The 62,879-nt window shown below is 43.7% G+C and overlaps 1 protein-coding gene across 1 annotated transcript; it reads right to left on the reverse strand.

Annotated features, from left to right (window-relative positions):
* Nucleotides 1–382: 382 nt before the first annotated feature.
* On the reverse strand, nt 383–55,380 carry UBE2R2 (ubiquitin conjugating enzyme E2 R2). Its single transcript, XM_041422049.1, has 5 exons — nt 55,052–55,380; nt 15,287–15,373; nt 11,690–11,787; nt 5,132–5,266; nt 383–3,838 (listed from the first exon to the last, which is right to left on the reverse strand). Exons 1-5 carry the CDS (start codon nt 55,226–55,228, stop codon nt 3,619–3,621), a joined length of 717 nt encoding a protein of 238 aa, XP_041277983.1. The 5' UTR covers nt 55,229–55,380; the 3' UTR covers nt 383–3,618.
* Between the last annotated feature and the right edge of the window lie 7,499 nt (nt 55,381–62,879).

Genomic DNA, 62,879 nt, shown 5'->3' on the forward strand with positions numbered 1-62,879 from the left:
TTCAGGAGCACCGAGCTCCTGCCCTGCCAGGGCACTGGCCACCAGCAGCTCTGGCCCGAGTCCTGCATCCCTGCTCCAGTCACTTGAATCCATAACCACCTTCTCACTGGTCTCCCCCTTCCTACTTAGGAAGACTAAATATAACAGCATTTATTTGGCAAAAAGTCTGGCCTTTTGCCAAAGTCCTCTAATTCGGTTTGTTCTTTAGTCTCAGGTGCAGGCTGTCAAACAGCAGCATTGTTTTGCAATAAACTTATAGATACTGGTGTTTAAATATGTCCATTGATACCAGAGGAGCAATGAACTCATGAACAGCTGTTAAAGCTTTGAGGAACCCCTGCAATGCAACCAGCTCAAACGTGAAAGTAACAGCACGGAGATATTTTCATTTCACATTTTTATTAGTAGACAGATGTGCAGAAAAGACAAAATATAACTACTGAAGGAGAAGACAACACAAAAATGCATCAGTTAATTCTTTCTGGTAAATTATACTGAAGAAAAAAAGGAAAATACTTGGGAGTTCAGCTAAGAAAACTACTAAGAAATCTAGTGTACCCTGCTGGTTTCAGAATGGTTGAAAACTGCACTTGAAGGGACACGTAGCTGCAAATGTAAACGCTAATATTGACTGAAACAGGAGAAAAGGGGTTAAGAAAAACCCAGAATACACAGAGCAGGTAAACATTTTTCTGCAATCTCTTAAATAGTTTCAAAAAAATCCCCTCATACTTCAGTTGTATTTCAAAAAAAGGAAACCAGCAAGTCAACAAGCAATGACACTGCACAGGACAGTGGGGAAGAGAAATTAGTCTGGTTAATGTTGGAGCTCTCAAAAGAGGTTGCTTTTTTTGTCATTAAAAAAGGGTAACAGAAGAGTCATAATAATGCATCTTACAACACCAAGCTTGGAAATACAAGTCACTGGAGAGTATACAGTGAAGACGGTCAAAAGTACAAGGGAAATCCTGAAAGATGCAGTATCCTCATTTCCAACCAAGCCATCAGCAAAGCCAGTGTTGCCACACTCTGCTTCTTCACCCCCCACAGCCGCCCGGAAGCTGGAGCTTGGTGCCCCTGCCCTGGCGTGGCCCCGAGTCCAGTTCTGCAGCCGGGAGCATCAGGGGCCCATTTGCCAGCCCTGGCGCTGCCCTCGCAGGGCTGCTGTGAAGCTGGGGGTGCCCCACACTGACACTAAACGCAGGGGAGCCCCGCTGCAGGCTCCAAAAAGCACCTGGGGCTAAGTCCTTGCTGGAAGAAGGCTGACACCTCAGGAGGGTGCAGCTGCCTTCCCAGGTAACATGCAAGCCGGAGAGCGGGCGGCCGAGGGAGCGCCACTCGGGCAGAGGGATGCGCGCCGGGGCAGGGACTGTCCCTGTAAACCCCAGCCAAATAACACTTTGGAAACAGATCTGCCTCGGAGCCCCGAGGGCCTTCCTCTAATCTCCTCTCCTCGCATCTCCTCTCCGTCGGGGCAGCGCACTCGGAGCTTTTGCTCAGTCCTGCCCCGGCAGTCAGCCACGGAGCGGATCCACAACAAAGGCTGTTCCCACCGAAGCACCCCCGAGGGACCCGCAGCTGGGGACGTACCATGGAAAACCCTGAGACACACGGAGGGAGGCGCAGGCTCTGGTCAGGGGGATGCCTCTGTAGCTGTGGGGACCGAGGGTCCCGCGGGTCCCGCCCAAGCAGTGCCAGCACCTCCGGTCAGCTCCCGGGGCTGCCGACCCAGGGATCACGCCCAAGGGGAACTGGGGGCACGCACCGCAGCCAAACAGGAGCACGCTGCAGCGGGGAGAGCCGAGAGCCTGAGGAAGAGGGGTCTGAGACAGGAACATGCAGGATCCCCCTGAGCTCTGCCAAGGGCTCCCAAAAACATGCGGGAGGCTGAGCTCGGGGCATCAGCTGAAGCACACTGCTGAAGAGCCTGTCAAAGCCTGCTGCTGGGCCCTGAGCGGGGCTGCGCACCGCTGTGCCCGGAGCGGGCGGGGGAGAGCCCAGCGCGGACAGCCCCGACACCCCGCGGGCGCCGAAGCGAGCTCCCAACTCTGCCGGCCCCGCGGGCCCTTCTCTGAATTCCTCCGGGAAATGCATGCAAAGTACTCCTAAAAACAACCCAAAAAACAAAAAAACAAAACAAAACAAAAAAAAATCCCCAAAAAAACCCCCAAAACCAAACAAACTAAAATCTAGTCTTTGCTATCTCTTACCACTCTGCTGAAAAACCACAGTAAATAATTTGGCTCCATAAAAATGCAAGTGCTAGAGGAGAACAAGCAGAATTCTCTTTTAGGAGCTTTTCTGTGTGGAGTTGAAACCCCAATAACTACAGCTTCCATGTTTAGGCAGAGAATTAGAACGGAAGGCAATGCCTATGAGAGATGGGCAGAAATCCGGGAGCTAGGATCTCACACTCTATCACTTGGATTGTCTTTTTTGAAATCATAAACCTTTTTATCTCCCATATAATTACCTTTTCTGTGTAGACAAACCTAGATTTAAGCAAGTGCATGTCAGGTGCTTTTAAGCTCAGCTGTGCAGAGCTGCACCTGCCCACAGGTGACCTACACAAGCGACAGAAGGCAGCTCCAATGCACAGGGCTGCAGGGAGCAAGGGCTGCCAGCCAGCACGGGGCAGGAGGCTGCTGGTCTGTCCCACTGCCAAAAATAAGTCCAGCACAAACAGTGGCCCTCTGGGCAGCAGGATGCACATCTGCTCTCCTCCCTCCAGAGTGGCAGCTGGCAGCAGATCTCAGCAGAATGGCTAAACTGAACTTTTTCAACCCTATCCTAGTCTGGGGGGAAAAAAATAGAAAGAAAAAAAAATCAAAAAAAAAAAGAAATAGCAACCCAGGGCTCAGTTGTACAGATACGAAGTGTTAAGTGTTTATTTTAGGTTCATATCACAGGCCTTTTCCAGAGACAAAGCTGATTGTGCCCTCTAGGGCTCCAGGGGCCAGCTACTTCCTAACTTAGCAGGCTGAAAAGGAATACTGTACCTTTCAGTGACATCCCATCAAGCTCAACACACAGTAGCTTTACACTCTCCGCCCCACACCTTATAAAGGAAAAGCCACCACCACAAGGCTAAACGAATGTACACACGCTATTATTGTAAATGGAGCAGCTAAACCTTGGCAATTTGCTGTGGGGATTTTTTTTTTCTTCCCAGTAAATGCAGCACTTTGAGCTACCAAAAACCCGGCTTCCAATGGGTTTGTTCCAGCTTTAAATACATTAAACATCTCAATGCAAGACTGTATTTAATTCAAGAATCTAAACACGAGCAAACCTGTTTTGCTGTGAGCATTTTGTAGAGAAGTGAAAAGGGGAGTTTCTTTTTTAAAAAGAAATTGTAATACAGTGATGAAAGGGTTAAGAATGCAAGAATTCAGACATTCTGTGGAGGGTCTCTAAGAGGTCCATAAAAAAGGAGCGAACAGATCCATACAACAGGAGACAGCAGGAGACAAAGTTTTGTGTTGGGTTTTTTTTTTTTTTGTTTTTTTTTTTTTTTTGACACCCCCCCCCCACTTTTTTGCTGGACTGCTGCTAGGTTACCGCTGCTCCCTTCTGGCCTGAGTCGGCAGGGCAGTACAGGGGCATAGAGGGAGCAGGTCACGACTCCTCATTGCCAGAATCATCATCATCGTAACAGTCGGCATCCTCCTCCTCCTCGTCTTCATCGTCAATGTCGTCATCGTACAAGTCGTCGTAAAGCAAATCTGAACTGTTGTCATTGGAAGGCACTTTAGTTTTGATGCAGTACTCTGCCAGCGTAGTGGGGACCTTCACACCATCCTTCTCTGCCTCAGCTTTGGTAGCCAAAACCTGTTTCCTGTGGGGAGAGGGACACACCAGGAATGTGAGCAGGGCTGTGGGCCAGTGGCTCAGCTCCCCACCCTCCTCGCCAGGCCCTGTCCAGCCCTCCTGGCAGCTGGGGAAGGGAGCTGAGGTTTGCAGGAGGCACCACAAACAGCACTGGAAACAGATTTGGGTCCTGCAGCCTCAGGCCTGGAAGCATGCCAAGGGGTTTGCAGCACACACGCTCTCAGCAACACATGAAATCAGTTATTCCACAGGCTCTGCACTGTGGACAGACCTGCCAGAGGCCAAAGCAAATTCCATTCGCTACTGTAGGGACGGTCAGGGATTTCCTAGGATGATTTATTGACTCTGCTGTTGACTACTCTCCCACAGCATGCTCAAAATTGCAACTCCCACAAGCCTTTGGCAGCTCTCAGCTCCCACTGGAGGGTCAGAGCAGCTGGGGCGCATGGCAGCACCCCAGGACACAGCCTGGGGCTCACAGAAGCCAAGTGTTTTCCATCACCCCGAGCCAGGCCTGGCTGCTGCATCCCAGCAGGGAGGAGCAGATGGCAGCCTGTCCTCTCACCCACCCAGGGCCCATCAGTCTGCTCTTCCCTGTGGGGAGTGCACCCAGCTCTGCTGGAGCCGAGGGAGCTGGAGGATTCTCTGCACAGGCAGAGCCCCGCTGGCTCCACCCAGCTGGCACAGACAATGCAGATGTGGCCTCGTGCCAGCAGTCCTGCTCCAGGCTGGGCTGTCCCTCCACAGCAGCCCTGGCCCACGCTCACATCATCCCCTGCAGCTCCTGATGAGCTCCATGGACTTCTCCAAGGGCAGGACTGAGCAGTGGTTCCAGCTAATCCAACCCATCTCTGCAAGCCCTTGACAAATCCTGCTGATGCTCCTTTGAATTGGAGGGACAAGATTATGATTCATGCATGCATTAAGAACAGAAATTAGTAGGATGTAGTCAGTTTGCATCACATCCCAAGCAATGCAGGGCTTAAAGACAAGCAGGGACTTAGACTGGGATTTACTAGTAGCCAATAGGTTTTGCAGAGCATCATGACAGATTAGTCTGAAAAAAGAACAATTTAAAGACAAATCAGCCCAGTCCTCCTGCCCCAGAAGTTTGCACTGCTTCTGTGTGCTGAAAATTCTGGAGGGACCTGAAGCACGGACTTAGAATAAGACACTGAAATTAATTTCCAAATTACATTCTGCTGCGAGAAGCTGGTTTTAGCAAATTCTGGAAGCAGCCTGTTTGACAGGATTCAAAGCAGAATGCTGGTAGCCCAGCATCACAACTGGCAAAGCTTACCTAATGATTTCGGCGTACTCCTTGTCTTTTCCTTTACTGTCCCTCCATTTCCTGAACATGACTGACGCATCCACATTGGCTGGGGAGAATGTGTTGGGCTCATTAAGCAAAGAGATTACACTCAGTAAGATAGTCCTGAAAGAGGTAACCACAACAGCAGAGTCAGAGCTAACGCATTCATGGATTCTGGATATCCACAACTTCTTTAGGTGTTGCATCATAAACTTGTTTGAAGTCATCTTAAGTTGAGAACAGTGTTTTTAGGTGAGAACAGGTATTTATGAACCTCAGGCCCTGGACATTGGTGTAGGGAAGGTGATACAACACAAACCTCATGTGACTTCACACCATTGTGTCTGTGCTTGGGACAGGGCAGCACAGAAAGCTACAATCAGACCAGAATTCACCTTGTCTGCACTATCCACAGAAGGGATGGGGCTGGAAATCTGTTCTGTAAGCTGTTCCCTGGCGGCTTGCAGCCTCCAGCAGGAAGTCAGGCTGTTTGCCTGTCCTGCATAAGGAGAAGGACCACTACGACCCAAGGCCAGCAGAAAAGGCTGCACTACTTTTCCCCCGCCCTGCCAGGTGGTTGGGAGGCTGAGGCTGGGGCAGGACTCTCCTCAGCTCGTGCCCCACTCAGGCTGCAGCAGCAGCTCTCAAGCACAGCAAGGGAAAGACAGTGCAGATGCTTTTCAATGCCCAGGCAAGGCGCCAGGGCCAGTGGGATTCAGCTGCTGTTACTCAGCACAGTCAACACGAGCCAGTCATGTAACCCCTGTCAGGCAGGTGGGCAGGCAGTCTTCAGGATTTCCAGCCAGGTGCCCTGCTCTGCTGGCATTTACCAGCTGCAAACACCATGCTCGTGCCCAGAGCTTTCTCCTGCAGTTCCTAGAACCCTGCACTTGAGAGCTGCAGCCTTTGCTGCTCACACCCTGCCTCACCCAGCACAAACACCCATACCCATACCCACCCAGCCACCGGCTGCAGCTGCCACCATGACGGCACCACTCATCCCAGTGGTCCTGCCAGCAACAGCTTCCCTTGCGAGTGGAAGGGACAAACAAGGGACAGGGAAAAGTTCCTGAAACACAGCATTACCTAATGGCCACTTTGCAGACCTTGATGAAAGGAGACTGGGAGCCGCAGTCCTGTTTGCACTGCTTCAGGGGCATGTTCAGAGCACATCTACCAGATCATATATCTGGGTACAATTCCAGGAAATGCTTGGTCATTTGGATACTTAGTATCTTGAAAGGTTTTGAAAATAAACACTTGTATCTGAACAGACTGTTCAGCACAGCTATCAAGAGAGTCTTATACAATTCATTTTCTAAATTATATAATTCTGTACGAAAAGAGAACAGCAGCTCTGGAAGAAACTGTCTCATTGGATTGGAATGATGGGCATAAGAGATCATTTTCTACTTCATCTCAAGAATTTAAGAGCCTTTGATTCCCTGCAAACAGGCCAGCGTGTTAGCTCCAGCATCATGCAGCAGCTTTCTGCAGAGCAAAATCTAGGGAAGGCCAAGGACAGGAATTCATATTTCAATTTAGCATCTGCAGAGAGGAAAAGCCAATATTCACTGTAGTGGCCAGACACCAAAGTTACTGCAAAGCTACTTAAATACACCAAGACAACTGTATTAGAAGTGAAGCTCTCTGAGCTCTTCCTTCCTATCCAGCACATTAGATCAGCTCCATCACTGCTGATATCTTTAAGACCTGGACAGTGTCCTCCAACTCACACCTGGCTGCCTTGAACAAGGCACAAGGTACAGTAACAGAAAGGCATCCCAGCATGGGGGACCTGACAGGACTAAAACCACTAAAAAAGTTCAACCATGTGGGACTGAAAACCTCAGCACCTGATGCCAACTGCATGGGCTGGGATATTGTCAGGGATCTGTCTCCCCTTCAGACAGGGCTGCTGTAGCATGAAAGAGCAGCCAGGAGAGGCTCAAAGAAACAGACCTCTTCTTGTTTTTTCTCCTGTATCAACATAAGAAGACTCAGACACAGATCAATTTTTTCCCAAAGAGACATGATGTAGATTGGCTGGTGCTCCTAACCAGCACATCCTATTATATTCCTTGTTGAAAAAGGAATTTTTTAAAATGTTATTTTAATGTTAAAAAATGTTATTTTTTAAATTCCAGCTGCTATCCACATTTCAGCCTCTCAGAGCCATCTCAAGAGGTAGGTATAGATTGGTCCAAGTGCATTTTTGCCTTCTGGTATAAAGTCAAAAGTTTTAGCCTAGGCTGCACTGACAGTCACGTTCCTGGATCAAGCTGTTCATGGAATCTACCCAGATCTCAGGCAGCAAAAAAAAGACAAGAAAGATGTGAGTCCTCAAGAAAGAAAGCAATAGGCAGACAGTACCTCACCTATTCACAGGAGATACAGGTGTACCAGTACCTTGAATACTGGCAGAGTCCTGGCCTGTGCAGTCCAAGGGCAAGGGAGATGTGGAGAAAGCCAATTAAAATGATCACAGAGCCTCAACCCCGAGCCTTCTGCCACTCACTCAGCTCCATGGGACACAGGAAGCAGTATTCTCTGCCAAACAGATCAGAGCTGCATTCCTTCACATCTTGCTGGCTTTTGCTGTGTTTACTCATGCCTGCATCACCTAGCTCTTAGTGATGGGAAGGTCCATACTGATTGTGTTTAAAAAATTAAATGAGCCTGCATGACACCCTCAGAAGCACAGGTGAACTCTCACAGCTGAAGAATGAATTTTCCCCTTCAGACACTCTAACTCCGCTCATCTGTGGGGAAATAGTCAACATGTGGCAGCATTTACAGGATTCAGCAGCGGAGGAGCAGCTCCCTCCCACATCTTCAGTCCCTCTGCCTCCTGTCTGACACTTGGAGCTTTCCCAAGCCAGATGGGACCCCAGCAGGATGTGCTTCTGCTGGCACTCGCCCAACTGGTGATGGTGGTAGCAGGCTAGAAGTGAAGGACCAGTTTTATTTGCATTTGCTGAGGAATGTTTTGACCAATCACCCTTAAGCCCAAAATTATTCAAGAGCATAAGCACCGAAAACTGCAACTGTGGTGAGGGACAGCAGAAATTAGAGAACAAGCACCATGAGAAGTTCTGTGTCAGTCTCTAGGGTTGAATATAATGAAGTACTCAACATATATGTGTGATATATGTAATTAATGCCCAAAGTGTTTCCTAACTGTGAGTTAAGGCTTGTCATCTTTATTTGACAGTGTCTTGTAATGAGAATGAAATTCAGCTGCTGTTTCAAAAACATGGAGAGGTTAGGCCTTGAATGTGTCCGGTACTTAGTGGTTCTTTGTAATTTTGGCAAGAAGAAAACCAACAGCTGCTCCCAACACCACTCAGGAGGACAGGAGACAGACAAACAATGGAAGACAGACAAATGGCAGAATGCTGCAAAGTTGCTTCTACTGGTCATAATACTCAAAAACATCCTGTATTGTGTTTGCAGGGCCAAGTTTTGGTAGCCAGGGGGCTACAAGGGTGGCTTCTGTGAGGAGCTGCCAAAAACTTCCTCTATGTCCAGCAGAGCCTGGCAGCTCCAAGGACAGATGTGCCACTGGTCAAGGCTGGGCTAATTGGAAAGGGTGGTAATGTCTCTGTGATAACATATTTAATAAGAAAGAAGCTTTAATTGTGTCCAGAGAAGAGTGGAGTGAGAACATGTGAGAGGAACAACCCTGCAGACATTCAGATCAGTGCAGAAGGAGGGGCAGGAGCTCCAGGTATTGGAGCAGAGATTCCCCTGCAGCCTATGGTCAAGACAATGGTGAGGCAGCTGTGCCCCTGCAGCCCAGGGAGGACAGGGGGAGCAGAGATCCACCCACAGCCCCTGAGAATGCCAGGCTGGAGCAGGGGGATGCCCAAAGGGGGCTGTGGTCCTGTGGGAGACCCATGGTGAGAGTAGCACTCACTGGAGCAGCTTGTCCTTGAAGGACTGCATTCTGTGGAAGTGTGACCCATGCTGCAGCAGTCTGGGGAAGACTACTGCCCATGGGGTGGACCCAAGCTGGCAGAGTTCATGCAGAACTGGCATGCTGTGGGAAGAACCCCACGGCACAGCAGGGGAACACTCCTCATCCTTAGCAGCAGGAGAAACAATGTGTGATGAACTGACTATAACCCCCATTCCACTACTGCCATACACTGGTGTGGTAGGAGGTAGAGCTGGGAAGGAGGGAGAGGTGGGGGGAAGGTGTTTTTAAGGTCCTATTTTACTTCTCATTATCCTGCTTTGATTTTGTTGGCAACAAATTTAATTACTATCTCTAATTCTAGCCTATTTTGCCCGTGATGGTGTTTGGTGAGTGATGTTTCCTGGTCCTTATCTGCTGCAGAAGAACATCAGAACAACGAACAGGTAGGTAAGGCTGTGAAGATTGGACTAGCTCAGGTAGACTAAGGCTGGGAGCAAAAGGGTGAGCTATTGGCCCTAGGCCAATTCAGGATATCTAGGAAGGGGTGCAACATACAGATGGGCTCATGACTGAGGGGTGGACCTGACCATAGAGGCCATCACACAGGTTATCCACAAATGTGAAAGATGAGCTGCCATCAAGTGAGCCACACAAGTGAAATATCCCTGGAACAGAGGGCGGTGGCTGGGTTTCCAGTGTGGTGAGGCCTGGCAAACAGATTACACCGGGCCACAAACATGCCAAGGCAAGAGTTACATACTCACTATGTCAGAGGCAACAACAGGCTGGAAATGTACCCAGAAAACCATGCCACTGCTTGGAACACAATCTCAGGTCTTGAGAGACACCTTTTGTGGTGACATGGTACCCCAGAGAGAACTGAATCAGGCAATGGGACTAATTTTCAAAATAATCTTATAAATTCTAAAGCAAAGAAACATTGAGGGAATATATCGTATCCCTTACCACCCACAAGCCTCTGGAAAGACTGAGAAATGCTGAAGACTGTTAAGAGTTTTAGGTAACAGGACATGGAAGCACTATAATGCAAATTTTGTAGAAGCCACTTGGCTAGTCAATGCTAAGAGATCTGCTAACTGCACTGATCCTGCCCAAACTAAGCCCACAGACACTGTGGGAGGAGATAAGATCCCTGCACTACACATAGGAAAGTGGCTGGGGAAGTCAGTGCAGATTCTCCTCCCATGGGAAAAGGCAAACACATTGGTGGGATTGTTTTTACCCAAGGACCTGGGTGTATTTGTACTTGTGGAAGGATGGGGAGACCGAGTATGTACCTCAAGGAAATTTAATCTTGGAGGAAAAACAAACTGTATGAGTTTTATGTTGCAGGAAGTAAAGGAACAGGAAGAACATGACCTGACAAAGAATGAATTTTGTGAGGAGTAAGGAGAATGTGATGATGATGTGAGCCAGGCTAGTGACAACGATTAAGTGTGCTGCTTCTCCTGTTTTGACCACCCATCCTGATGGAGTAGAGCACAGCTCATAGATCTGGAGGGGTGGAGGAAGCCATGAAACATGAGAATAATATCCATCTGTGAAAGGACAGCTTAATGAAAATGTGTTTGGTATAGAGACAGTTCAAGGATATAGTTTGGGTTGTACGTGTGGGTAAGAAGGGATTCCTTCCACACAGAAGGGTTGTATGTGTGGGTAAGATGAGAAAGAAATACAGTGGAACAGTAGGAAGATAAATAAATTATATGGGATCTAAACATGACACAAATGGTATGGAATAAAGAGTGGAGATTGTATTGAGTTTGCTGAGCTGCAGCTCATTTTCTCAGAGCAGCCCTCAGTAATTTCCACTCATAGTTAGAAAGGTATGATAACACACAAGTGTTTTGGCTACTGCTGAGCAGTGCTGGCACAGCATCAGTGCTGTCTAACATTCCCCACTCCCCCATCAAGGGACTGAGAAGTGGCAAGATCCTAAGATGGGACACAACCATGCCAGCTGGTCCAACTTAACCAAAGGGATATTTCATACCATATAACATCAGCTCAGACACGAAAGCTAAGTGAGAGAGGAGGAATGCGGGACATTTGTTATATCACAATGTTTGCCTTCTGGAGCAACTGCTATGTGTGCTGAAGCCCTGCTTCCTGGGAAGTGGCTGAATGTTGCTCAGTGGTAAGTAGAGATTAATTTTCTTTTTCCCTCTGCTTATGTGCACAAGCATTTGCTATTGCTTTAGTAAACTGCCTTATCTCAAACGCAGAAGTTGTTTTCCGTGTTATTTTTCTCTCCTGTGTCCCAGAGGAAAGGGGAGTAATAGAGCAGTTTGGTGTGCACCTGGAACCCATTACACATACTTTTCCACTAGTGGTACTTTGAAGAAGATAGCAGTGACTGAGAGAGGCTTCAACGTTTGAGATAATTTGCCTTCAGAGTATGAAACCCTGTGAATAGTACAGAAGGCTCCACACTGTCAGCCCAGTATGTTCAGACAGACTGGTAAGTCTGGTTCCCACTTGATTCAAGCCCTAAGCCCTACAAAACCTTAAATTCCCTCCCAAACCTCTCCCACCATAGGTCTTAGGTCTTGTAGAGATGGCAGGCCTTTGAGGTCACCACTGCACAACACATTCACAGTTACCTGACATTTTGGGTAGGGTTCCACCTCTCTGATGGCAGCTCTCCACTTTGTGGGTCATCTACAGGTGGGTGAAGAATTGAAATACATACATCTCCATTCTGCAAGACAGAAAAAAACACTGAAAATAGTTTGACTGGAGGCTGAGGCCTGATGACTCAAATCCACACTCTGGCTGTCTTCTTATCAGTTTAGCCTTGTTGATATGAACATCCAAGTGCCAGCAAAAATCAACAAGGGTTGGAAATGGTTCTGAATTCTTCCTGGATCTACTTTATACCCAAGGGCTAGGCTGCAAACTGGCAAAAAAACCCAATATAAAACCAAGGGGTTTAAAGAATGTACCGAAGTAAGCAAATATAGTAATAATGCAACACAAAAGTAGATTGGTCTCCAGATACCAAATACTACTGTCACAGTGACATGAGGTTTAATCACAGGAGACCCCAAGTAGGGTTAAAGAAAATTTGTGTTCTCAATGGTAGCTTGAGCTAGCTACAGGAAATTTTTGAATTGAAGGGTTTAATCACCATCTACTAGCTCAGGTATGAAAACATTACGTCCCCCAGGACACAAGGACCTTGAACAGATGGTGTGGGGCAGGCTTACACAGCTCCCCTAGGACACAGCTGTTCAAAATAACAGATGAAAAAGCAGGAGATGCTCTCTGAAGGTTTCACTGAAAATCCCTTCCAGCACGCAAAGGAAGAATATTCTGGCAGCATGTGGAAGCCATACAGCCACATAATCCTCAATATGTGTTCTACTCACCAGTGTTATGGCCTGAATATAGATTTAAAGCTCTATAATGCCTATTTAGGAAAGCTGTCAACCCAATTCTCCATCAGCAACAGCACTCTGACACAACTGCTTTGCAGGAGGGCTGGAGCAGTATCCACCCTGGCTGATATCCTCCACTGAGGCAGAATCCAGGGACTCGCATGGTACCAGTGCCTTACTGCAGGATGGGGTGAAGGTGCAGATGAGGCCTGAGGCCAGCCAGCAGATATTGGCCTCTCCAGGCCCCCTGGGCTTTGCAGCCAGCTGTGGGGCAGCACTCATACTGTCCCCTGTCACCCCAGTCCAGGGCACAGACTGATGACAGGATCAGCTCTGTTCAGGACTCCAGGCTGGAAGCTTCCCACACACCTGGTCTCACATCCTTCCAACACGGCTCAGAGCACAGAGCAGGGCTGCTCACAGCAACAGCATCCGTGCCTTTGAGCCCAGGCCAGTGATCTCAGCTACAGATAGCAGCAGCTCACCTAGGGGGTTGTGATCTGTATCCAGATTTCAGCAGTGCACTATTCATGCCAGGTATGCTAATCTAGCAGGCCCTTGTCACTTTGAAGCAGGTTTTAGTCAAGAACACAGCAAGGCAGCACCTGGAGCTGCTGAATTCCAAAGCACATACTTACATTGCTGGAACAGTTTGCTTTAAGAAGGCAGTTTCCCTTTTAAGACCCCAACAGGCTTGTGAAGTCTTGAAATTTTTTTTTAGTATCACTTCAAGCTGAAGTTAACTTTACTAATATTAGATTATGCTCAGTCTACTCTGCTATCACTAATAATTTCCATTAATTTTTTCTTTAACCTTTTCCTGGAAGAATGCAATGCAAGTGGCCAGAGGAAGTATCTCAGCACTTGGGAGAAGTTCCTGAAGCAATCAGGTCAGCAGCATGTGGCCAAGCAGATATTTGGCAAAATGAAGACAGAGGGAAGCAACGATGTGAGAAGTTTTTGTCTTGCCACAATCAATGTTACATGTTTGGGAACTGCACTGCTTTAAGAATCTGGAAGGGTGAAGGTATAATGGGGCCTGATGAGGTCAGCACAAAGGGATCAGAACAGTCAAAGGCCAAGACTTTCACTACATGCATTTTTGAAAGACATAAACAAGGAGAATGGGGTGTTGATCTGCCATTGAGATATATTTCTATCAGGCCTGACAACTGTTATGTCATAAAAATAAAGATCAAGTGAATGCAGTTTTACATCTGCCATTGAGATATATTCTCCATTTCTATCAGGCCTGAGAACTGTTATGTCATAAAAATAAAGATCAAGTGAATGCAGTTTTACCGAAGTTCAGTTAGATGACCCAAGTAAACCAGACATGGGAAAAACACACATTGCTCAAGTCTCATTGCTCAGAACTGGAATGTCAGTCCCAGCCTCTCCATGTGGTCCTACCAGCAGATTCTGTAAACTGTTAGTTTCTTTCATCTTCCTGGCACTAAAAGGGTTTTTTTGTCCCCTTCCTCCTGAAAACCCTCAAACACGTTGCTGAGATAGTCTCAGTTTCATTTGAAGTTACCCCAGTGCTTCATGAGGGTTTTTTTGTTCCCTTCCTCCTGAAAACCCTCAAACCTCAAACACTTTGCTGAGATAGTCTCAGTTTCATTTGAAGTTACCCCAGTGCTTCATCTTCATTGCTTAAATGTTTCCAAAACAGCCTGCAAGCTGCTTCAGATTCCCTCAGCTACAAGAAATACTGCTATGAACACAAAGCACAAAGCTGAGAGCTTGTATATTTGAAGAGGAAACCCAAAATACACATATCAAGTTTTGGGTTAGTTCCTCCTGCTGCCTTCAGTTGTTTCTAGCCAATTTTTCATCTTTCTCACCAGGACTGGGAGAGGTCCTTTCCAAGGCTAGTTTTTGTACATTTCATTTTGGTAACAATTTGCAACTCACCTGCTGCATGAGGATTTCCAGATTCAGAATCAGTACCCACAGTAGGAGCCTGCAATTATCTGAAGATTTCAAAGTTGTCTTTTTTATAGATCAAAATTCCATGTAACTGACATAGAGCCTTAAAGAGAAACACCATCCTTGGCTACAGGAAAGATCCTGTGCCAAGTACAAAACCCACATCAGAAAACTGTCAGATAACTGATGTGAGGATGTGCCTGGATTAGGGCAATCCCCTGGATCAGTTAATAATTAAAGTGGGTTAGTATTCTGTTCTGCACTGAAGTTTGGCAAGGTTTCTAGCCATTTATTACTAAGCCATCAGTGCAGTTCTCACCATGATACTTGAAGCACATCCATTCCAAGATGGGCATTTGGCAGCAAGAACTTATCAGAAAGGACTTTCCAAGCCTAAGCCATCAACTGAAGGCTTTATTTGTTCATGGGATGGAAGAGAATGACATTCCAGTTTTCAGGTTCAAAGGAAGTCTGCAAAACCTCTCATAAGAAAACCTGTGATAAGGTCAAAGACCTGCACCAAAAGGAACATTTTGAAATCCTTTAGCTCCAAAACTAGAGGCAGTGCTCCTTAGCAGTTGACATTCTTCTAGGATACCCGAAAGTTCAGCCAGGATTTGGCTGACCTCCACCAGAAGTCAAGTTTTGAACCAAAACAGGCCTTCAGCCTTCAAATACAGCTCTATGAAACTGGGTGATATTGAACCAATAGCCTCTACATAGAATCATTCCTCTTCTGGACCTGCTGTGTAGTTCTATTGTGATTCAATTGCTGACAGTCCACAGCCTTGACTACCCTCTGAAAGTCACCCATACATGTACTGCGTTTAAGGAAGCAGAAAGGTCTCTCACACACCCTAGAAAAAAATTGTTTAAAAAACACCTTACCTCATAAATGTTGGGGTGCCACATTTTGGTCAGGAATCTGAAGGTAGGTGGTGAATATGGATAGTCAATAGGAAATTTAATGTGAGCCTGAAAAAAAGCAGAATATTTTAGCTATGAAACAGAACAAAAAAGACCAACAACCAATAACTACTATGAAAAGATTGGGGGAAAAAATCATTAAGGCTACTAAATTGCTCATTTTATAAACCAGTGCCCAAGTGGCCCCATAGTATAACTCTATGCAATTCCTTATGAGCAAAACACTAACTAAACAAGAAAAATCAAAACACCTGGGCTGGCAATGCTCAGAAGACAAGCCAAAATACATTTACCATGTTCTAATTCAAGAAGCCCTATTCAACAGCCGTTGTTAAAACAGGGTAAAATATACTGGAAAAGTTTTAAATCAAGAGAACACTGCTCTTTTTTGAGTTCAAAAGCAGACTAAAAAAATGTTTACTAAGATGAATAGACCTATTTTATATTTGCCTGTAAAAATTATTTAAAATTACTCTTCCCATGATGAAAAAAACAATTGTTACATAACTTGCTACAGTTATTTTGTCTTTCTTTGAAAGTTCAGCTGGTCCATCCACCTGCGTTTCTAACACTACATGTTTTGCCACCACAGGCATTTTTGAGGTCTGAACATCATCAGTGTCTGTTTAATAAATCAGTGCATCTTGAGGAATATTGATGGGCAATGACAGCAAACATCTTGCAGCGGTCAATAACCATCTGTGGGGCACAACTCTGAGCTGAGTTGGTTGTGGGAAGGCTGCAGAGATCCTAGCACAGGAAATTAACTTCTCTGTGCTGTCCTGCCATTCACAGCAGTCTGAATATCAAGTGTCCAAAATACTTCTCTCTGGAAGGTGGACTTGCACACTGCTTGCTGCGCTGTGGAGCACAAGCCCTTTCTTTGTAACTGCTCAACCCACCAAAAAGTCCTACCCACCAAAGAGTCCTACTGCCAGCCCAGCAAGGGATCTCCAGAGATGAATCTTCTGATCCTTCAAACACAGCCAAGTTCATTTGCAACAGAGAATGCAAGAAGAGATCCCAAAAGCAAGATTCATATTTATCCTGGTTTGAGACAAATTTAGGCGGAAACCTAGTCACCCTAGGACAACATGGTAAGAGCAAAATTCCAGGTCACTCTCCTCCACCTAAGTACCTAACTATGCCACTTGCTCAACAAGAGAAACCTTGGAAAATTTTATTCCATAGTACACAGAAGCAGACAACCAAACAAATGGATTACAGTACTGTTAAGTACCTGGCTACAGTTTTACTTATCAGCACACACCTCTGCTCTACAACCCAAATTTTATGTAGAGGGTGTCAGTGTCAGATAGTCAAGAAAATAAGGTTTTCTATTCACCTTTATGAAAGAAATTCACCAGTTCACATGACCTTATGGTCACTAGATGCCTACTAATGACTTTTTGTGGGCATGCTACAGCAGTGCTCAGTCCTCACCTCACAGTCATTTGTCACAGCACACTCACAGCCAAGAGATTTATGATCCACTTAAACAATCCCATAGTTTAAGGCCAGTTGCACAAATGCCATTGCTCCAAAAACAGTGAGTGAATGGCTCTTGTCACCACTCACTCTGTTGCAGCAAGGACATGCCTGGGTCCACAACATGCTGCACTGTGAGCAGAGCAGAGATCTACCCAGGGCAGGGCATGTTCACTCCAACTCAAGTGATTGCATCATATTGCTGCACACTCCTCCAGACACCGGGATTTTCCCAGTAAAGCTCATTCCTGGGCTTACATGCAGTTTTGTGAGAGCTAAGACACAAAACAGCAAAAGGACTGAGACTAAAAATGCAAGGGACAGCAAAACTCAGGGTTGAGCTACCTACAAGATGTCTAAGCAAAATCTGTCTTCTACACAGCCACGGCTTCCAGGTGACCAAAACAAAAAGCATTGTGCCAGTAGATTACCAGCACTGACATGCTTACAGCCCATATAGATGCTCAAGGAGTGCAGGTCTCATTTCTCCCAGTAAAACCCCTCTGCTTTCAAATTGTCTGATCCTGAGGGGTTTGTCTCAGCAAGACCACTCCAGAAGCTGAGCCTGAGTCACCAGTATGTCACTGTATGTGACATACTCATACAGACTCATGAAGATGCTGTAGATCCTGGAAAACTGTTCCAAATTTCTAAATCCTGTTTGACAAACATAGTTCTTTATTAGAGAAGGACTATCTGCCTACAATAACTATCACCATGGAACACAGTGTTGTGTCACATGAAAGATTCTCTTGAGCTCTAGCAACAGAAAATGCAACTGGAGAAACAAGTGAAATCATTCCTTCCACATGCAGGCAGCTAAGAACCTAGCTTCCCTGTAATACATCACATATTTGAGAAAGCAGTCGATTACATGGTGATCACCTATTTCTAACTAGTCTGTAGCTCTTTAGCACACTGAGGTTCTGTACTGGAACATAAAGAAAGTGAGGCTTCTCTACAAACTTGATTTCAGAGTCAAAAGCCCCCAAAACAGAAAATCTTGCATTACAGGCAGGGATTTTTTCCCGAACAAAAAGAGCACCACTGTCAGGTCCCCACGGTGACATCATCCAGAATTTGAAAGTGAAACCAAACACTTTTCCAGGCCATTACAAACAGATCTAAGAGAATTACCTCATCTCTTCTGCAAGAGAAACCATGGAAAGTTACGTAAGCCTACTCTGCTCTCAGTGAATGCTATTTGAGTTTCTGTGTGGGTTAAGCAAGCCAAGAATTTCCAAGACAAGCTGCAAGACTGCTTGCAAAATGCAGCAACAGCCACAGTTAGAGGTCACTTTTTTCCCCCACTGAACGCCTGATTCTAAACATGTTAAAAAAAAATAAAAAAAGACCAAAGTAAGCAATCAACCTAATTTTAACTAGAGCTCACAGAATAGTTTTTCCCTACAATTTCACTGATATAAGGCAAAAAACCCCACAACTGTTAAACTCAGCCAGGCTGCTAGGTACTAGAGTGGCAGAGTTTTCAGGGAGCATGTTGTTAGCTCAGTTACAGCCACACAAACTAATTTAGGAGGACTAAATATGCAGCTCAGTTCCCTGCTGCAAGTTCCAAACAGTTACTGCATTCATCATGTGCCTGACTCCTCAAACTGAGCTTAAACAGAACAGAAATAATCCTATTTTGGTGCTGATTTTAGCCAGCTGCATGCCATGGCTTCTTGACATCACTGAAGATACTCAACAGATAGGAACATAAAGACCAGTCACAATCAATCCATTCCTTCCTTCACCAGTTTGCAACTAGTCATGTTTATAATCCCTAGAAAAATAATAAACTCTTCTAAATAGTCCAGCCTGACAGAAGATACAGCCCTTACAGACATTTACAGCTACCACAAAAACTTCAACTTCCAAATTACACCATAGCACATATTTTAAGAATATTGCTACCAGCATAGCCACTTTGTTTCCTATTTTACTGCTTTCCTGCATCTTCAACAGAGACTGCACTTCAGGTTTGTTAATCTTCTTTAAGGTGGATAAGACAAAAGTACAGGTTCTGCTATGTATGCCAGAAAAATACAGTCTCACTAGATATTATGTGACTGAAAATATAAACCTAATATTTCTGCCAACCACTGAATTATTCACTGATTCAGTCACTATGAATAACTATTAAAGCAACTTTGTTTCTTGAGATCTTGCCACACACTTGACTCAACACATACTGGTGTCACAACTACTCCAAGCACTCAAGGCTTGTGGCAGAGAGGCTGGAAAGCTGCTTGGCAGGAAAGAATCTAGGGGAGCTGGTTGACAATGGCTGAACATGAGCCAGCACGTGCCCAGGTGTCCAAGCATCCTGGTCTGGATCAGCAGCAGTGAGACCAGTGGGACTAACACAGGCAGGACTCCCTCCCAGCCTCAGTCCTTGTTCCAGCCTACCTGTAAATGACACTTCAGGAGTCTGACACTGGTTTTTTACAGCCATTTCAAGCTGACAAAACTGAGATCACTGATTTTTAGGCAGAAGGGGAAGGAATGTTGAATCCATCCTACCTACCCAGTGCAGACAAGCCATGGGGGAAGCACACACATTTCCTGGAAAGCCACCAGGATCACAACTGTTCTGATTAGAGGATAATGGGAAACACCAGCAGCTTTTTTAACAGCCAGCATAAACTGCAGCTGCTTGGTGTTCCTGGAAGTGCCATTTAGAGATTACTTTTATTTCAAAACACTGCAAGCTTAATGCCAGCCCTTCTAAAACTCTGCATTAGTGAGGGCAAGGACCTTTAGCAAACTGTATTTAAGATCAGATACAAAGGAAGTGGTTTGAGTTTTGAAATTATTTTGTTATTTGTAATTATCTGCTACAGCCAGCCCACAGATAAGCTCCTATTGACTCGGGGCAGGTACTACCAAGGTCTCTTACAGATCACCCACCTGCCCTGGCAGACTTGCAGACAGCACAAGGACTCCTCACTTTCCTTCTTAAGGGACACAACCAGGAGGCTCCCCACTGTGCTCCTGCTGACTGCTCCACACACTGAACACAAACAGGAACTACAGGCCACTAGCAGGTTAAGTGGTTGTATCTAATCCCACAAAAGCCCTTCCCTGCTTCTGGTGCATCACACACTACACAATTCATTTAACGGAATCTCCTCTTCCACATTAAGCCTGGATTAGTGCATGCAGTAATAAACATTATGTGTTGGAAAGCATGTACAGTAGAGGTCAGCAGTCAGTACCAGCAGACAGTTTCTTACAGCAGTGAGGTTTAAAGCACCTCAGAATCATCCAGCTCATAACATGTAAAACAGCATTATACCATCCCACTGCACTGTCAACTATTTGGTGAGGTAAAATGTAGGGCCAACAGAGCTATTTCAGCTCCGTTTGTGACTTATCACCTAAGTAATTTCTTGTGGCAGAGCTGGGTGCTAGCCTGGTACTTTAAACTCAGTTGTTGCTTCATTTCCCAGCAACACTGTATCAGTGTTTATTGCCATCTGTTGTGCTTTCAGAGAATAGGAGGAGCACATCTCTAATCCAAGATGAGTGACCACACCACTGAAATCTTTGAGTCCAGAAAACTCCCTTGGTGCTGCAGTGGCCATATGAACAGTAGCAGCAGAAAACCCCATATATCCCACATTACCTACACTGTTTCATAAGGAATTTAAATCACAAAAATCTGAATGAACTAGATCTCCTGAGAAGGACATGAAGCATCTAAACAAAAAAGAAGATGGAGCCAAAATTCAGCAGAGCAATGATGAGCCAAGAAGTAAGGCAAGCTTACACAATCAGAGACTGGTTTGACAGGCACCAGCCCATTCTTTTTTCACACTAAATCACTGTACACATTTCCTAATTTAGTTATCTGGGGCACTACTAAATCCGCTGTTCTCAATGGAAGACTTCCTCTGGTACAAACTAGATTTCCTTTTACCAGAATGTCTTTTAACAGTAAGATGTTATTGAATTTTATCTGTAACATATTATCTGCAATGTTTATAAAGCTGAGGTTGTTGGCAAGTCATGCAACCCAAACCAAAGCAGGTAAAGGGGTGGATTACATGAGCACCACCTACGCTCAGCTAACAACTGCCAGGTCGATTTCCCCTGCTTTGATTGTCAGTTTGACTTTTCAAGATGCTACAGAAAATGCTATCACTTCAACTAGTGTAGGAGATGCAGCATTTAGGAAGAGATATTGAGTTGGAAACAGTGGCATCCTGAAACAACAAAGTATTTATTCTACACCCTGATTTTGACTCAGCGTCTGCTCTTGTCTGCTATCTCATCACTGAGAAGGCCATTAGCAGCAAATATGTAAGACAGACCACAAAACAGAATTACCTGATCCTCTTTCACAGCCCTAGCTGTTGGTTCAACAGCTTCACTGAGCTTTGACACAGGGGCCAAACAATAAAGCAATTTCAGATTCCCATGAGAGAAAGCTGATGTCATATTGAGGTTTATGTACTTTCCCAGGAATTCTCATGCTGAAATATTATAAGATTCCATCCTCAATTTAGCCTTTACTCCAGGATCAGGCCTGATTTTAGGAGACAAAAAGATGAAGATGGAATATATCAGAGACTGTGACAGGCTGTATGTTAGGAGGTTTCTGTAATGGCTGAAGGCTTCGTGTTGAGATTGTGCTCTTGGATCTGATGCCTTCAGGTTGCCCACAGACTGTACACAGGCTTGAGCCTGGGGTCACTGTGCTATGCAGAGAGGCTACTACTCTGCGTGACTATTTTCCAGGCAGAAACAGACGACTCCATTCTTTAGATATGTACAAACTCACTGCCATCCCCATTTAGACAAAATTGGAAGAATAACTTCAAATGTGCGAAACTTAAGTTTCCCTGTGCAGCCTGATATTTTCGGAAGGAGCCAGAGATACTACATCTAAAGTTTAAACCAAATCATGCATCTCCCATAAGGTCTTTGCTTCAGAGTAAAAGCTGGGACTTGAAATACCCTACTGTACATATAACTGAGCATGCTGGTACCTGAAGTGGTAAAGCTCTCACATGAGCATAACTATTCTAGAAACAGTTTCTGTCCACCTCAGATAATGCAAATTTCCATCTCTTTCCATTTGTTAAAGCAATTAGTTTTGCTGGAGCAGTGATGGGAATATTTGAGACTGCTTATACAAAGTATCATGGTACATTACTGGCATCCCGTGTGGAAATTACATACATAGAGGGTTGTTATTTTGGGGACCTCTCCTTGTCAGGCTTCAGGGTCTAAAAGACTGTCTCTTTTAGTAAGAATTGAATTAGCCTATGACGTCTTCAATATTTTGTTCAATCTCACATTTTGGAATTTAACTTTTCTGGGTAAGTAATTAATGTTTTCTTGAAGCAGATTTAGACAGGCACATCTATGAAAAGGCTGACTGTGAGACAGCATGATATACTTCAGACTTATCCTGGTAATTTATCAGTGGGATTGACTGACAGTGGGATTAAGGCCACCCTCAGTAAATTCACTGATGACACTGAGCTCTGTAGAGCAATCACACTCTGGAAGGAAGGGATGCCACCTGGAGGGACCTGGACAGGCTAGAGAGGCGAGACTCTGCAAACCTCATAATGTTCAACAAAGCGAAGTGTGAGGTCCTACACCTGGATTGTGGCACACCCACAGAGAAGTGGGTGATTTAAAGCAGCCTGGCAGAGAAGGCCTGGGGGTGATGGTTGATGAGTAACTCGATGTGAGCGAGCAGTGAGCATTCGCAGCCCAGAAAGCCAAACGTATCCTGGGATAAATCCAAAGAAGCGTGGCCAACAGGTCGAGGGCCATCATTGTCCCCTCCATTCTTGTGACATCCCACTTGGATTACTGCACACAGTTCTGGTGAACCCAGCACAGAGAAGGACATGGAAGTGCTGGAGCAAGTCCAGAGGAGGCCACAAAGTTGCTGAGAGAACTGGAGCACCTGCCCTAGGCAGACAGACTGAGAAGGTCAGGGCTGTTCAGCCTGGGGAAGAGAAGGCTGTGTGGAAACCCCATAGGAACTTTCCAGTATCTGATGGGGCCTATATAAAAGCTGGAGAGGGACTCATCAGGAACTATAGATGGGACAAAGAGCAATGGGAACAAACTGAAAGAGGGGAAATTGAGGTTGGATATTAGGAAAAGATTCATTACTGTGAGGGTGGTGAGACACTGGCACAGGTTGCCCAGAAATCTGTAGATGCCCCATCCCTGCAAGTGGTCAAGGCCAGGCTGGATAAGGTTTTGAGCAACCTGGTCTAGTGAGAGGTGTCCCTGCCCACAGCAGTGGGGTTGAGTCTGGATTATCTTTAAGGTCCCTCCCAAACTCTAAAGATTCTGTGATTAATCACCGACAAAACACATCCCAATTTTCAATAATGCTAGACAGAGTGTCTGTGAACTCACCTATTCATTCTAACATTTGCATCTTTACCAAAACACAGCAGATTGTTTTGTTGCTCTGTGAAGCAAGCCATACCATTTGTATCTGCTGAGTGAAGAGATGTCCAAGCTAGCTCAGTGTGAGAACACCCTTTCCTTCAGCCTGTTTTTACTATTTTTAGCCAATTCTTTAAACAAGTACCATTCATGAGTCAGTGAATGACTAATTGCCTTGATTCTCTTCCTATGCAAGCCAGGCTGGATGCAAGAGGAAAGAAAGCTCTTCTCAAGGGACAGCCCATCACATGTTCTGCTAAAAACACAGGGCAGGTCTTGATGCAGTCACCTCTTTCATAAGCAGCAAGGGGAAAGGCATATTTATAGCATTTTAAGCGTAAACCCTAGCACTGTGCTGCAGTGTTACACAACTTTGCATTCCCCAGCATGGCAGGCAGCAGCTCTCTGACGAGACTTCTTGAGCTGGCATACCAGCAGCCTTTCTTTAAATAAGGGACACAGGCATCTGGAAGGTGAATGGCAGCACTCACAAACTGCAGCTGAAATCTTACCTATGCTGGCTGCCATGCAGAAGCCAACTAAACACTTGTGCAGCCTTGTCACTTGTTTTTCAGACACTGCACTACTGATTGCAATCCCTCCTGCCTGGAGCTGGACACAGGCAGTAAATCTAGGCAGACTGAGCAGTAGCAAGCAAGTCTGCTGGACTGTACCACTTCCAAGCAAGCAGCTAAATCAGCAGCACCATCTCCTAGTGTGGAGACCCAATCAGCAACGTGTTAGTCTAGATGTATAACCCCATAGTGACACAACCTTATTATGCATAGCCCCACCCAGTGTACCACCCATCTGAAAAGTGACTCTGATCCTGCACAAGTGCAGTCTGATAGGTGTCCACCAGCTGGCTCCTGCCCAGCATCCTCCAGTGCACTGCAGGAGCCAGCATTGTGTCAGAAGGTACTCGCTAGCAAGAAGCTTATATCTGAGACACAAAGGCAAATTTTCACATTTTTGCATGATGCACCTGCCAGCTTCATTATTATGGGCTGCTCCAACCAGACCAAATATAGACAAATGCATTGTTGATGATTCTTTTCCGTGTGTGGAGACACGAGGCTTGACTTTATTTTAGAAGGCTGATTTATTATGTTAGATATTATATTAAAATGCTACATTAAGACTATACTAAAAGAACAGAGAGATCAGAAGGCTACAACAAGAACAGAACAGAATAACAAAAATCCTGTGACTGCTCACAGCCTTGGCACAGGTGGCTGTGATTGGTCATCAATGGAAAACAATCCACATGGACCAATCATGGATGCACCTGTTGCATTCCACAGCAGCAGATAGTAATTGTTTACATTTCTCTCCTGAGGCTCCTCAGCTTCTCAGGAGAGGAAAAATCCCAGCAAAGGATTTTCATAATATCATGGCTACAATGCATAAGCTGATACACAGACATCCCTTGCTCCACAGGCTATTCTTTCTACAGTAACAGGTTTTGGGTGGACTTTTTTTGCTAGGGAGGAGCCAAATTAAAGAGGCATTCAGCATTCTGTCATTCTTCACCCCTTTTCACCCCTGCCTTGTGCTTCAGAGGATTTGGAGGTCACAGCATTACAACCAGTATTACTTTACTATGGATATAAAAGAGAAAAGTACAACACTGAAGTGAAGGCTAGCATTAATATTTCTACCCAGGTTCCAACTAGCTGCCATGTCAATTACTAATACAACATCCAGATAAAGCCAGAAACCTCAATTTGCTGAAAAATCTCCTGAAAGAGCCAGCAAAATGGAGCAAAGCAGGTTGAGTCATCTGCAGTGCAGCATAATTTAAGGTATCATTTATACTTATAAAAGCAGAACTACTGCAGTCAAACAAGTTTGAATACACAGCCCTGAAATTCAAGCTTGAATTTAATTAATTGGATCCATTAAGGTTGAAGGTATACTAGGTGAGAGTAGCAGTCAGGAAGAATCACTTAAGCCTACGACAGGTTAAGAGGATTAAGGTCAAGGCAAAAAATTAATGAGACAGGTGTAAGATGAGAACAGAAGGAAGGGATCTTATCACTTGGATGAAGAAAGATGGAACTTGTAGGAAAGTCAAAGGAAAGTTGTACAACTGTGTGACTAAAAGCAACCCTTAGTAGCTTTCATATTATGCTATTTCCTGCCCGTACAAAGAAAGGAAAGGAAATCTGAAAGGAAATTAGAACTCATTTAAATTTTCTTCCTGTATTTAAGCATGTCATAGATACTGCTCTTGATTCAAAGTGTCATATCTGACTTAACTTTAGAAGAAGTTTGTGTGACAGATAATGTGTGACTGGCATAACAACAAAGATAAGACGAGACCTATGGTATATCTACAGTATGTTCTTAGTAAGAACTGGAATGCTGCTGGAAAAAAGCCCCCAAACCCAACAACGGGGAAAAAAGCAAGCCAGTCTAAGGTGAGCAACAAGATGAACTGCAATATCACGCTGACAGCAAGAGCTCTTGCAAGAGGTAATGCATTTATAAAGATTTGTAGGAACAGGTGATATCTCAAGGGAATAAAAAAAAAAGAGTACTTCCAGACAAAACAAATTTTCTATTGTGAGACATCATTTTCCACTTAGATTCTTCTGGTATCTACCTTCTTATGATTCTTGGATAACCTATTTTTCAGTTCTGTTTTTTAAGGTCTTAAATGTTTGCCTGAATGCTAGAGAAACAGACAAAATATGACCTTCCAAAGCACTTTCATGTGCATGCCAGTAGCCACATAGCAACTTGTGTGTTGAAGCCTCCTCAGAAACAAGGCATGTTGCCTTCCTGCAAAGACTCACCTAGAAGCTCCTCCACTTTCTCAATAACAACATCATCATATGTAATTACCTGTGATACAGAGAGCACTTGTAAGAACGCATACTGTGTCTGACAGCTCAAGTACCGTGCTCCAGCATGCTTCCACACTCAGAAAATGCAGCATCCGTACAGTCAGTTTGGAAACTGGGTTCTCTTGTTCCATCCAGAGAAAAATGATACCACCACATCTGCAAAAAACTAATACTGAGCACTAGGCTTGACTGTGTATGGAATTAGCCAAGGCTACCAAACCCTAAAACTGGCAAGAACAAGCAATTTATCCATATTTGTATGCTGGACAATCCCATGATACTTTCTTCTGTCTGATCAGATTAATTCTTGAAAAATTAAGTCTTCGTGTTGCTAGACTGTTAGATAAGACAAAGTGCACCTGATACACTCTATCAAATTACAATGCAGTAATAAGCATTTTGCAGCAAAAGTCATCAGTGTTTTATAAGTACAGCCCTGTCATGGTAAACCTACCCCAGTTACACAATGAAGCCTGCGAACCACAAAATAACCTGTGCTGGTAATTAAAGCCTTATCTATTCTGGGATAAAATATGTTCATGTTAAAAGAAAATTATTTACCCTCACTGACCATTAAGTATTTTTGTGACTGTTTTTCCACTTACTAGCAAGTAACACAAGCTACTAGATGCTGATGCTTTAAGGTTCATCAGTAGTTAATACCCAGTAACTATTTCAAACAGATTATTTGAATTCAGCTACAGAAGCAAGAGAATGGCTGTATTTTGATTAAAAAAACCCAAAAAACCAAAACAATTCACTGCTTGTAAAGAGGTGTTACAGTGACAGATTCAGATATCCGCAGGCTGCTTAGAGCATAAGCTGCTTCCTGCCACAGAAATGAATCCAAAGCATGACTTGGAGGAGCCTCTAGTGGTGATAAAGTAGATGTGATTATGAATTAGCAGATGCTCAAGGATGGGCTAAGAGCCCTGCTGGCATTCATGTAGCCTACAGATATGCGACTCCTAGACAAGTTAGCAGCAATGCGACCTGCAAGCCACACACACACCTGGGACCAAGTAGGATGTTTCCAGTAGTGCTCTACCTACAAGTTTTACCTTGCCTTGATTCCATAAGGGAACCATACAGCTTGCTTCTTGACTTCTTCAGCTTGTAGGCAACACTTAGTGCAAAAACTGAACAGAAGGATATCCTAATAACTTGTTTAATCACTTTCAGACTAATATTTTTGCAGGGAGGTAGATACACAACATCCTGTGGCAATTATTTTTACAGTTTTAACTACATACTGTGTAAAAAATCCAGTTTTGTTTTGACTTGCTTCATAGTTCCATCTAATGCATATTCATTCTTAAATTAGGAAAGACAGTAAACCATCATCCTCTCTTGACTTTTTTTAGTATAAAGGATGGCTTTATAAATCCCTAATTGCACCCCTCCTAAGTCATTACCTCAAGAATTCTGAAAGTTTCCTAGATTGGGGAGCAGTGTCGGTACCAGTTTCCTCAAATAAGTTATACTGACATAGGCAGACCACTACTTTTAAATAAACTGTGTCTATGCACACAGAAGGCAAGGATATGTAAGCCTTGCACTGCAGAAAAACATCCTTTGAGCAACTTTACAGTGATGTTATAGCAGCATCTTCCACAGGTAACAACAATCGAGAATGTTTTGTTGCTGCAAAAGGACTTTTCCAGAGCATGCACGTTGATAATATCAGCTGGAAGTAGTTCTATTTGAACTCCATTGGCAAGACCAGAGGGTGACATTCACCGTGGAGTTTCTCTAATATTGTGACCTGTTGCAGCCACATGGATGTGGCACATAACTGGAAAGGAGGCCCTGTAACATTACCCTTTTTGGCAGGCACTAATACTGATCCAACACTTCCTTTAGCCTAGCAAAAAAGAAAATCAAAAAACCACATTTGGCAATTTGGCTGCATTGACTCACATACCATTTAGGTTCCAGTATGAGCCCTTAAACAACTGGAGCATCTGGCATCAAGCACTGAACGAAACAGCCCGCTTTTGTTTGTAGTTACAAGGTTCAGACGCCGAAAAAGTTAATGCTGTTTCAGCACTTTGCAACAACAATTGCAGGCTAGACGCTGTCAAAGTACTTCAGAGGTTTGCTTTTTAGCAGCCAAAGATTTGTGTGGCAACCACAGGTCTCTATCTTTCCTACACTCCTCCTGATATGCAAAGTAGACTTTTCCCCAAATCAAATAATTAATAGAACTGGTGCGGATTTTTATTTTCTGAAATACTACCAAAAGTTATACAACTGTTTGCAGAGTAACTTCAAACCCTTCTACACATTTATAGTAACTGCCAATTGTCAAGGTTTGTTTTAGAAGGTCTGGATATAATGAAATAAAAAGAGCACAGCCTTTGAGGTATCCTGTGCCTAGAAAATAATATATTAAATAGTAAGCATTATTTAAATTATAAATATAGGAAACTATGTTGCTAAATTAGACCTTTGGATGAAAATTATACTGCAAAATTACTGGAAGACATAAAGCATTTTTTTTACACTTATGTTGCTTACAAAGCTATACTTTTACATGGTTAGAGTCTTATTCCTGCATGGAATTCATTTCCTGGGGAAAAAAACAGTTCTGGCGATGCTACCGTGGAACAAGCATACAGTGATGTGCATTTAAGAGCTCTGTATGTCTTGGCAGATTTGGGGGGAGATCACAGCATTGGCTGGGATGGGAGAACACCACAAGGTGACCAACAGGAGTCAACTGTTTTCCTGTAGCTGGTTTATGCTGCTCTCAGCTGCTTTTCTCTACAAGAACAGCTACAGGATGGAAATTTTAGCCTAAGAAAAGCTTTATGCTATGAGTTTTTAGTTTTACAAGCATCCAGCCATAGAAGGAGCAATAGTGGCACACAACAGCTCACAAAGAAATACCAGGTTATGCACCCATATCATACTACAAAGAGTTTTGAGAAACACAAGGGGGGAGTACCTACACTGTAAGGGAGGTGGAGTGAGGGAAAACTGCACGAACTCATTCCAAGCAGCCTGCCAGAAAAATCAACCACAAAGATCCTTTTGTTCCTATTCTTGGACATCCAGTATTATTTACTAGAGCTGCTGCTGAGTCCCTCCTACCCCACCTTGGCCCAGTTTTTATTGCCCCCAAGGAAAAGCTTTTTCAGATGAGTAAAACTATCTCCATCAGACACTGCAACAGCAGTGACCTTCAGTGGCACTGACAACAGTCTGAGGAGTAAAATACCAGATCCAAGGGTCTTCTTTGCTGTACTGAAAGGGTTATGCATTTCCAGATCCAGACAATTTGCCTCAACATCCCTCCAGTCCTGCTGGCCCTGTGAAAAAGTTTATCCAACTTAGGAGCAGCCTCACTGATTCCTATAAAGTACATTAAAGTAGGGTTTTGGGTGACCTGTATAACATTCACTCACAAAACCACTCTCGAGACAGACCTCACACATTTTATGCATCAGGCACACAAACAGCTCAACCAAGCAGCACAACTGTCTCTAAAGATCTCTGCACATCTGACCTTTAACATTACACTTGCCTGCTCCGTGTTATACTGTTCTGTAGTCAATATTGATGGATTTGGTGCAGCACAGAATATCCTGCAGATGTCCAAAACTACTTGCATTTTAACTGTTCCACTGGAAGCAGAGGATTATGCCATACTACTCAAGTCCATCAAGCTACCTTTTATAATGACAAACACCTGAAACATAGTAACTGTCAAACTTATAAGTACAAAGGGATTCCATGACATGGCAGCATTTTTTCCTATGCGCCAAACCCATGGACAAGGAACATCTCCAGTGCCCATTTTTATGTTCGCACAAGTACCATCATATTGACCTTGTTAAATTTAATTAAAATAACCACACTGCTCTTATGAATGGACATATGTCTTGGAGTACAGTAACAAAATCAACCCCCTCATGTTTTTTTTTTCTTACAAAACACTTCTGTGCACCTGAACACATCCAGAAGCAATGCTTACATATCAATATGAACACCTTACTACAAAGATGCTTTGCAGTAGCAGCAGAGCTCTCCTCCCCTGCATAGCAATACTAAGCGATCACACAATGATGAGAGAATCCCTTTTAACTCCCACTTTGCACCCACTTATCAGAACAGTTATGAATACCTACTCTAATAGGACTATCTTCAGAGTTTTTTAGAAACTTAATTATCACTTTTGGTATCAATTAGGTCAGCAGAAGTTGGTGCTTTCTGAAACCTCCTGCAGGAGACAGCACATTTATCAATGTCATGTGAATTTATAAGGGGAAATCAAAGCCATTACTATCCCAGGAAGTAGCAGAACTTACATATAGTATTTACGGCATCAATTATTTATGTTTTCATTTCAACTCCAATTTAGAAACGGAGGAAGTGAAAAAAAATTCTCAGTGAAGATCCTAAGCAGGGTACCTTTAGCTACATATTTATTTATGCTCAGTCTCCTCCTTTCTCAGCCACAATGCTGCTGAAGGACTTTAAAGTTTATTAACTTCAGTCCATTATCACCAACACCAACATTAAATATGTGTTCAAATCAAACCAGGTTTATCAGTAGGGTAAGGATCTGTGGTTCAAACAGCCTGCAATTCTGGACACCCAACAGGGTTTCAAATTAGCATGCTATGCTTTGAAGTTCAGAGAAGTTATCCTCTCCAACCCAAGGAATTACCACCACAAATAGGAAGGGATTTCCTAAAAATTCCTGTTACAGAAACTATGCAAGTTTTGTTCTGAAGGTTACCATTCAGTATTCACTATGTCAAAAGAAAAGCTCTAAAAAAGATTGCTGTCCAAGGGACTTTTTGATATTTAAGTGCTCAGGTCAGAACTTGCCAACTTTCAGCACCAGTATAAAAATTAAGAAATAATTGAACTCATATAGGTATTAAGAAAAAATATCAGAAGGCTTGCCAAGTTATCCCCTATCTCATTTTAAGACAGGCACTGACATTAATATGCAGCATTGCCAAGAATCCTTAACCTTACTAACAGGGTACTTGAGAGCTACACAGGAAGATGCCCTGTACCTACCACAGAAAGCAGAGGGAACCCTTGCAGATAATGACCTTTGCCTCTGACTGTATCACCAGCCTTCAGCTTCATGTGTGACAAAATAAATTACATCATATTGATTTTGCTAATCCATTCCAAATATGGTACACTTCAAACAAACCTGCAATATAAGTTGATTAGACAACACTGACGAGCCAGTCAAAGAGTCCAAGAGCAAAAGGGGAACAACATCTAATCTGTTCAAGGCTTCTGCTCTGGTATCCCTGGAAACCAGCTGCAGCTGCTTGGTTCAAGTTGTGTACTATGGCAAAAATGTCTGCAATCCCACTCTAATAACTAGCATTTTCACAACTGCTAAGCAATGTCTGAGCAGCAGTTCCTCTATAGAATCTGGAGCATGAACTGCACACGCACAAGCACAGTATGTCTGGGGACTCAGGGCACTCCCATCTCAGTAATGTTTTCAGTAAGTCATCAGACTCTGTTTACCACACAAGATTTACAGAGATATCAGTATAAAACCCACCTCACTTACACACAAAGTACCATAATGAAGTACAGGAGCAAGCAGTATCACAATATCACAAGGTAAATGATCATTCAATCCACTTCCTTGGAACCACCTCCCCACCCCTTGGTGATCTAACTCAAGAAAACTTCCTTAACTTCATTAACACATTTATCCTGTCCCCAAAGTGTAAACAAAAAGCAACAGACTGAATGCTTTCTACATGGTAGTTTAATTATTTTCTACCTGGTAGTATTAGTAATTTCAATGTCTTGACAGCTATTAGTCTTCAGCAACTGACCTATCTGAACATTAACTTGGTCTTAATCACCTAGAATAATATAAAATCCTAATTTATTTTAGGTACTATGTGTGCCATTTTAGTCTGTCACTTCCCAGCCTTGAAGCACTTAGCTGTCTGTACAGCAAGGATTCAGAAGACACCAAACCGACTACCCACACTCCAGAAGTCAGCATTTAAGAGTCCTGGATTCCTCTCAGAGGATGCTTTCAGAAACATGTATTTATCCCAGTATTATTTCTTTATGTGCTACACAGTTCAATTGGTACTTCTCAAACTGTCATGATGCTAAATAAAAAAAGGTTGTGGGAAAATTAACATATGTAAGGTTAACTGAGAACTGTCTTCCCGCTAGCATGAAAGACCAGGAGTACTAAGCTATACTCTTTTAGCCAAAGCACTCTGCAGACCCCAGGTGAGCCTCTGGTGTCTCTCTCAGGCAGACAGGCTGCCACTCTACATTCAGCATCTCATCTGCATTTGCTCCTAACTCTTTGCACAAATGCCTGTATTAATTTACAGTGGATGACCAAACTATATTTAAAGCCTTTCTTCTGTTGTTCTTTTCCTCCCCATCAAAACACACACAGCAAGTTCAGCTGCCTTAAGTATTTTATCAAAACCTACCAGGCAGTATCAAGGACAAAACAGTGGACTGAGCAGACAGAAGCAATTGTGATCTAGTACATAAATCAGTATTGGAAAGGACAATACATTAAAATATGACCATTTGATTCAAATATCAACTGTTTGGAAGTAAACTCATATTAGTGCCAAAGTCCGATATGGAGGTTCTTTCAAGCTCATTTTCCATGCAGTCAGCTTCACTGTGCATTGTTGTCCTGAAATTATTTCTTTCACCCACTGTGCAAGAGGTTGATCTCCACACAGAGCTGAGGTATTTGATTTATTTACAGTTCTGCACAGAAATGGGGGCTGGTGGTGAATCCACATAGCCAGTACAAAAACGATCAAAATCCTTCATTATTTACACATTTTACCAAGCAAAGGCATAATGTTCACTGGCTACAAGATACAGAGTTGTCTCATTAGTTAGAATACTATCTTCTATTAGTTAAATGACTCCTTTCTCAGAGCACACAGACTAACAAAAGAAATTCTTTTTTTTGAGTCAGTGGGTTCCTTGGGCCAGTGGTCCATGAGTTGGTGGTCCTAATCTTCCCTTGCCAGAATTACTTGTTATCCAGTTAGAGCTGATTTCTCAGTTGTTGACTTCATTGGTTTCTTCCTTATCTTAGGAGTTCTGCCAAATGTCCTTGTGGCTGGTAAACTCTGTATTCTTTGTTCTCACTATCAGTGGTACATCCTGCTTCCCAAGCTTTATTAATCTCCCCCTAGGTCTGAGAAAATAGAAGCATGTCAAGCCCTAAACCTTAATACGGCCGTTCTACCAACAAATAACATACCTTTCCAACACCTGGATAGCCACGTGAAGAGCCTGTCAACAGTGAGAAGGCACTTTGGAACAACAGAAAATGTTACAGTGAGCTCATTAGAGCACTGCAACAGCTAAGGGGGTATTAGATGTTGAGCACAGGTGAAAATTAGTTGTAAAAGGACATTAAAGATGCAGTTTGGACTTCTCAGTTGAGCAGGGAGCTTCAGTTCCAAGAAGGTATTGCAAAGAGGAAGCAGCATCCTTGTAAACTTTTATTGTTACAGTTGTCCAGCATGGTAGGAAGTATCCACTCATAAACATCTATGGAATCAACTTCAAATTACCTCTAAAAACCTGAGCTTGTATTTGTTTTTTTCTCACTAGTGAAGATGTCCTCCTTCCCCACCTATGTCTGAACATCAGGTATCTTCTCAGTATCAAGCTTGCTCACTACCTCCAGGCTTTCTCTGCACCACTACACTCATGTGGAGCAGCAGTTATGAGGATGCTCACAGGAGCACAGCTGCGCCTTTGCACAAGCAGCTGCAGCACAGCAGCTGCTGAGGGAAAGAGCAATGCACTGGGAACTCAGTGCCAAAACACTTCCAGAGCTTGTTTAGATTTACAGCATTTTAAACAAGTGAGGTCTAACAGGTTACCAGTTACACACCCAGCGGGACAGCTCAGGGTGTTGTCAAATCCAGACAAAAGCAGCAATTGGAATTACTACATCAAAAAGACTACTGAGAACCAGATGAATGCTGACAGTGTGGGCAGCATTGTCACTAGGATTTGAACACCACAAAATCTGAAGTGTATAAACTGTTGTTTCCTATCTCTTATACCCAACTATGGGTCTGATAAATTTTCAGCAGTACTGCTTAAAAACAACATAGCATCCAAAATAGCTCTAAGCAAGAAGAGAAAAACAAAGTGGTGCAAGTCACAACAGAGGTTCCTCTTCCTACCCCTCCTGGCACTAATATGCAGCCAGATAAAGTAGCCAGAACATCCCTCATATTTAATTTAAATGGTTTATTTTGGAAGAAGTCACCCTTTAGACCTTTATTTAGAGAGCTAAGTGTCAACAGTTTAGTCAGTACAACATTAAGACCAACCACCAAGGTTGAATCTTTTAGCAAGTGTGGGATTGCATGCACAGGAAAAAAATCCCAACCAGGAGTCTTTGGCGACTGGTGAAATCCTCCACAAATGCCTGTGCTGCCTTTCCTAGTAGAAGACTCATGAGGCAGTTCTGTATACTGTCAGCTGTGGCTTTAGGTGTTAATACTCTGCTGATAATCTGAATACTCCATACATGCATGCATACATATACTCCATCAGTACTTCTCTACTTTGGGAAGACAAAATATAGTCAGGGTTTTCCTTCCCATTCTAACACTCAATAATATCTTGGCATGCAGGTTTAGGGCAGGGGAATGGCAGAAAGGAAAACTAATCTAAACAAGTTAAATTAGTGACCTGCTTGCTTGTTTAGTGATAAAGACAGTCAAGCCAATAATTTTTGGCCAGACTTCATGATCATGTGATTTGTAACGCATATTTTAGAATTACAGCCTCAGCAGCACATGTACCTCTCTGGAGTTTGTCATTAACATACCATGTCTGACTTTTTTGGAAGAGTGGAATAAGCAAGCACTCACCAGAAACCACTCTTACAGAGCCCAGTTTCAGCAAAAATCATGTGTCCCTGCCCTTCAGAGGATGCAGGGCTTTCAAGAGGGCTCCAATTTACTTATATTTGTATACAACAAACTGTACAGTAACCATCATTTCTGCAGCTCATTAGCAGTCACAAACCACTTATTGTATTTGTGGGCTGGATTAACTTAGCAGGTTCAAGAGCCCCCAGCAAGTCCCAGCCTCATCAAACTAGAAGTGATACAAGCAGTAACACATAGTACCATTAAAATATGCCAACAGCACTGACTGCCTCCTGTAAAAAGAGATGAGCTTCAAAACATTCTCCTTCACTCTCATTATACAGAAGTTAGCCTCATTTGAGTAGCACACTGTCTGCTGCTCAAGTTACTCTGCAATATTTTCAGTTAGCCTCTTCCCAACCAGGCATCATTCAAAGCACGTATCAACGTACCAAAGCAGAAAAAGAAGACTCTGATGCTGAAACTAACACCAGACCACTACTTACAAAGATGATATTAAAAAACAAACAAACAAAAACCCCCACATCACACCAAAGATAACCAATCAAAAACCTTTGAGTCAATTTAGACTTTGTAGGACAAAATACTTTCTCCTGCTGGCAAAATGGCCCTTGTGCTAAGTGCAGGCATACTGGCAGCTTTGCAGCTCCAGTATATTTTATAGCTTTGTGTTTCAAGACAAATATCTGGAAGATACCTACATAATTAACTTTTGTTTAGTGTTGCTCAGTGAAGTCATGTCATCTTTTCAAGACAGAAAGCCTGCAGAGACACCAAGCTTGAACTCTGTGGCTGTCTATAGCCCATATCAACAGCAAGTGGGACAGCAATTCAGGTTCAAGAGCCCTGATCTTTCTCAGAGGAAAAACTGAGGAGTTGAATACTAAGAAGTGACCTCAGGCGTATCCTAGCAATGACCTATGCACAACTTGTTTGCTGCAGTGCTGTCCACCTTTTCAGGCTACTAAGTCTATGGATATCAGATCTCATACTTCTCATAAAGATGTAACTACTGCAGCCACCAGGATTAAACATTGTGATTCTCCTATGAGCATGAAAAAAAGAGAATTCTCAGCAAATCCAGCGCAGAGTAACCCACACTGTGCACTAAGATGTGTGTGCTGCAGAGCACATTCCCTGTACAACCACTTCTGCACGGGGCATTGCAGCCTGTATTGTAGGGGGGTTTATGCTTCTGCTCCAATCTCCAAAATAAACATACCAGGCAGCGTATCTAATTATATCTAAGGTAACACATAGCTCATTCGCTTCTTTACTGTGAGCAGTTAGCTTTAAACACAGCTAATACAATATCAGATTAATGACCATGGAAGCCTGCATCACTAGTTCATTATCCTTACAGTCCAGAAGCTTAACACAAAAAGCCACAACAGCAAAATTTTAATTTGCAAATTAAACACTTACTGATCTGACATTCTTGTACATGTTATCATAGGACATTGAAATTGCTTCCAGTGTGAAATGCTGTGTTTAAAATCACAGCTTCATCCACGAGACAACTGACTACAGCAAACTAATGAGAAAATTTCACCAGAAAAAGAATTGTAAAAAAGTTAGCCAATGACATAGTGTTTATAAAGATGGACTTTTAAGTCATTTTCCTGTTGCACTGAAAGATTTTCTGCCACAAATACATTACTAGGCACTGAGCATGGGACAAGAACTGTTTGAGGTTACCTTCTCAACCTCTATTACAGATGTGTCCTCCAAAAATAGAAGAACAGCACTTCAAAGAGGAAAAGAAAATCCTGCCCTCTCCAGATCAGAGTAATTAACAGACACCTAAAAGTAGCTTATTTTTTGATTTTTCTGGACCCTGCTAGAACAGGAGTAACACCATAAGCATTGCATGGGTGAACATGACAAGCCTGGTGCTTGTGAAGTGCATCTCAGGAGTCAGTGCAGACTAGGCATGCACCCTTGAAAACTCCAGGTTCTAGACCCAGGATTCTCCTTTTGCTCCTTCTGAGCAGTGCTTGCTGACCTGCCCAACAAAAGTGACAAGAAACAAAATGCCCTGAACACTGAGCTCTGGGAATTTAATACTGAATTCAAGGTTACAAGTAGGTATGTGTACAAGGCTGACTCAGAGTCTGTACGTGACCACTTGTACCACACATTTCATTCAGATGATTGTCCTATTTTCCTTAAAAAAAAAAAAATCAGCTAAAATGGAACACCTTATTCAATCAGCTGGTACTGGGGCATGGGCATTTAGTCCAAAGGCACTTTTGCATCCTCCACCTTCTGGGTGGATGCCCTATCTTAAAGGGCAGTAAGCATAGCCCTCTTCAGCCTTCCCCTTGGCATCAGGCCACTGTCCAGAGAGGAATGCAAATGCCCAAGCCAGAAAACAAAAGGAAACTGACAACTCATAGGACAGAGCTTGGAAAAAACTGTCAGGATCAGTAATATTTCACTCTGGCATGTGAGCTGATAAACAGGAGCAATCCCTCCTTCCAGCTGAGCACCTTAAGCTACAGAGAAAAGTTCTTTCACTGCTGGCTGGGTTTAGGCTTTACCCTAGTATGCAGCCAAGAGCCCAGAACACAAAAGTTTCAACAAGGGAAATAAAGGATTCCTCAATACAAACTCACAGTCTGATAACTACGTTACCTCAAAAAAACCCCAGAAGATATGTGTTTAGTCCCTTTAAATTGCAGTGGGAACTAAATACATCTCCAGTACTTTTGGCTGAGAGCCACATATTAAATTTCCTGCAGGAGCCAATGCCCTGAGGAGGACACAGCTATCCTCAGACAAAAGATGGCTGAACCTCTCCAAGTCTCACTCCAAAGCCAGGCATGTAAAATAAGTGGGCTGGCCCTTAATGCCACCCTTCAGTACTGAAGTTGTTGACACTTCAGGCACCTCTGCACAATTTTAGTTCTTTATCCTACTTACCACAGATTGCTCTAAAATGATGATAGTTGCAAGGCAAGAATGCATGGGATAAAAATATTACTACAAAAGCACAGGAGGGATTATTATTCAGAATCTTGTATTATTCCTTAACTTTAAGTGGAACTTTGACCTTGAACAACCAAATTTGTCTAGAACAAACATCTGAGAAAGGAAGAATATGGAATCAAAATCACAAAATGAAGGGTTCTCCAGTATCCTAGCAAAGTTATACAACCTCCAGATCAGACATCTAAAACATCTGAATACCAGCTACTACTACTTTATCCTTTATTATAAGCCGTGTGCTCCTGTAAGAGTGCCATGGTTAAATTGCAAACTGCAGAATGACATTCAGCAATTCATCTCAAATTCCCATAAAAAGGGACACAGACACTTTGTTTAGTTAGTGAAGGTGAAGCTTCCTAGAGCATACTCCATAGTTTGGGAAGGAGGCTATCCAACATTCTTAAAAGCCTGCCATGTCAAGTGGAAACTCAACATAAGAGCTTTAAAGAAAAAATTAAGAAAAGATCCAAGGTAAGGGCTGGCAGCAAGTCTGATTCAAGCACCCGTCTGGATGAGTTCCCATTCACCATTCAGCAGTGGAAATCTTACCAACACAAAAGCATAACAGGTCAGCACAAACAAAATTTTGAAGGTTTGATCTAGAATTAATATACCTGTGTTTTGCTAATTATTGCTAAACAACATTGAGGTCAACAGTTTAGCAGAGTTCAAAAGGAATTAGGCATTGTATGGGTAATAAGAACATCCACAAGTACATTAGCTAGGATAAAACAGTTTATAAAAGGATTAAAGGAATACCACACCTGGTGGTATAAGTCAGACACTACATCATAGATACATTTTTTTCTTTCTGATTGTTTCATTTAGCACAGAGCAGCAGAAACCAAGCCCACTGTTCTAGCAACTGACAAGTAAATTGCACTAAGGATCAGCTTACAAAAACCAAAATCAAACTAGATTTCACTAGCTCAGGTTCAGGCTCCTCTAGTTAGCTTACACAACTGTATATTACATGTATCTTGGAATAAAAGCAACTCAAGCCAAACCTTAGCTGATTCATATTCACAAGTGCTTACAACACATTAAACTAGAATTGAGATGTTTAAGGCACAGAAGTTGATGTGACAGCCTAAGAGTCACATCATCACAGCAAAACACCCAGACTATCACCATGATCACCTATGTAAGCAATTCTCTGCTGATTTCAGTAAACAGCTACAACCTAAAGCTAAAAAAAAATTCCAAAGTGTCTTAACAGTCTTGCCTTGTCCTTTTGTAAAAGAGTTGACAGAATCAAGATCTCTGTTCACAAGAAGCTTTGCTCCAGTGGCAAGACTATTCATTTCAGGAGAGTTTAACCACTTTGACCTCACACATTGGATTTCAAGATGTTGTTCTTGTCCAAGTCCAATAAAATAAGGATGTACAAAACCCAAATATTTTTAGCAGCCTGCTCTCCTTGCATCTACAAAACTTAATTTGCCATTAGCCCCATGAAATGGCAGAGAGATTCAGACAAAGGAGTTATAATTACCAAGTCATCTCCACTGAAGTGCCAGCTACCATATGCTCTCTTCAAGAAACTCAGACTACTCCATACAATAGTACTGCCTAGTTTATGAAACTTCCTATATCAAGCTTCATTTTGACAAAAGGGTGGGTTTGATTGTACCAGGCATATTTGGAACTTTAGCTGTTAAACTAGTGAAAACAGAAGGATAAAAATAGGGGATCTTAACAGCAGAGCAGACCACTATAAGCACACAATTCAAAGTGATTACATAAGGTGATCCAGGTTTCATATCATACTCCCTCACTTTTTAATTAAGTATTCTTTGCAATGATAGGAAATATTTGGAAAACAGATCACACTACTTTCAGAAGTGATTTGTGAACCTTAATCTGTTGATTGGTGTCAGATGAAGTTACAGATATCTTCAAAAGTCCTGTAGCAGTTTAGCACTTTCAATACAAAAAAACTTGATGGGTCAGAGTGAGATTGTAATACAGTTTAAAAACTTATAAGCTAGGAAGAAGGAAAAGCCTAAATAGGTATTTTTACCATTGCTCCTTCAGCAAAAGCTACCCACAAATAAAACACCTACCATCAGGATCTGCATTACACCAGAGACCACATTTTCTAACATTTCCGTGCTGCAGAAACTGGTATCACTTGCCAAGGAAAACCTCCCTCTAATTAGGCAAAGTTTTAGAAGTAAATCAACCATTAACTGTAGCACAATTTACAATGCTATTAGAGAAAGTTAGCAGAGATTTTGCCTATGTTGAAAAATGTGACTAAGCACAAATAGATGGTCAAATGACTGAATGAAATAACCAGAGCACCAAGCTGGATCTGTATCACAGAAACATTAAGTCCACCTAGTACCCTGATCACTACCAGTAGAGCTGGGTAGCTTTTAAACATGCAGGTAAAAGAAAAAAAAATTGATCAAGTGACTGTTCCTGTATCTGCAGGGTAGGATTTTTCCTAGAAAAAACCAAGGGAATAAATGTGACAGGAAATTAATCCTACCAGCAGTTTTCAGTATCTGCTGGCCTTTGCAGCAAGTAGTAGCTTACAAGCATTTCACTTCCATTTGAATGAAGTTTTCAACTGTGACTTTTCACAAGTTTACTACACAAAGAGAAGCTCAGAAACCAAGTATTACATGAAAGGCAGAAAGAGTACACCTAGTCTTCTCTGAGCACCTGGTGTTCTGCTTAAGATTCAGTGTCTGTAGAAATACCTGTCATAGTTGGCAGTTACAAATATGCTTGTGGCAGCAGGAAAAAACTGGCTCAAATTCCGCTTGTTTTACTCAGTTGGGCTTTCTTTGGGCTGTGCTTTTTGTGCTGAAGTGAAGCAGAAATAAGTACTTCATGAGGGAAGCAAAAGATTAAAACTTACTAGCTTTTACCTACAGAACCACAAATCAGTGCGTGCAATCACGATTAGCAAAACACACATAGCAAGATGGCTAAATTTCTCCCTGTGGGAAGCACTGCAGGAACCTAGAGCAATCCCTGACACAGCTGCAGTTCTAGCAGTTATCTCTAACATGGAACTGTAGCACCTGCTTGCATGTGGGGTTTATTTTGCACTGGGATTTCACTGCAATACTTTTATGACTACGCTGAACGGCAGGGCTGCAAAATGAAGCACACCAGTAGAACCTGAATTCACATCACATGCATCAGTCACCTTTTGGGGATAAATATAACCTGGAAGGTGTCTCCTCAGAGATCCAGCCTCATGCAGCAAGTAGGCAGCCAGGCACACTGTCATTACAAGAGAACCACTGGGATTACAACACTCAGGAATCCCACCACTGAAAACAGCAACTTGCTACAGTAGTCATATTCAACTCCCTGTGTAAGCCTCAAGCTGCTCCTTGCTTCTGGTTCTTCTGTCAATCCGTTGCCATTTCTCAATCTTAACATTTGCTTGCTATTTTCCTCAGGATATTTAAGTGACTGCAGTTGCCAAGACAACCACTTCATCAACACCAGCACCTCAGCTCATCTATCTTGGGCTTCCCTTCCGTTCACCATAACTTCTAGGAAATCTAGTTGCCAGAAACAATGATTTTTGAAATCTACCTTTGTGGCTTTAACTTTTAGTGGCCTTTGGGACCTCTAAGAATCTGAAGTTCCTGACATACAAACAGCTCTATTTTAATTATACCCTCAGCAGTGAGGCTTCCTGTAAAACTGTAAAAAGTCTGATAGCTTAAATTCCAAAACACTGAGGCAATCACAGAGGTAAACATCCAAACCAGGTTTATGCACCTATGGTGTCACTTTCAATAACTCAGTAACTGAAGTCTCATTCAATTTTGCCATCAAGAGAAACAAAGTGACAAAAGATTTCTTAAACTCATCTAGGCATTGAAATGTGCACCAATACATGTATCTTGTCTAAAAAAGGTAATAGAACCTCCACAAAGCAATTAATAAGTAGATAATCCCCAAGCTGTTAAACTTTCTAGCCATCATATCCATGAAACTAAGTGGCACATTCAGCTGAGCTCTGCAGGCAGCCAAGTCTTAGGATGCTGTAATACAATTTCCTGGTATTTCTCAATAGTAAAAGTACAGCAGTAAGGTCCTGCATAGCACTCCTCTTCCTCCAGTCCTCTACCTTAAACACAAACAAGGTTTCATTCACAACTTCAACCACAACATGAGCTTTGATTAGAATTTACATTTTACAAAATATGCGATAAGCCAACAGAAGGAACCAAGCAGGTCTGGTTAAGTTTTAACACCAACAAAGCTACCAGCATCTTTGTACCATCAGCATCTGAAGCCATATCAGAGCAGCTTCCCAAGTTTCTGTCCACATGGTCCTCACTGCTGTGACTTACAGATTTACAGCTGCAACTGTACTGGCTTTGCATCCATTATCACGGATACAGGGGGTGGCTGAACCATGGCAACGTGGGATTAAGCATGGGCTGCAAAACCAGCTCTAAGCTGGGTCAGTTCACAACTGGTGTTAAATATCATGCTGTTGCTAACAGAACACACTGCTGTGCTTGAGACAGGTCAAATGTGCCACTGCTGCATTGCAGACATATTTAAATACTACAAAATTATCTCAATGGTTTATTAGTGTGGACCTTGGTCATCTGCCATGGTTGCTACAGTATCATTGGTAAATGCCCTAGGTATTCCTTTTGCTGCACCTATTCGCACAAGGTTTACAAAATTAGAGACGGTAAAGGCTTTATATTCTACCTAGAAGTCAAACTGTACATAGCAATAGCCACATTAAGCCGTGACTAAACATTATTTTAATGAATAAATAGTCTACAACAGTATTTATCAATGCATTTATAATTAAAGCAGTTAGAAACGCCAGCTTTCCTTATAAAAGGAAAGGTACCTGCAGGTCAGTTGTGCTGTAGTTTTCTATTTAAAGTTCTTGCTAAGTGCAGAATTTGGCTTTCTGCCCATGTGTTTTAAGCTCAGTGTTGTGGCATAGCCTGGGTAATTGCACTTGGGGTGACAAGCACAACAGAACCCAGAGGCATGTCAGTAAGAGATTTCAAACCTTGTCTTAACTGACTGGAACCAAAACTTGCCCCACGAATGTGCCAGCTCCATGACGTGACACACCAGGCTGTTTCCCTGGCTGTGCTGCAGAGCTGCAAGCCCTTTCACACTTCCACACTTCACATCAAATCCCACATGCTGGTTTCTCTATGCCGAGAGGCTTTATTTTGAACCTATCCTTCAAAGCACAAGAGAGCAGACCTAGAGTGGCTGTAATGGAAGTGAACAAGAGGCTGGAGCAATTAATACATAGAAGAAGGAAATCCCAGAGGTGGAAAGTAAAAGAGCAGGGTGGCTTCCAACTCAGTGCACGTCCCTCTGGCATTTCAAATGATGAGGCAAGGCAAGGAATAACTTTGCCTCCCCTCCAATGAGAAATTTATCCAGATTCTCCACAATACACTCTGAGATTTATTTGTGAAGCCTGCGTAGCATACGTCTTACAAGCCTACATACCCAGGCCTTGACTTGATGGCTTTTTCTTCAGCACCAGGAATGTCCCCCTCCTCCCCCAGGTTAAGTTACACAACCCCAGCTTTATTTTTTGCTCTTAGAGAATTGCCGCAGCTGCCTCATGGACAAAGTCTGTGCAGAGGAGTGTGACTTGTCAGTACATCAGGTTCTGTGCTGGGGTGCTTCAAGAAACTGCTCAGGCTTTTATTTTTAAAAGCCAGGAATATGCAGAAGTTCTTATTGAAAAAAAATCTTTTTGCTTCTGTGCTTGAGCAGCCTGAAATCTATTCACTTAATTTCTTCAGCTATTCCAAAATTAAATACTGTGCTTGTAAACATATATGTCCAATTTGTTTTGGAAGAGAGCTCTCCCATGAGTTATTTATAAAAAGCAAAACACTTTCTACCTACAGATTTAGTCAATTATGCTATTATAAGATACACATATTTTACATAAAGGCATTAATTTATCCAGAATAATTAATATGAACCAGATAGAAGGCTTAGTCTCTATTCCCTAAATTACTCTTACTCTTGTCAAAGAACATTTTGTAAAATTCCCCTGTGTGTCTACAGGGGTCCTTCAATGCCAGCCCAGTGTCCTTCACGTTAGCACCTTTTTACCATCACTACAGGTGATGAACAAAGCATTGCAGTGGTTCTCTCATCCTGTTTGTGCAGCATGCATAGACTATTCTGGAGAAGTGCTGTGCTTCACCCACACAAAGGGCCTAACAGATAATGGATTCTGGACTTTGCATCCCTTTCACCCAATCGATCATCACATTGTAGCGATTTGTGTTCAGAGCAAATGTGACACAGCAATATTTAATAGTTTTACCACATAAAGCTCAGCTAAACCAAAGAAGGTTTATTGGCTGCTACCTAGCAGAAGATTATGCTTGGCTGGCCACAAAAGCATCTAGTAATAGACACAAACTTTTTTTGGAAGAAGCTGATTTCTCATAACCCTTTTATGTTCCTCTTCCATAAAACACCTCCTTCGTAGTACTTTTTTTTACTAGAAAGAGATCCAGCATAGAGTTTAGATGACAACCATACAAAACTCACTAGTTACACAAAGTTTGCTCAGTTTGTTCCCCCTGTACTTGGCACTGCTGAGGTCACACCTTAAGTGCTGTCTGCAGTTCTGGGCCTCTCAGTTCAGAACACTGAGGTGCTGGAGCAGGTTCACAGGTCAGTGAAGCTGGTGAAGGGTCTAGAGGGGAAGTGCTACGAAAAACGGGTGAGGGAGCTGGGGGTGGTTAGCCTGGAGAAAAGGTGGCTCAGGGTGACCTTATCACTCTCTACTACTGCCTGGCAGGAGGGCGTAGCCAGGTGGGGGTCAGGCTCTTCTCCTAGACAACCTGTAATAGAACAGGAGGACACAGTCTTAAGCTACAGCAGGGGAGGTTTAGGTTGGACATTAGGAAGAACTTCTTCACAGAAATGGTGATTAGATATTGAAAAGGACTGCCCAGGGGGTGGTGGAGTCACTGCTCCTGAAGCTGTTTAAGGAAAGACTCTATGTGGTGCTGAGTGCCATGGTCTGATTGACACAGTTGTGTTTGGTCACAGGTTGGACTTGATCTCAGAGTCTATTCCAACCTAATTGATTCCGTGAAACATTCTTTCTAGAGCACAGAAGTCACTGCTCTGTACTTTACAAGAAAAGGAAAGAAAAAGAAATTCCAAGACTTAATTATAACCCCAGCTATGAACTACTGCAATCTGAACAAAAAGCTACACAATCTGAAATAAACTGGAGCATGAAAATGTTAAAAATACAACAGAACTGACCTCCAGACAAAGCTTTCCTAGATTTGCTGTAGTATAACTTAGAGGCTCTCCCTAGCATAATTTTTGTTTTAAAAGCAGACACCAGCCATCTTGGTTAGTACAGGTTAGATGTAGCCAGGTCAAAAATACTTCACTGTTCTCTTGGAAAAAAGCATGGATGTGGCACTTGTGGACATGGTTTAGTGGTGAACATGGTGGTGGGTGCTAGGCTGGTGGTTGGACTTGGTCTTAAGAGTTTTTTTCCAGCCTTAACAATTCTGTGTTTCTAAGGAGGTGAAAGTCATCCTCATGCTCAGCAAAGCTGGCAGCTGCAGGGGACAAGATGAAACAAACAAGACTGAGACACCAGGAGCACCAAACAAGTCACATGTAGTGACCTCATGTGAGCCTGCAGTCATGACTCAAGTACAGTTATTTTAGTTGAGGAAGAGTTGAAGGAAGAGGGAGATGCCTGAGGTGGGCTTGGATTCCAAGAGCTTGCAAGACAAATAAAGAGGCCTGGTGGCATGACAAGTCTTTTGTGGCCAAGCATACCTTGCCTTCCTCCATGCCTCTGCCATTGCACACACAGAGCTGATCCCACAGGATGTGGCATTAGCTGCTTGGACAGCAGGTGAGATCCCAGGTGTGGTGCACCTGCTGAAGACCTGCCCATGTGACATTTCACGGCACCCCCATGAGGCACAGGAATGGGCAATGCTGCGCTTTAGGATGGTTACTCATTATCCTTACCCCAACCTCACCTGGTCCATCATTCGGGAATACATCCACAACTGCCAGCAGGAACCTCCCTGGCAGAGGAAAGGACCATACACCTATAGCAGCCATCCCACCATGGCTTCTCATGGCTTTTGTTGACCTCCAGCAGATTACTTAGTTTCTGTAGGCAAAATATGGTCCCTGGTTGAAGAGCCCAAGCATAAGTATATCACTTACATTAGAGACATGAAAAAAAGTGAATGACTACTTAGTAGATGAAGGATAAGCCTGCAAGTTGGGTGAAAATTAACAGTCATTTATCCAAGCTGAACATTAAGCAGGCTGCCTTGAATCCATGAAATTGGAGTATCACCTCCAACAGCAACAGAACCCAGGCTTATTTCATAACACTGAGAAGAAAGTGGCCAAGACCAGCAGACTTCTTACCCCACTCCTCCTTAGTGGCAGCCAGTACAACTCCAATCTCTTTCCAAATGAAGTATAGTTATGGATGATATGGGTACAAGAACATGTACTTAGCTATTACTGTAATTTAGAATTCATCTCCAGATCTGCTTTTTAGCCCCTTGTGAGTCTGTCCATAAACCTCTAAAGGTCAAAACCATCTTCAGTAGCAAAAAATATTCAGTAATAGAGCCAGTTTCAAAATTCAAAAGCCCAAATGTCCACAGTCTCAATCAAGTCTACCCTACCTACCTAGTTTTTCCCAGTAGTGCCACTACTGCTGTACTTCAGGCCAAAACCAGCCAAGCTTCATCCACACAAACCAAAGACTGCAACCAGCATGAAAAAAAAGAAAATCAGTTAAACTTCACAGAAAGTATATTAGTAAAATTTTGAAGGACATAAGCTTTCAGGTTTCTGGCAGAGACTAAGAAATGGAAATCATTCCATATGTTGGTCTCAAAATTTTCATTTTTATACACTCCAGTGGAGATAACACAGCACTATAAAATGCCTAGGTTCATTTAAAAGTGCTTTCAAAAAAATAGAAGTAGCAACAGATCCTCTACAGACAATTGTTTAAACATGGCTGTGGTTGACTCAAACAACAGCCACTTGATACTCAGAACTATACAAGAGAAGAAATATTGCCATCATCCACTGAAATTGAACAATAAGTTTTCAGTAAAACTTGTCTCTCAACATCTTTCTTACTTAGCATTTTGAGTAACATGGACACAGCAATAAAAAATGAGGTTAGGTGGAGATCCCACTGAAGTGGCAATATCATTAAGAACAGACTACGCTTTTTCTTTCCACCTTAAACAAAAAGTGCCATGCACCTTCATCTGAAGCATCTGGGTAGGGGCATTTTGTTACCACATGAATGGCAAATTAGAAGGGATTTAGATAATAGCTACAAGATACTTAAAAAGTACAGAAGAGATGTCAGCCTCTCAAGTTATACTGCTTAATGCACTGCTGAAAGGTAGTCACCTACTAAACGTGGGTCCAGTTACTCTTTTGCAGAAAAGTAGCTGGGAGCACAGAGATGAAATCCAGTTTTCTTCAATATATTATAAGAAGACCATTCTTTTAATAAAGGTGAGTGCTTTTACAGATAGTTATTCTAGCCAAGATAAGCAAACACTTGCACACCAGTGTGGTTTATATCCATGAATAAGGGGCTTATATGAGCAGACTTCATGCAAGAACAAATGTGTATTCAGAGAATGTATTGTAAGTCAGAGCTAGTCCATTGCATGGCTTTTGTTTTGACAAGGCCAAAGAGGGTATTACAAAAAAGAATATTATTTCAGCTTTTACCTAGGTCTCACAGCAAAAGGTTTCTAGCTGCAGAGATGTCTGAAGATTAATTTAAAACCAAAGAATTTTAGCACAATGGACAAGTGTCTATCACTCAAAAATTGACCCAAGTGACACAACTGATTAAACACTGGTCCTTGCACTGTTTCAAACCATGGCAGAGGGTTTTGTATCTTAACATCTTCAAATATTTTGCTACAATGAACATTAAAACATATATTTTAAATACTCAACTAAGATACGTAACTACGGGAAGAGTGACAAAGCTACTGCAAACATGTCCTTACTGCTATCAACTTGGATTTCTCAAACAAAATCTATTTACCTGAATATCTAAATTACTAGTACACTTTTAAGACAACAAAGCAGTCCAAAAGGAACATATGTCATGCTTTTAGTACTGAAACCTTAAGTAGTAAGGAACAGCCTGCCTGGCAGGCAGCCTCCTCTTTCTAAACCACAAATACTATGATGCCTCCAAGTGTCACCCATTTAACATTCAGCCCCTTTATGTTCTTGTTGTTCTCTGGGTAGAAGCTTCAATCTAAAACGAACACCCAGGAAGTCTTGAGGTCACATTTCTTCAAGTCAAGCAAGATTCCAAAATAGCCTAAACACACTGTAATTTAGTAGCTCTCATTTTTCTTCTCTTTGCAAGCCACTTTGGGCAAATGCATTTTAAATATTTCAGCAACTGTGATGACAGGCAATCAATCAATCAATTTAGTTACTCTTGGCTACTAGTGCTTCAAGGGTGGGTACACAATACCAAAGTTATTACTACCAAACTGGCGTGGTGAGATGGGACATTGTCAGCAAGTCACTACCACAAAAGCTTAGCCAGAATGACTGCAATTCCCCTAACTCAAAATGCTGGATAAAAACACTAAGCCTAAAAATTAAGCAGCATTCTGGAAATAGCTGACTAGTTTTGTGTACATGCATGTGTGTATGTACACATCCGATCACACGCAGCCCAAATCATAAGAGCAGCTGTGTTTATGAGTCACATCACCTCTAGTCCATCCACACTGCAGACAATGTGTAACTGTGACATTTCCAACTTGACCTCAGCTACATTTAAGTTCAGCATAAAACTTCCATCATTTTGCCCACACTATTAATTACCCTGAACACCTGATGAACATGCCATAAACCACACAACAAAACTGCACATCAAAGATCAGAGTTAAGGTTCTGCAAGCTTTTTTTCCTGGCATTGTCTCCGCTCCAGATGCAAAACAAGCATTGTATAGTAGACCTGAAGAGCTATTAAAGAGAAGGTACCCTGTGTGAATATATTAACATGTAAAATAGCAAGGCTCTCCAGCATAAGAGTGACTTTAGAAACAGCAAGGTAAAAACATGTCTGAGTTTTTGAAAAGTTACAGATGTATAAAATTCTCAGACACTGGGACAACATCACTGCAATCCTGGATCTAAAGGATTTATACACCAAAAAAAAATTATAAAAACTCCACTCTTCTAACACTATATAGTCAAAACTTTCCATTAATTCCTATAATACAAACCACATGTAAGTCCACACACTTTTAGTTACTATCTCTTAGACAAGAAGAGGCACAGTTCCTTGCACTGTTACCTGAGAAAAAAAACCTAAAACTCAAGTTCTATTTTACCTTATCAAAGGACCACTGAACAAAAATTAGGCAAATGAACAGTGCTTGGCTTACTGATATGGAAAATTTTCTGTTTTATTCTAATGGGATAAAAGAGCTGGGCTGTGCTACAGCTCTCCTCTTGCCGTACAACAGGACCCAGCTGCACATGATCTCCTATGTTAAGGCAGTATCAGAACTGGAAACCACTATCAGTACTTCTCAGCACACACCACAGTCCTACCTGGATCAGAGGAGCCCTAGAGAAAAGACTGGGGGCTAGCTGTCACCATGACTTAGCCCTTCTCCTCCTGAAGATACACTGATGTCCAAATCAGGCTACAGGATGGGTGAGTAGTGTGTGCAATCCAGAGGCACAGCCACCCAAAAAACTGTCTGCAACAGCAGAGTGAAGAATAAGGAGGTATTCTCCAGGCCTGAGAGTCTGGGACCATATCTGCGCTTTTGATCCATGAACCAACATCAGAAGAAGCCTTTTGCCTCCCTGTCTGCTGACAGCTTAGAGGGTCCTTGGCTTTTGAGACTGAACAGGAGCTCCATAGACCTGGAGCAAGCAGGGCTCCACAGACCTGCAATACCATGTCCCTTTGCTGCACCAAACCACTGCTTACTAGCATCAGTGATACCTAAGGGCAACAAAAATCGATCAAATACACAGAGAGAAACTCTGCAGGACCTTGCAATGCACAGGCCCATAGAAGGCATTTTTTATGTTGAGAGTACCTCACATTTTCATCCTGGCATTAAGGATGTTTTTGTGGAATTAAATGTTCTACCAGTTATGTAATTCTAAGTGCTTAGAAAACTTCTATTTGATTAATTGTAAGCATCACTAGAAGTAGACTACAAGACCAAACTTTTAAACATGGTGTTCATTCTTGCCATTAGTTATTGGTAGCTGATTGGTTCTCCAACTATTTTCTGCTCTGAAATCTTAGCACATTTTGCAAGTTATTTTGAAATCAAATCACCTGGAAGAAGCTGAGACACAATACAGAACTCTATACAGCACAGGGCTAACGAATTACAAAAAGCATGGATAACAATGCCTTGAGAAGTATTTAGCCCCCAAATTACCTGACAAAATTAATCATAATGCTTGGTGTATTTCTCCCCTTCCAACTGATGTGTCAAGGCTTGTTCTTTCAAGTAGGAAAAGCACCTTATGAAATAAACTGCCTTAAGAACTATGAAACAGTAACTCTAACAATGTAGTTAATTTTTCTTGTTTCCTTTCATGGTAGGTATATTCATTTTAATTTACCCAGCCTGAATCACCTCCGAAGGAGTTTTTAATATTGACTTTTTGTCTACATTAAACATGCTTCTTGACACAGTGTACTTGGTCAAATCACACTTCTGAGCAGGACTAATGAAGTTTCTATTTGTATAATTTCTCACTTGTACCTTCCCTGAAGCCCTGGCTCTCAGCAAAACTGCAATACCATGCAACTAAAAAAATCAGAAGACCTGTCTTTTTCAAAACAATTAAAAGATCTGTTGCTAAGGTACAATCACATCAAACATTCAGGACCTCAAGCAAGCCATCAGGAAACACTTTCTAATAGTCCTGCAAGTATCCACTGATTGATCAAAGCATTGGGCAGCAGTTCATCAGTCTCCAAGCTCTGAAGGCTCAAGCATTAAAGAAAGACACTGGATTCCAACACAGAGAAGAATGGTCACCTGAGATGGTAAAGATTTCACCATGCACCGCCCTCAGCCATTGAGATCTATCCCACCCAGCAGCTATCAGCCCCAGATTATAGCATAATAACCTTTCTTGTGGTGGTCCCCATTTATGCATCATCTGCCAAAACTAAAGATGAAGAAGTTCCGCCATGTAGCAAAGGACCCTCTCAGATGAACTGAAGATGCCTACGGCACAAAGGTGCATTGATGAACTGCTCACACTTAGTTCTGCAGACTATGGCACATTCTGGTTTTCTGCTGCTCAGGCACTGCCTGGAAAACCAGACATTTCCATTATTTCCAGAGCAACTGAGAACTACCACATAGCCCAGTGGAATCTGATCTGAAGACCCATCTTATCACACCATGTCCTTCAAAGCTGAGCTACGAAAGAAGCAGTTGTCACTATCTGTGACCTGCACACAAAGCATTTCATTCTGAGAAAAATCTTCCCTCTGTCAGTCAAAAAACTCAGCAAGTGAATCAGATGTAAGCAACACTTCAGACATACAAGGTCCACCCACATTTCACCTTTACACTCTATGAGTGACTCTGGGACCAAAACACAATTTCACCTAGTGCAATCCAATACCTGTGGCCCAACAAAAAGGACTCTGCTAGAACTTTAGTCAAACTGGCAATTTTTTACTGCCAGCAGCTGAGGGACAGACATTTGCTTTTATCACAACCTCATTGAAGAACTTACATCACTGCCCCTGAACTGTTTTTTCCCTTGCCAGCAAAGAAGAGAGGTAACCAATCCAGGGAATAGCTCAACTCCTTCCTTGAGGACAGTAGTCAGGAACTTTAAGTGTTGCTCAAAACATTACAAAGCTATTCAGCAGGACTGAATAATGTAATAATTCTTTATTGATGGGGCTGTGTGACTGGGATATCCATCTTGTCACTAGGTTAACATTAAGTGAAGTGCATTAACAAAGGTTAATGTAACTTGCACTTCAGATGTCCACCTTCAGCTGATCACGTGAATGGGGTGGAGGGCTGCTGCACGCTCCCTTGCTGACACAAGCTGCTCTTCATGTAGCTGTTGCTCCTGGAGGCTGATCTGGATGGTAGTCCTGAACCCTGGAGCACTGCTGCAGATCTGGGCATGCCATATTAGCTGATAAAATATGCTCAGACATTGTACTTGAATTTTTAACAACTCCCTGACTTTATTATAGCCAGCATGTTGACAACCTACCATTTAAACAAACATTCAAGGGGACTTGTTCTCTGCTTCAATTTATCAGATGTTAGAGCTACAGGACTTGAAGCTGAAACCAGCATCTGTTGAAACACCTTTAGACAGTAGCTTCTGTCAAGGAGGTGCAGAGAGTGCACTTCCCTCATTTCAGTTTATTCTGCTAGTTCAACAACCCAGACAGAAAGGTAGTATCTCTCCAAGAATAAACAAGGTGCCAAAAGTTGATGTGACCACCTCTAAGAGCTCCCAAAACACAAATCAAGCAATAGTATTCCCTAATCAACCATCCCTAACACTTTCTTTATTAAAGTGACCTTAACCACAAGTTTTCCTTGAAGTATTTGTACTCTAGTTTAAGTAGAAGCCTAAGTACTTCGTCTCAAGTTCCTGCTGTTAAACTACACTTCAAGTGGAACACAATTCCCAAACTCACTACCACAAAGTTGAAAAAAGTTACATCCTGTAATTGCATCTTTCCAATCCCACTTTCCTAACCTTACTAAACTGAAAACACAAAACAAGATGAAGCTAAATATTTCATCAAGTTAAGAAATACAGAAAATGAAAGGCAAGCAAGGTGAGCACTAGTTTAGAGCAGCACATACAATTAATATATTGGAGGAGTCACCCATCAAAGAAAGTTATCCAAATGATTCCATAAGCAGAGCCTAACACATGTGAAGACCTAAGACAAAGAGAGCCAAGAATATCACTTCTCACAGGACTCCTCCTTCCTTTTTCAGTGTCTCAAAAGTCTAGATGCATAACCAAAGACCAGACACTACAAAAATCCACCATGCAGGGCTCCTCATGAAGGAGAGATGAGACAGAATCAACACACGAGAGATTTCAGCCACAGCACTTGAAGGGAGTCCCACTGCTGGGGAGAGGTGGAAGCATCATGAGACCTCATCTTCCCACGCTCAAAACAACTATCACAGGGTTGGTCAAAAGACTTTAGAAGAAAGGCACAGCAGTTCAAGGACATCAAATACTCAAAAACCCAATCACAGTACTGAGGTAAGGCAACTGGGAGCCTTGCCTAAATCTACACTTGTTAACACACATCCCAAACTACTTCTCAGGCAACTTCAGCTTCTTTCCAGGAACAACTGCAAATATGCAGTCCAGAGACCTCCCCAACCAAACAAAACTATTTCGATCAGTCATGATTTCTTTGACTAAAAATGGATGAGTAATGTAAGTGCAGGAAGAGGTCACCAGACCATTTGGATGTAAAGATGACACTGTGAGCAACTAAAGACTCGAGCGACTTCCTGAATAAGTAATAATGGAGGTGAGTCTAAGAATACACCTATCACACCTACATGAGTAAGCCAGCCAACTCACTACAAAAGGCAAGTCTTATGCCAAAGCCTTCCTTTACTTCCAAACAATGAGGCCAAACTGAACATGACTCAAATCTATTATTCCCCAAGCTACAGGTTATTTTGGTTTTGTGGAACAAAGCTCTTAAACCTTGACCTGTGGAGGCCAAGAGGCACTGAAGGTGCACGTTAGTCAAGCAAAGACATCATCTAAATTTTTTTTTTCAGTTTGAGAGAAGCCAAAGGGCATGAAATGGGAGATGCAGGAGCCACAACTAAAACAGTTAACTGCTGGGAGAAGCAAGCTCATGGGGACAATATTTTGCCAGAGATCAAGCAGATACCAAGAACAGAGGAGTGTGCCTATGGAACACATCTTCTGCAGGCATGAAGGTTTTCCAATTGCCTGTTTTAAGAAAAACGTGCAACTCCTCCTTCTCCAGTTGTTTTGATAACTTAAGGACACTCCCTTCAGTTCTCTTCTGGGATGGCTGTGCCAGATTTCTTATTTGCTGTATTCACAAGAGTGGAAATAGTAACCACAAAAGTTTTTTTGTATTAACAGGAAGGCTGAGAAAGGAATTGAATCTATCTTCACCCATTATATGTTGCTGCAGCTCTTTGAAGGCTTAAAGGCTTCTTAAAGCATGGAGAGGAAGAACACAGGAGTAGAAAAAAATTGTGTCAAACAGCCCTGAAGCCCATGGAGTCCTGAGGGAAACACTGCCTTTACCCTGAATTACTCATCAATGACTGAAGTTATCAAGGGATGGCTTGGAAGTCCCTTACTTTGAAATAAATATCACAGAGTCATAAAATGTTTGGGTTGGAAGGGAGCTTGAAGATGATCTAGTTCCAACCCCACTGCCATGGGCAGGGACACACTCCACTAGACCAGGTTGCTCCAAGCCCCATCCAGCCTGGCCCTGAGCATTTCCAGGGATGGGGCATCCACAGCTTCTGTGGGCAATCTGTGCCAGGGCCTCACCACCCTCACAATGAACAATTTCGCCCTAATAGCTAAGCTAAACCTACTCTCTTTGAGTTTGAACCCATTCCCCCTTGTTGTGTCCCTAAATGCTCTTGTAAATAGTCTTGCCCCATCTTTCCTCTAAGTCAGGACCTAAAAGGATATGAAATACGCGACTAGCTGATCCCCACAGGTCCCTTCCAACCGTAACAATTCTGTGAAATACACACAGAGCAGAGCCCAGGGGGCATCCAGGGGCGGAAGGGGAGAACACTCACCCGCGCCGAGGCTCGCACGGGAGGCTCTCCGGGGCTCGGAGAGCAGACCAGCAGCGCAGCGGCGGCCGTGGCGCGGCTCCCCCTCTGCCCAGGCCGTGCCCGTGCCCCCTCCCGCAGGCCCGGCCCCGGCCCAGCCCCACACCGCGGCCCGCGGCGCGGGGGAAAGGCCCGTACCTTGAAGTACCCGCCCTCGTAGAGCGTGTTGGGGGGCCCGAAGATCGCCACCTCCCAGTTGTAGAGGTCGGACTCGTCGACCAGGGTGATGCGGAAGCCCTCGACCGGCTCCTCCTGCAGCGACTTCAGCTCCAGCATCAGCGCCTTCTGCGAGCTGCTCATCTGCTGCTGGGCCATGGCGCGGCGCGGCCCCCGCCGCGGCCGCCTCCTCGCTCCCGGTGCCGCTCCCGGTGGTCCCGGTGCCGGTGGTGCCGGTGCCGCCCCCGCCCCTCCCCGCGCTGACGGCCCCGCCGCCGCCACTTCCTTTTGTGACGGCGCCGCTCGCGCTGACCTCAGCGCTGCCGCGCGCCACGCCCCCCGCCGCGTGCCTTTAAAGGGGCCGCGCTCGCCGGCGCCTTGGCCGTCCTGGGGGGAGAAGTCAGGTGGTGAGGTGGGGGCGGGAACGGGACGCAGGTTTGTGGTGTAGCGGGGAGGGGGTGGGTCACAAAATCACAACATCAAGTCGTTTGGAAAAAATCTCTGACAGTATCGAGTCCAGCCTATGACCCAACACCACCACTGAGTGCCACATCCAGTCTTTCCTTGCACAACTCCAGAGACAATGGCCCTATCACCCCTCTGGGCAGCCGATTCCAATGCATAATGATGCTTTCTGTGAAGAAATTCTTCCTAACTTCCAACATAAGCCTTCCCTGGCACATCTTGAGACATTAAGCCATTAGCGAGTGTCCAAAGGAGGGCCTCAAGGACGATGAAGGTTCTGGAGGGTGGCTCTTCCGTGTGGGGAGCAGCCGAGGGCACTTGGCCTGTTCGGCCTGGAGAAGAGGAGACTGAGGGGAGACCTCACTGCAGTTCCTCATGAGACACAAAGGACAGGCAGGCACTGATCTCCTGTGTGACAGGACCCAGCAGGATGGCATCAAGCTGTGTCAGGGGAGGTTTAGTTTGGATATCGGGAAAAACTTTTTCACCAGAGAGTAGTTGGGCAGTGGAACAGGCTCCCCAAGGACACAGTTCAAGAAGCTTTTGGCCAATATTCTCAGGCACAAGGTATGATTCTTGGGGTGCCCTGTGTATGGCCAGGAGTTGGACTCCATGATCCTGGTGGTTCCCTGCCAATTCAGCTTATTCTGTGATTCTGTGATTCTGTATCTGCTCCTCCTGTCACTGGATGCCTGAGAAAAGAGACTGACCCCCAGCTGCACCCTCCTGTTAGGGAGCTGCAGACAGTGATAAAGACCCCTTGGGTTTCCTCTTCTCCAGGCAAAACACCCTCAGCTCTCTCAGCTGTTCCTCGCAGGAGATGGATTCCAGACCTTTCAGCAGTTCCATTGCTCTTCTCTGAAATTGCTCCAGCACCTCAATCTCCTTTCTGGACTGGGGGGCCCAGAACTGGACACAGCACTTGAGGTGCCTCACCAGTGCCAAGTACAGGGCAAGGATTATTTCCCTAATCCTGCTGTTTTATTATTATTGATCCAAGCCAGGATACATTGACTTTCTTGTCCACCTGGGCAAACTGCTGTTGTCTCATGTTCAGCTCCTATCAAGCAGTCCTGGGCAGCTTTCCAGCCATTCTACCCCAAACCTGGAGCTGCAGGAGTTGTTGTGACCCAGGGACCCTGGCACCTGGCTTTGCTGAACCTCACACAATTGGTCTATCCATCCAGCTTGTCTAGATAGTCACAGGTGATGAGTGGGTACAACAGAGCATGGTTCGCCCACTGGTCACAAAACAGATGGTTTTGTACAGAGCATGGTTTTTGAGGAGTGAACTTGCATGACTCAGGGCCCCATAAGAATCCTGCAGTGGCTCCCAAGCTGCAGTAGGACACAAACAGGCAGCTGCCATCCCTCACCCCAACATGTTGTTCTCACATTCTCCACAGATGTATGATGTAGTCATACCAGAACATACTATTTCCAGTCTTCCTGCCATTCCCTGGCTTGGCTAAGGGTGAAAAATGCTTGCAGAAGTGTAGAGACCTATCAACCAGTAAACATGAGCCAGCACCTGTTCCTTAGTCAGTATTTAATGAATAACATAAATAATATTCATTAAAAAATAAAGAAAGAAAAATAGCAGTAATTGTTCAGGAGGATGAGCCATTTCTGCTTGGCATTTCTTTCATCCTTCTGTGCATGGCAGGGCTCAGGCCACCTCACAGAGGCACCTGCTCCTTGGACAGACAGGTTGGATGATGTGTCCTCCATCATCCCTATATCATTACACTGTTTTAACCTTCATCTTTGCCCCCATCAGCTCGCAGGCTTTCCCATCCCAATGACAACCTTGTAGACATGGGTGACCACTAGATCAATCTCCTGCATTTTCCAAAGCCGTGGACTTTCTGAAAGGCACAGGACTGGCAGCCAGGGCCCTGTTGTTGGTGGGAGATCATGCAGCTGGGGCAGCCTGCACAGCAGGGGGACCTTGAAGCCTCTCCCTCACTCTTGGCAGCCTTGGCTCTGGCTCCTTCTCCAGACCTTGGCCCAGGGAGGAGAGCAGGAAGCAGATGGTTTTCCCCAAGCTCCACCTGCTCCCAGGACAAATTTGCTGTTTCTCAGTGAAAAGCAAGGCACCCTTTCCCTTGTCCCTGAGACTGCTCTGCTTGCTTTTCTCCTGCCTCTTGAGCTTCCCCAGAGTTGCCCCTGTTACCTGCTCCAGAGGTGCCCCAGCTCTGTCAGTGGTACCTGGACCAGGGCTTGTGATTGCCTCCAAGTTATAAAATACTCCAGCCCTTGCAAAATGCCATCTCACCCTGGACAATGTCCCTGTGGGGACTGGCATAAATTTTGTCATGAAGCTGGGATGAGCTCTTGCTCAGTGCTACCAGGATAATACGGAGGAATATCCCTCATCCATCTGGAGCTTGACTGACTGCTGAAATAAAGTGTGTGCTCCCCTACAGGGACAGGTCAGTCACTAGAACAGGTCAGTGGCCGTGGCTCACTCTTCACCACCTTGGACTGAGCTCAGATTCACTGAGAGCTGCTTAATTCAGCTCTCACTTCCTCAGCAGGAGGCTGGAGGGCTGGATCATGAAATACTGTTTGTCAGAGAAACTCCTTGGAGGCTGGGCAGTACCATGCTCTGTGTGTTTTCTGGTGGAAGTCTGATCCCATGTTCTTCTTATTTATGTCAGTGGACTAGAACAGAAAATAATTCATTTCTGTTGGAAGGGACTACAACAATCATCCAGTTCAACTGCCTGACCAATTCAGGGCTGACCAAAAGTTCAAGAATGTTGTTCAGGGCATTGTCCAAATGTCCCTTAAACACTGACAGGCTGAGTATATTAGCCACCTTAATAGGATGCCTATTCTCTCCACTCACTCTGCAAAGAAATGCTTCCTGATTCTAAACCTCTCCTGGCACATCTTTGAACCATTCCCACATGTCCTATCACTGGATATCAGGAAGAGCTGAGTACTTCCCTTCCTCAGGAATCTGTAGAGAGTATTACCTTGAATCCCCTTTCTCCAAACTAAACAAGCCCAAAATCCTCAGCTGCTCCTCAAAAGACATTTATCCAGCCTTTCACCACCTTTGTTGCACTCCTCAGGACATATTAATGGATCTTCACATGCTTCTTAAATTGTCTTTAGTTGGTGGACATAACACATGCTGTGACTTCTGTGCTGATGCCAACAAGCAAAGACCTGCTCTTATAATAGGGAATTCCAGCTTGCTGGTAAAACATGGATTTGCTCATGCTTAGAGAAAAATGTACAGGAGCCAAGCTCTTTTGGTACTGTACTGCCCCCAAAACATCTTTTCTTGCAGCCAGCCTCCAGCACAGGCATTGTCTGAACCTGCCTCATGCTGGAAGAGATGGAAGAAGCAAACTTTGGAGTTATTCAGGATTTATCTCTGCCTGATGCCTGTCTTGAATGTTAATGTATGATGTAATCATGCAAGGCAAAAAGTAAAGCAAGCCCTGGTGTATTCAAGAGAGCAGACTGCAAATTTTGCACCAGGTCTGCTTTTAGAAAAGGTACTGGTCTTTTTCCCTCTGATTTTTTTCCCTTTCCTGGAAAAACATTCAGCACTCAAAGAAAATAGGAACTGTTGAAGTAACAGAGCATTGTGAGCCTGTGCTGCCTGGCAGCCCCCTCCAAGGCTCCTGCTTGCATTTCTGCCTGTGTTTTCAGGGAGGCTCAGCTGTTTTGCCTGGTGTCCTGTTCCCCTGAACCCAGGCTGCCCTGAGGCTAGCATAACTTTTTTGATTTTTCATATGGCATTTCTTCCCTCCAATCACCTCTGATATATCATAATGAAAGGATGAAGCCTTCTCCTCCTCCTCCTCCAGCTGCTCTCCCGTGGATGGTCACAGCTCACCTGCAAGCAGGGCTTTACATGGGGTGTGCTCTGCCACAAACAGTATTGTTCCTTCTTATATTTTCTTTTATTTTCACCTGAATGAATCAGTTTGTTCTTTGGGCTCACAGAACAAGAAATAGAGTCTGATGTGAGAACATGGGTCTCCAGGAAGGACAAGTTTCACTGGGAGAGGAGGAGGACACACATACTATTAATTCAGTCCCCAGCAGCAGAACTTGTCACTGTCAAGGTGCCACCAGTGTAATAGGTTGAATCTGACTTGAAAACTTCTAAGTCCTTTGCCTTGTTATTATCAGCCAGTTTTAATATCTCTCTTCCTCATTTATTTCTTTCTTCCTGTGAGCTGTGTTCACAAAGGATGACAAACTGAGAGTTAACTCCTCTGCTTAGCAACAGCAGAAGCATTTGAAAATGCAAACCTGTCTTGGTGTCACATTAGGGGGTTACTGCTCCATGAGCTGTCAGAGAGAGAGGACAAGAGGTGGGAAGATGTGGGAGTGCCTGTGTGACTCCATTCTCAGGACAGATTTCTGTCATGTGATACTTTTCACTGCTTTATCTAATTTCTTTCCTGAGTGGCTCAAATGATGAGATACCTGCTCCTTCTGCAGGAGAACTGGATTCATCAATACCATCAACACCTTTTCCTCTCCTCCTGTCTCTTCCCTACTCCTGTGCTTTGGTGAAACATCAGCAGGGATCCTGGGGACTCTGGGCTGGACTTTAACACCTTCTTACCCCCAGCAAGTCACGTGGTGAAGTGATGAAGAAGATCAGGGAGGCGGTAGGAGTTCTGGTTAGCCTACAGCTACCCCACCAGGAGCCCTTTGTAACTCAAAGAACAAGCCTCTATTCCTTGGGTTGTACTGAAACAGAGCAGGACACCTGGAGGTCCACTTCATCACTGTCCTGCCCCAGAGCTGGTCCTAAACAGCTTGAGATATATTTGTCCAACCAGTTCCTTTATATTTGTCCTTCAAACTGCCCAAAGTGGAAATTCATGTGCCCCTAGGTCAATGTGGTTCAGCTCTGGACTCAGCTCCTCTACCTCTTACAGACCTCATAGGTCCCCCCACCGCCCAAATTTTACCCAGTTTTTTCTTGCCAAGACCACTGTAGGGGTATGGAAGACAGAAAGAGTGGCCAAGATTATTTCCTCTGTCTCCTTCCTGGAGTACCATTGCCCTGACTGAGTGCAAATCTCCAGCTGAGGCCACAGAGGTATTGGCAGCCCATCATTCCCACAGCAGCAGCACACATTGCCAGTGGGACAAGGGGAAATAGAACCTGGGGTTTGCAGGCTGGTTTTATTGCCTTGGAGGGGCAGTAACAGAGGAATCTGGGGTTACTTCTTTTATTTACACTGGATACCTCAGTCCCAGACCAGACGACAGACAAGCACCATCATGATGGATCTCAGCCCTGACACAAATACCCTGATGCCAAAGAAAGATTTCCCCATAAAACTCCCTGAGCATTTAGTGAGGAAAATCAAAATGTGATTATTTGGTCTGCTACCCAAGTGAACAATGTATTATTAGTGCATGGGGTGAGCTTCATCACAAAAAAAAAAACAAAAAAAACCAAAAAAAACCAAAACAAAACAAAAAAACCAAAAAAACCCAAAAGAACAGTTGCACAAGTGCCCTCACCTTCACATTGATGTCTAGATAGGTTCCTCTGTCTGGGGAGCAGAGCGTCAGAGTACTCAAGGGAAGTAATTGTCAATCCTTGGGAATAAAAGCCTGTCCACAATTCTCCTTCTGGCTCTCTTTCACCTAAAAATGGGGCAAGCTCATCCTCACGCAGAACTCATCGCAGGGATGAAAAGATGCTTTTGAGCATCAGTCAGCAGCATCTGGGTTAACAGGAGCCTCCTACATCAAAGTAGCCACCAGCAGGGTAATGCAAAGTTTGGAAGATTCAGAGCAAAGGAGAAGAAAAGTGAAGAGAAAAACAGATCTTTAGTGGAGTTTTTTCTTTTTCCCTATTTTGATTTGTCCTTTTTTTCTGCTTGTTTTAATTTGAATAAAGTTGGCTTTACTATTTTTTTTTCTTTTTCTTTTTTTTTTCCTTTTGACTCCAGTTTGCTCTTCTAAAATGGATGAAGTCCATCACAAGGGCTTGATAAAAGAATGCTGTCACAATGCCTGCTGCTCCCATTCAGCTGATGAATAAATTATAAGTGCGTTACAATACTATTTCAGCTGTGATTCCAATGCCTAAGGAGTGTGACGACTGTGACCTTAGTGGTTTGAATTTCCAAGAGTTTGTGTACCTGGCTGTTCAGGTCACCTTACACCTTCCATTCTGGGCTCAGTGTGCAGAATATCTGAGCCTTTTCAAGCTGCCAGACACAGGGACAGTCCTCCAGCTGCCCACAGGGGTCATGGTATGTGCTGTGGTCTTCAGTGATTCATGATCTCACAGAATCATAGAAAATGCTGAGTTGGAAGGGACCCATCAGGATTCTGTTGAAACCTGAAGTGACTGTTACCTCCACCTAAGCAGCAATCTGTGGAACATAATTCTTTATTGATGGGGCTGTGACTGGGATATCCATATTGTTCAGTCCCAGGAATAGTTTCTGTGTTGGGAGCTGGAATTCTAGGTTCTTCTTGCTGCACAAGACATCCCTATCTCCAGCATTCTGGTGTGGCTGAGGTGGCGTGGATGCCAGCACCACTGGGATAAAGTAGCATGGGGTGTGCTCTGGGAGAGACATCAGCCTAAGCCAACATCCCCAGTGTTTTGCCTTCACCTCACCCACAGGATCAGCTCTGTGGGAATGTCCATCCCTTGAGAGTAGGCGACCATCAAGGAGGAACTAACAGCCATCCCCCCCATTCCTGGGGATGAACCATCTCTGTTAGGCAGGCATTGGCTGCTTGGTGGATTCACCAGACACTACTTTTACCCTCAGAGTAGGCAGCTCTTTGTATTTCTGCAGAAGCCATGGTGGGGACAGATAGCATTTTGCAGAAGGTGAGCGAGGGGGAGGAGGAAGCTCTCTGGTCCTACACCATTTCTGGCTTGGGGGCACCAGCATCATGTACTGTGCTGAATGGTACAGTATCACCTGCTCTCAGTTAAGCTTTCAATGCTCTCACATGCTGCCATACCAAAATAAAATAGGGCAGGAGATCTTTCTTCTTTTTCTAATGCCTTTATTTTAAAAATCAGCTCAGGTAGGGAGAACCAACAGGTCAAGCCCACGCCACCACTGCCCCCAGGAGTGGCACAGAGGAGGAGGACGATGCAGCTCTGTCTGCTGGTATGCAGGCAGAGCTGGGGCTTCTGTCCTCAGGAGAGCACCAGAAGATTCCAGCTTTTCAGTCTGACATTCGAGGTCCCCTTTCTAGTCGACCTCCTCTGAGGTTAGGGTGAGAGGTAAAAAGGATCTTAGCAGACACGGGATTAAGTTCTGCACCTTTAGACATCACTTAGATCTCTTAATTCCGTGTTGGCACGTTGTTTTAGGGG

This window comes from Onychostruthus taczanowskii, unplaced genomic scaffold (assembly GCF_017590055.1).
Source record: "Onychostruthus taczanowskii isolate IOZ18803 unplaced genomic scaffold, ASM1759005v1 scaffold70, whole genome shotgun sequence".
Taxonomy (NCBI): Eukaryota; Metazoa; Chordata; class Aves; order Passeriformes; family Passeridae; genus Onychostruthus; species Onychostruthus taczanowskii.

Excerpts from the sequence above, each read along its gene's own strand:
- UBE2R2 (XM_041422049.1), bottom strand. The coding sequence starts at position 55,228 with ATGGCCCAGCAGCAGATGAGCAGCTCGCAGAAGGCGCTGATGCTGGAG. Across the intron at positions 11,788-15,286 it reads GGCACCCCAACATTTATGAG|AATGGAGATGTATGTATTTC; the intron begins GTAAGGTGTTTT and ends TCTGTCTTGCAG. Across the intron at positions 5,267-11,689 it reads AACCCTACCCAAAATGTCAG|GACTATCTTACTGAGTGTAA; the intron begins GTAACTGTGAAT and ends TACCTCTTTCAG.